This window comes from Podospora anserina, chromosome 4 (assembly GCF_000226545.1).
Source record: "Podospora anserina S mat+ genomic DNA chromosome 4, supercontig 4".
NCBI classification, from domain to species: Eukaryota; Fungi; Ascomycota; class Sordariomycetes; order Sordariales; family Podosporaceae; genus Podospora; species Podospora anserina.
The window spans coordinates 273,001-341,023 of record NW_001914850.1 but is presented as its reverse complement, the minus strand read 5'-3'; the positions used below and the strand labels follow the sequence as shown (position 1 = coordinate 341,023).

General features: G+C 51.6%; 16 protein-coding genes across 16 annotated transcripts in view, besides 3 other annotated features; 9 read left to right on the top strand and 7 right to left on the bottom strand.

Annotated features, from left to right (window-relative positions):
* Nucleotides 1-960, top strand: part of PODANS_4_3380 (uncharacterized protein) — a gene marked incomplete at both ends in the record, with an annotated part of 1,281 nt that extends 321 nt beyond the window's left edge. Inside the window, one exon of the mRNA XM_001905797.1 lies at nt 1-960. This exon is cut by the window's left edge and continues 321 nt beyond it. Coding sequence (XP_001905832.1) covers nt 1-960 — 960 coding nt within the window.
* Nucleotides 961-1,641: 681 nt separating this feature from the next.
* Nucleotides 1,642-1,723, top strand: a tRNA (tRNA-Ser).
* A 6,977-nt stretch (nt 1,724-8,700) lies between these two features.
* On the bottom strand, nt 8,701-10,349 carry PODANS_4_3390 (uncharacterized protein; the record flags this gene model as incomplete). Its single annotated transcript, XM_001905796.1, has 3 exons — nt 8,701-9,023; nt 9,119-9,830; nt 10,083-10,349. 3 exons carry the CDS (start codon nt 10,347-10,349, stop codon nt 8,701-8,703), a joined length of 1,302 nt encoding a protein of 433 aa, XP_001905831.1.
* Nucleotides 10,350-18,776: 8,427 nt separating this feature from the next.
* Nucleotides 18,777-19,451, bottom strand: PODANS_4_3400 (uncharacterized protein; the record flags this gene model as incomplete). Its single annotated transcript, XM_001905795.1, has 1 exon — nt 18,777-19,451. The coding sequence occupies one exon, from the start codon at nt 19,449-19,451 to the stop codon at nt 18,777-18,779; it is 675 nt and encodes a 224-aa protein (XP_001905830.1).
* Nucleotides 19,452-19,853: 402 nt separating this feature from the next.
* On the bottom strand, nt 19,854-20,811 carry PODANS_4_3405 (uncharacterized protein; the record flags this gene model as incomplete). Its single annotated transcript, XM_001905794.1, has 3 exons — nt 19,854-19,967; nt 20,021-20,089; nt 20,134-20,811. The coding sequence occupies 3 exons, from the start codon at nt 20,809-20,811 to the stop codon at nt 19,854-19,856; spliced, it is 861 nt and encodes a 286-aa protein (XP_001905829.1).
* An 809-nt stretch (nt 20,812-21,620) lies between these two features.
* PODANS_4_3410 (uncharacterized protein) lies at nt 21,621-22,733 on the top strand (the record flags this gene model as incomplete). The annotated part of the gene is made up of 1 exon (XM_001905793.1): nt 21,621-22,733. The coding sequence occupies one exon, from the start codon at nt 21,621-21,623 to the stop codon at nt 22,731-22,733; it is 1,113 nt and encodes a 370-aa protein (XP_001905828.1).
* Nucleotides 22,734-32,334: 9,601 nt separating this feature from the next.
* On the top strand, nt 32,335-34,540 carry PODANS_4_3420 (uncharacterized protein; the record flags this gene model as incomplete). The annotated part of the gene is made up of 4 exons (XM_001905792.1): nt 32,335-32,618; nt 32,784-32,844; nt 32,925-34,372; nt 34,432-34,540. The coding sequence occupies 4 exons, from the start codon at nt 32,335-32,337 to the stop codon at nt 34,538-34,540; spliced, it is 1,902 nt and encodes a 633-aa protein (XP_001905827.1).
* A 1,318-nt stretch (nt 34,541-35,858) lies between these two features.
* PODANS_4_3430 (uncharacterized protein) lies at nt 35,859-36,576 on the top strand (the record flags this gene model as incomplete). The annotated part of the gene is made up of 4 exons (XM_001905791.1): nt 35,859-35,985; nt 36,042-36,093; nt 36,171-36,354; nt 36,424-36,576. The coding sequence occupies 4 exons, from the start codon at nt 35,859-35,861 to the stop codon at nt 36,574-36,576; spliced, it is 516 nt and encodes a 171-aa protein (XP_001905826.1).
* A 1,250-nt stretch (nt 36,577-37,826) lies between these two features.
* Nucleotides 37,827-39,272, top strand: PODANS_4_3440 (uncharacterized protein; the record flags this gene model as incomplete). Its single annotated transcript, XM_001905790.1, has 2 exons — nt 37,827-37,892; nt 37,959-39,272. 2 exons carry the CDS (start codon nt 37,827-37,829, stop codon nt 39,270-39,272), a joined length of 1,380 nt encoding a protein of 459 aa, XP_001905825.1.
* Nucleotides 39,273-40,533: 1,261 nt separating this feature from the next.
* PODANS_4_3445 (uncharacterized protein) lies at nt 40,534-41,147 on the top strand (the record flags this gene model as incomplete). The annotated part of the gene is made up of 2 exons (XM_001905789.1): nt 40,534-40,639; nt 40,729-41,147. The coding sequence occupies 2 exons, from the start codon at nt 40,534-40,536 to the stop codon at nt 41,145-41,147; spliced, it is 525 nt and encodes a 174-aa protein (XP_001905824.1).
* A 2,404-nt stretch (nt 41,148-43,551) lies between these two features.
* Nucleotides 43,552-43,764: a sequence feature (pseudogene).
* Nucleotides 43,765-43,770: 6 nt separating this feature from the next.
* Nucleotides 43,771-44,042: a sequence feature (pseudogene).
* A 2,185-nt stretch (nt 44,043-46,227) lies between these two features.
* PODANS_4_3450 (uncharacterized protein) lies at nt 46,228-46,861 on the top strand (the record flags this gene model as incomplete). Its single annotated transcript, XM_001905788.1, has 2 exons — nt 46,228-46,308; nt 46,418-46,861. 2 exons carry the CDS (start codon nt 46,228-46,230, stop codon nt 46,859-46,861), a joined length of 525 nt encoding a protein of 174 aa, XP_001905823.1.
* A 1,355-nt stretch (nt 46,862-48,216) lies between these two features.
* Nucleotides 48,217-48,821, top strand: PODANS_4_3460 (uncharacterized protein; the record flags this gene model as incomplete). Its single annotated transcript, XM_001905787.1, has 2 exons — nt 48,217-48,393; nt 48,450-48,821. The coding sequence occupies 2 exons, from the start codon at nt 48,217-48,219 to the stop codon at nt 48,819-48,821; spliced, it is 549 nt and encodes a 182-aa protein (XP_001905822.1).
* Nucleotides 48,822-48,986: 165 nt separating this feature from the next.
* On the bottom strand, nt 48,987-50,123 carry PODANS_4_3470 (uncharacterized protein; the record flags this gene model as incomplete). Its single annotated transcript, XM_001905786.1, has 1 exon — nt 48,987-50,123. The coding sequence occupies one exon, from the start codon at nt 50,121-50,123 to the stop codon at nt 48,987-48,989; it is 1,137 nt and encodes a 378-aa protein (XP_001905821.1).
* Nucleotides 50,124-50,672: 549 nt separating this feature from the next.
* Nucleotides 50,673-51,041, bottom strand: PODANS_4_3480 (uncharacterized protein; the record flags this gene model as incomplete). The annotated part of the gene is made up of 1 exon (XM_001905785.1): nt 50,673-51,041. One exon carries the CDS (start codon nt 51,039-51,041, stop codon nt 50,673-50,675), a length of 369 nt encoding a protein of 122 aa, XP_001905820.1.
* Nucleotides 51,042-56,681: 5,640 nt separating this feature from the next.
* Nucleotides 56,682-57,853, bottom strand: PODANS_4_3485 (uncharacterized protein; the record flags this gene model as incomplete). Its single annotated transcript, XM_001905784.1, has 2 exons — nt 56,682-57,068; nt 57,131-57,853. The coding sequence occupies 2 exons, from the start codon at nt 57,851-57,853 to the stop codon at nt 56,682-56,684; spliced, it is 1,110 nt and encodes a 369-aa protein (XP_001905819.1).
* A 6,896-nt stretch (nt 57,854-64,749) lies between these two features.
* On the bottom strand, nt 64,750-65,172 carry PODANS_4_3488 (uncharacterized protein; the record flags this gene model as incomplete). The annotated part of the gene is made up of 1 exon (XM_001905783.1): nt 64,750-65,172. The coding sequence occupies one exon, from the start codon at nt 65,170-65,172 to the stop codon at nt 64,750-64,752; it is 423 nt and encodes a 140-aa protein (XP_001905818.1).
* A 1,811-nt stretch (nt 65,173-66,983) lies between these two features.
* On the top strand, nt 66,984-67,352 carry PODANS_4_3490 (uncharacterized protein; the record flags this gene model as incomplete). Its single annotated transcript, XM_001905782.1, has 1 exon — nt 66,984-67,352. A coding segment is annotated over one exon (369 nt), but the record flags the coding sequence as incomplete, so codon positions are not given.
* Nucleotides 67,353-68,023: the final 671 nt, after the last annotated feature.

Sequence of the window (68,023 nt, the reverse complement as noted above, 5' to 3'; positions counted from 1 at the left end):
AACCCAACAGAACCCACGGAACCACTCCCCACCGATTCTCCGGCTCTAAGTTCAGCCACCCCCTCTTCCCCGGCGCCAACCACTTTGGCATCTTTTACTGATGTCACCACCACCACCACCATCACAACCTTCCCGTCATCAGAAACCACCACCACTTCCGTGATGGAACCAACAGGAATGGAAACAATGTCCCTCTCCCCAACTCCCACAGCGGGCCCCAACACCCCCCTCACACCCCAACAACCAACCCTCACCCCCGCCCAAATAGCCGCTCTAGTCCTAGGCATCATCCTCGCCCTCTTGCTATTCATAGCCCTCGCGTTCATCCTCCGCCGTCTGGTCATCAAAAGAAGACAAGCCCAAGCAAAGATCCGGCAGCATCTCTCCCCATCCCCTCCGCCCCTCATGTCTGGCGGGGGGCCCTCAGCACCAGCACCCACAGTCCCAACCGGCCCCTCCTCCAACAGCTCCTACAGCGGGTTGACAGGCGAAGGGGAAGTCAGAATCGTCATCCGCCCCGCACCCAAAAGAAGAACGCAATCGAGTGGGATTGGGTATGGGCAGGGGATGGTGTGGCCTTTGCCGCCTGAAAGATTGTCCGCTCAGTCGGGGGAAGGGGGGGGGGAGTATTCTATTTTTGTGGATTCCCCTTCGGAAAGGGGAAGGGAGAAGGAGAGGGAGTGGAGTATTGCTTCTGAGAGGGGGAGTTTGGGGGATGATAATGGGCAGCAAAGGGGGGAGAGTATGTTGAGTGGGGCTGCTAGTTCGGGGTATGGGTATGGGTATGGGTATGGGGGGTATGGGAGTGTGAGGGGGGAGTCGTACCCTGGGTTGGGGACGCTGTTGACGCCGCCGCCGCCGCCGTTGAGGTTGGCGGAGAGGAGGGAGATGGAATTGGAGAGGGAGCGGGAGGTTAGGGGGTTTAGGACGGGTTTGTTGAGGGGGGCGGGATACGGATGAGAGCGCGGGGGAGGGGGGTAGTGGGAAGGGGAAGAGACCTGTGACGAGGGGGACGGAGGATAGTGGGTTTAGGGGGGATGAGAGTGGGAATGGGGGGAGTAGCAATGATAGTCCTGAGTCGAAGAAGAGTGGGCAGAGTGGAAATGGAGGAGGCCGAGGGGGCACGCTGGGGAAGAAGGGAAGCTTTGGGGTGGGAAAGGCTTGGTGACGGTTGTACGGCCCTGCTGGGGGGTAGTAGGGCCAGTGTTGGAAGAGAATTGGGCGGGTTTAGGGGGTCCAGCTGGCTGTTGACTGAACCTGCTGGTACGGGGGGGCTGATGGTTGTCATGGAGCTACATAAATACCCAGGAAAAGTGGCTTCTGGGGAAAGGAAGCAGGTACGAAATGGAAGCATTGTTGGATAATTCTGGGCTGGAGAAATAATGGAACATCAACTTGGAGAGAACAGCTCCAAGGTCAGGGGTCTGGAGTGTGTATAGAAAGTGGTGCAGCTGTGTGCTCAGGTGCGCAAATAGATACCCCTCATACCCTGGTGGAAGAGATGAAGAAGACGAGCGTTTAGATGCCGTTGGTTATGGAAAGCAGTGCAGATTTTCTGCTTCGAGCAAAAGAAGTGTATCATCCGGGTGCATAGTCCCAACATAACTCCCATCTCCGGCACCCATTTCAACCAAGTTCAAAGGCGTGGTGGCGGAGTGGTCTAACGCGCAAGACTAGAAATCTTGTTCCTTCGGGAGCGTCTGTTCGAATCAGGCCCACGTCGAGTGACATTCTATTTTTGTCTCGTTTGGTTGTGTGGTGGAGTGAGGTTTTTTTTTTTATCGCTCATGATAGTGTCAGAATAGTCAATGAGGCCCACTATTAAGGAATTAATATCTTTGCAGTAGGATCTGAGCTGCCTGGTCGGTTTTATAGAGGCACCTGGGCAACTCTCCCACGTATAATACCATAATTGACACTTCTGACGACCCCATTACCTGATTTGATAGATGGCAGGGGCTGAGATAACGGTGATAACACCATCGCTATCCGTACCTAGCTCGCTTCACTCATATCTTGAACAGCGGTTTTGTAACAGTAGAGTTTGTTGGTATTTCTGGATTCGACAGCGTATCTCTCATTGCACCGAAGCATCTAGCTCTTTGTCTGTTGTCAGGATGTAGTAATAGATAACTCCTCCTGTACCACTCAGGGGCGAGGACATGGAACGGACAAAAGCAAGGGTTAGGGTCCTGGGCTACTCCGGTTAGCTGCGGGGTTTGGCGATCTCCGTTGCATGCTGCACGTCTGCCCCTCCCCCGCGATCAAGACCCAACCCCGCCCTCCATGATCTTGAAGTTTTATTACTCGCCAAACGCGTCTATTCCTTGCCGAACTTGATCAGAATCAGGACTTTTTCGATCAGAAATTAAAGCGAAGGGTTCGTTTTATTTGACGTAATAAATCTCCTGACTGGGCAGCAAAATCAATCCAGGTGTAGGGAGATGGAGTGTTTGACAGGGTAACCTCACGACGTCATGCAGCAAGCGCCGGACGAACTGTTGCATGCCCAGAAGAGCCGTTAAGAGATGCCCAGTGTTTGCCATCAGCTGAGCAGTTATGGTGGCTTCGAAGTTGGGCTCTGAGCGAGGTGCTGGGCAGCAGTAGAAGAAGTACGATTTTGTGAGCTTGGGGTGAGGCGCCTGAACTTTCCTACCTACCTTGCTGCGGGACACTGCATGCAGTTCGTGGTTCATGAATCTAAATTTCTGGCAAGTTCCCGCTGAGCACGGCATATCACATCGGCCCTCGATCCGGTCAGTCTGCAATATCATCGGCCATCAGCTGCAACGTGAGAATGAGACAAGTGCTGCCGGCACCCGTTGAGAACTCTCTCGGTGCTCGGTCTGCTGGTGAATCCGGCAACAAAAGGAGTGAAGGCCGAGTAATTATTAGGAGGCAGGTCAGCATCGTAACCGAGACATCCGCCAGAAGCGGTAAAGAGGCAACATATTATCATCTTTCTGTGGAGGTCAACCCCAAAGAGGACAGCACCGTGTGTGAAAAACAGTACGCTGCCATACATTCACGATGGGGGAATACTTTCCTTTTCTCCAACCAGAGTACGGAGTTGGACGTCCGCGCACGCCTTCACCTTGGAGAGAGGAGGGGGAATGTTGGAAGGGGGGGTGTACATACTGACCCCTCCTTCAACGATCGCGCTTCCATTGCAACGCTGCTACTGCACTGCGCCTAGCCCAACAGCAGCACCCGGTAAGCCTGTGGTTGAGGAGACACCGTCATACTGACTAAACCCAGATCTTGTGTGTCTCCCACACCTAAAAATACATAAGCAGGCTAGTTTCTCTGCACAATTCCTGACATGCAGTCTTGAAGGCATGCTCGTGGATAGGTTGCCTAGAGTTGTGTGTGGCTGTTTTTCCCTTCTAGAAGGGTTATGTAAGTGCGAGCACGAGATGGCGGTGCTGGGACTGCGATGTTCCAAGTTTCGGGTTTCATCGTGTGGGTGTGAAGAGGGAAGGAAGCCTGGAGATGGGATGATTCAGCAAACTTGAACTTCACCTTTCCCCAGGCTACCTTGAAGATATTGTCAATCATCCGTGAGGTGAATAACACCGTAGACATGGCAAGGAAGTGCAGCATGACAACCCCCAAATCTGGATCTCACAAGAGTCACCATCACCAACACCCCTTCACCTTACTGGCAACATAGACGCGCACGCATCATCACCACCCCAATCTATCACCCACCCTAAAATACCCAAGAAGGGAAAGAGAAGTTTTTTGCGCAATAGCAAAAAAAGAATGGTGTGAACACCCATCACGGCGAATCACAGGCAGATCACAGTCACACGGCCTCGCTGATTGGCTCTGTTCCACGAGGGTGCAGCAAAGTTGGATATGCACGACATTTTTGGCGGCACTAATTTGGGGCGATGCTGAGGGTTTTGGTTCAACGTTAGCCGCCCGCTGAGCACACACTGTCAGCAAGCACTATATGTGTGGGTGTGGTGCGTGGGTAGTTCTTGCACCAAACATGGGCGGTTGAGGTGATGATCATAGGGATGGGATTATCACAAGGCTGGGATTGTGCGATAGTGCTTGTGGTGAACTTTGGGTATGTTCGGTGAGTCAACTTGGGCGCTTTACACTTTGGCGACGGATTCCAGAAGGCTGTGCGAGATGGTGCAAAGTTGGTATGAGAGGATGTCTTGGGGTCGAAGGGTGACGCCGTGAAGGAGGACACCAGAGCTTGAGTATGGTAAAATGTGTGCACATTGGATAGGATCGCGGTGCAGTATTGATTGTCAGATGCTTCTGATGAAGCTTGGAGTCCGTCCAGATAGGTAGGTCAGGCAAGGTAGGATGAAGAGGCTCTGCTGAGGCTACTTCTGCCCCATGAGCAAACCCGCACATCTCACGGACCAGGACTGCCGTCAATATTTACCTGCTTCCAGCAGATGAGGGGTCGTAGCTAGCCTTCAGCTCATCTTTTGTTTCTCTAGTCTAGGTACCTCGGTTCTCGAACCTTACTTGACCCGGAGTGCAGACAAGCACCTCAACGTTATACTTCAGCTGGACCCCAAGCAGCACCTTCCATGGGGAAGACAGAATCACATCTACAGCTCTACACTCAGGTATCTCAGCCACAATCTGATATCTGATCCTCACATCCATCAAGAAACATGAAACAATTCCCCAAAGACTCACCTAACGCCACCACCGATCCCATAAGGCTGAAGCTGAACCTTTCCCTTCTGCTCAGCCTCGATCCCCCAAACCTCCCCCAAGCGCCCCATATTCATCAGTGGAAGCCACCTGCGGGCCATCCCATGGATTCCCCAGGCCAGATAATGCACCTTCCCAATTGTTTCCTTTCCCCCTTCCACGGGACAGTCGGCAGCCACATCCTCAGACCAGGTGGTGTGTGCATGTAAGAGGCCACGGATGCAGGTCGACACACGGCTGAAGAGCGTAACCGGACAGAGAAAGGAAGGCTTCCAATGCAACCCCTTTCAACGTGCAATCCCACCCAGCCACGCCAGGCCACAGTGATGTAAGGGCTGCCAACTCGTCTTTACCCGAATAACCCCAACCGAAGCCGGAGCGAGCATCAATGGCACTCTACTCGGAAGGCTTGGGGTCCTCCCGTCTCTAGTTTCCAGCCAAAACTCCAGAAAATGGAGGACAGGAAAGGCATCATACCCAAACAGAAAATGAAAGCCAACCAAAATAACACTTACCACCCCCAACACCATCAAGAATACAAGGCTCTGGCCCAAACATACCTACCACGAGGGCAAACCTGCACCCCCAAAACCCACCGAGAATTGGGTGATCATGGTAGGTAGGGTAGTATGGCACCACCAATAAAACCACTGGCATATATAGTCCCCCCAGCGTTACCTTTTCTGAGCCGCTGTCCGCGTCCCCCTCAAGACCGAGCAAAGCATGAGGCGTGGGTGTGCGCCTAACTTTTCCATCTTCTCACGCGACACAACATGTTGTGCCTGTGGGCAACAACCACTGGCTGGTAGCACACTGTCGCAGTCTTGCTTTCATTCACCATTCATCCAATCCATCGTGCCAGAACCACTACAGCTCAACAGTCAAAACATCATCATCCAAGGCAGCTGCGTTAAACCCAAAATCCCTTGGTCCCAAGTCTGCGCCAGAAAGTATATAGTACCAAGCACCGTCATCTTCGGCCCTTTCCTCACCAGCGAGAGTGGTACAAACAACCACCCCCGCGCCCCAAAATAGGGGTCTGGGAAATCTGACCTGCTGTAGTAGCACACACAACTTCCGCCGCCGCTGGGAAAGAACGTGGTAAAGATGCTGTGCCGCAGGGGCAGAGAGCGTGAGTGGTGAGCAAGATTGAGGCGCAGTCTTGTCGTTCACACCCGGAAAAGAGAAAGAAAGAAAGAAAGCCACACCACGAGGATTTGCTGCAAGAGATGGATGCACGATTGGGATGGGACGGGACGGGGTTACCGACCACCGGCGTCATCCTTCTCGGGGTTGGAGCTGACGGGAGGGTTCGGTGATGTACAAGTCCCGGCACCGAGCAGAAAATCCGGTGGAAATGTTTGACGCCGTCAAGGTGTGATAGTGATCGTTTGTTCAGGAAAGGGCAGACAACTTTGCCCAACCCCCACTTCGCACTTTCACTCGGCCGGCGGCTGGAAGAGGCTGTGAAAGGTGCAGTTCGTTGGGTTGGTTGGGTTGGGCAGAGGGCAAACCCACTTGTAGGGCTGGATAAGTCCACCCACCACTCATTCATGCGGTGATGGAGTTGTGCAGTCTGAAGCCAGAGCCAAACCTTTTCTCGACGTCCAACGCCCGGATCACCATCTGCCCTCCTTTAACCTTACTTGCTGTGGCCCAAGCGCACACTGCTGCAGGGGGAGAGCCGGTCGGTCGCGATAGTTTCACCCCGGCAGATCTCTCATGAGATGTTTAAGTCCCATCACCGTCATCCATAGCCCGAAAGAAAAGAACAAACATACGCCCCCCCCAAACCGCGCCTCATCCCTAGGTAGGTAGCTACCATCTGCCGGTTTTTATTCTTCCCAGATGTTTCAACTCTGCACAGTGCACCTCGACGCATTGGGGGCTAGATCTTGACTTGTCCCTTTTACACGCCCAATACCTAGCTAGGTGTTCAGGTTAGAGGATCAGATAACAGGTTAATCCTTCTCCCATCCTTCACACGGGAAAGACTCATCGGCGTGGACAGAGAATCCCAAACCCACCGACCTCTTTTTTTTTTTTTTTTTTTTCCTTTCCCTCCAGCAAAATCGCAACCGCGTCCCGTCGCACGGGTTGGAATATTCCCCGAGAATCTGTCCGACTGCGCCTCCCGAAGAAGGTCAGATCAGGAGTCACCAATGAGAGACCAATGTCGTAAACTTCGTAAAAGAAACATGGGCAGGCAGGAAGGTGAGATGTTGTCGGCCGTGGTTTATACACGGATACCGGCTGTATAATGACACCCAACCTCCCGATGACCCGTCAATAACTGTGCGCTCGACTTTGTGCGACGAGTTGTGTCGTGTTGAGTTCGCAGCTTCTGTCGCTACCCGTGTCCAGGAACAGGAGGTGATCACATCATCGGGAGGTGACTTGCATATCGTGTTTGAGAGTTTTTCAGCTTGTGATAGATCGGCCTCTGGAGCTGATCAGAAGCAAAGATGTTTCTGCAGTGTGCAAAGGAGAAAAGAGTTTCATCGAAAAAAAAAAAAAAGGGAATCTCGGCTGGGAAAAAAGAACGGAAGGAGGCGAACCGGCAAGATGGAAAAAAGGGCGGCCGATGCGGTCCGAATTCTTCTGTTCATCCGACCGGATGGAGAGAACGGAGGGTCGTTCCTGCCATCGGATTGGTGATGCCCGCCTGGTGACATCCAAGAAGTTGTCGCACTGTGTTTTTGCCTTATGTCTCCAAGCATACCCCGTCACTGTCATTAAAGTTGGGAGTGGATTCCTTGTTATGTTGACAAGTTCAGACGAACCGTCCAGGAAATAAAAGTTGGAACTGCCATCCTGACAGTGGAGGTCCCAAATTCCGCAGTTGACATTTGACAGGTAGCCCTACTGATGGAGTCTTTTGTGAAGATTCTTGAAAAGCGGCATGTTCATCATGGATCCCTTGGATTAGCCCAGTTCCAATTCCAGCATCAAACTTTCATCTCATCTTCCAAAGCCAGGGGGAAAGGAAATTCATGTCATGAATCCAGATGATTGACATCCATCATCCCCTGCCACTTGGTAGTTACCAGGCAGACGTGTGTCCGACACAAGCCATCTCATTATTTTCCCTCAACCTCCCCTTTTCCCATGACATTTTGTGCAAGCGTGATGAACAAAAATCTGAGCGGCGCAAGTGAAATGTCAAAATATTGAGAGGCACAGACAAAGGAGATCCCGATGCCCTGGTGAGACTGGAACTTGCCGATAACACACTCGCATACGCGCACATACCACAAAGTGTTAGGGCTCGGATTTAGGGTTCCTTTTTATCCCCATTTTGTTGGCACAATGTTTTCCAGCTGTGAGACATTACAAAATATTTTGTGACTTTTACCATGTTTTACATTTATGGGCGAAAATGAGGAATGTGGTGAGATTCCCAAGTAAAAAAAATGTTGATGCACACAAATCACAAGAGGCATCAAAAATTATTGTTCAATAAGTGAGAGGGGAAAACAAAATAGTTGAGCTGTGAACTGAAATCCATATTATATCTCAAAACGTCGAACCCGAAACATTTCCTTCTAATAATTGCTAAACCGCTATTCTATTTGACCCTCGCTGCTGTCGCCCTGCCAGATATCTTGTCACAACAAAAACAAAAAAATACTAAATAGAAAATGGGTATATCCATCTCGTGGGAAAGAATAAAAAAGATAAAGAAATGAAAGGAAATAGGGCGCGCGTAAAAAATTCGAGGCGCCCTTGATGACAGTGTAAATGATCGAGGCTTCTTGGACGCCCAGCGATGCCGACCACCCCAAACCAAAGAGACAAAAAACAAGACAACCATTACATGGCGACATACCGCCCCGCCCCACGCCAACAGACTTGATAGTAAAAAAAAAACAAATATCCTCCGAGATCCAAAGACCTGCCCCGTGATCCATCCAAGTAGAAAAAAACCAAAAAACCACCGGTACTTTTGTTATCCGTGTCCCTCTCTCTCTTGTAAAAAAAACAAGTCGGCAGCTCTTCTGTTGCTGCCTTTCAATAGTAGTAATAATAATAAATAATCATGTCCGATCCTGCCTCGTCTGCACATTGGGTATTGGGTATCGCTGTGGAAAGACCGGAAAAAGACGACAACACGACGCTAGGGGGAGTGATCCCCGCCCGTGTTTTATAAAGACCCCGGATGACCAAAAGAGTTGGAAAGAGACCTAATCGTACAACCTGGCTCCTGTAAATCCTTTTCGGGTTTTGTTTGTTTTGGTGTTGTGTTGTTGTCATGGCGTGATGACCACGTGTGATGTGATGTGATGTGATGTGTGTGTGTGTGTGTGTGTGTGTGTGTGTGTGTGTGTGTGTGTGATAGATAGTGTGTATGATGTGGGAGGGGAGCTGACGCGGGAGGAAGATGAGAAACCATGATGGCAATAATTTTACACGGTCGGGCTCCGGAGGATCTCCTCACAGTTGGTGTCGAAGCGCAGGTTCCAGAGGCGGACGGAATGCATAAAGCGCTCAGTCTTCTCTAGCTCACGCTCACGGCCGAAGAGGGTCTCGACAAACTCTACACCGGCATTCTTTCCGAGCTGGGGATCCTTCTTCTGGGTGGTCTTGACGCGAAGCATGGGGGCCTCGCACGCCTTGAGGAGCTTGCGGAGCTTGTCGGTGAGGCGGTCGCCGGCCTCGATGAAGTCCTCAACCATCTGCTTGTTCTCCAGGGCACGGATCTTGGGAACGGACTCCTCGGCACGCTTGATCTTTCCGGCCAGCTGGATCAGAAGGAGCCAAAGCTCTCCGGCCATGTCCGAGATGGGGGTGGAGGGTCCGTGGTGGTAGACGGTCCAGTCATAGATCCACTTTCCAAGGGAGTTGGCATCGAAAACACTACCCAGCAGCATGATGGGCTCCTCAGTGGGATCCCAGTTCTTGAGAGAGTATCCGGGCGGGATCTTGTGCCGCTTGGCATCCGCCTCCGTGGCAGCACGGGCGGCAGGTGGTGGTGGTGGCTTCTTGTGGGGGTTGGCGGTGGGTCGGGCAGTCTGAGGTCTCTGGGGAACCGATGTTGAGCTGCGGCGAGCATGGCCGCTGATGGGAGCTGTACGGCGCTGTTCCTCAAAGCGCGGCGACGCGAACCCCGCCTCTCTCTCTCTGTCGAAAAAGGGACCGCCCTGCTTGTAGTAGTGGTAATCAGTTGCATGCCCTCTCCCAGCGTTGACAGTGAAGAAGTCCTTGCTGCGCTTCGACTTGGATGACCTCCCCGGCAGCAGGTAGGTGACACCATCGATCTCGATGAGCTCGTCCTCGTCCGACTCTCCATGCGCGTCCACGACCGGATAATAGGAAAAAGAGGTGCTGCGACGCTCCCTCCTGGGAGGCGATGCCGAGAAACTTGGCTTGCGTGAAGACCGCGATTGACTCACATTCACATTGGCAGTGGCGTACTGGCCTTCGCTATTGTACCGAGGCGAGAACGAGGGCGTCCGAGGACTGGGGAACTCGTGCCTGAATGAGGCGCCAGTGGTGCTCGGAGTGCGGAAGTGGGCGCGGGTGGCCGGTCTCTGGACCGGAGGAGGCCCATAGTAGCCGGGTCCCCGGGGTGATGGTGTTGGAGAAGGGCTGGGAAACTTGTTGTCGTCGTAGAAAAACTCCGCGGTGCGTGCGGACGCATAGGGTGAATAGCTAGCCATCGTCTCCGGCTCTTGTGATGTCCTTCGAGACATCAAATCCTATCAAAAAGAAAAACCTCTTTCTCTCTCTCTCTCAAATACCCCCTCGCCCGATGCCAAGGCTGTTGTTTTGAGTCGTTTCTGCTGGGTTTTGTCGTCGAATCCGTTTGCTGTGTTGGGCGCTGAAGGGGACCAATTCACCTTGGTCTGTGGTCGGTAGGAAGAAGGGGGATGCACTGTCTTCTGATTTCTGACATATCAAGGGATCTGGCGGATGGTTTTATGCGCTGTCCTGATGGGAGCCACGGTCACCAAAGTTGCGAAGAACTCTGGTGGTTGCGAGAAGGAACTGGACGCTTCGTGGAGGTCCAGTGTTTGGCTGCTTTGTAATCGAGTGTCGGATCTCGAAGACTGTGACTGGTGAATTATTTCATGAGAGGGTTTTTTGGCGAAGCCAAAGGTGCTAAAGCAGGACGACGAGTTTTCGGGTGTGGGTGGCCTTTATAAAAATGGTGGGCAGTTCCACTCGCGCACCAAAAAACAGGGGCAAGGTCTGGTCTCAGTGACCTTGCGAACTTTTTCGCTCGAGGGCTGGGGGCTGATGTGATGGTGGGGGCGTGTGCGTAACTGGGATGTGGCAGGGGAATTGTCTCAGGGGGCTGTCTATAACCACTCCTCCCCTGCCTGACCAGGATCGCAATGTATCCTGCCCAGTCCCAATTGAATTTTCCAAACACTGTGTCTTTCTCCAGCGCAAGCACGGCCCGTCTTGCGGCCAATGGATTTCCAGATAGAGAGAGAGGAATTTCTCTGCTTCTCTTGCGTAACGCTCTCTGCGATGTTGAGATGAATCACGGGTGAATCACTGAACAAGAGTCTTCCATTTCTCTGACAGGTCCCAGGTCCTGGATTTGTGAAATTTGCGAATGGATTGCAAAACGGGAAGGCGTGCGATGTTCCCCTTCTAAGCGAAATTGGTCCACACAATGACTGGGAATATTTCAAGGTCTCTGTCCAACGTCGCGTCGAGCCCAGGCTTCATTTCAAATTCCCAACGGCCCGTGAAAATTTTTAAGAGGCGTCGACGCGGCTGTTCTGCCTGAGTGGTGTAAACGAGGCCGGGGGCGCAGGGGACAGGAAGGCTGGGAATCCGGAACAGCGGCTTGGGCCACCCTGGCCTATCTGACCACGAGAAATGTCGTGGCCTTGTGGACGAGGCTGCAAACAGAGTCGCTTAGCGCTTCGTATCAATTGCGTTTCGGGGTATATGTTGCCGCCGGATAATACTCCGTGCCTGCTGAGCTGTGAGCAATCTTGGGAGAGATGATTGTGAACCGTCGTCAGCAGATAGGTGCCTTCAACCATGTGTGATGGTGATGATCAGCGGCGGCGTTGGGCTTCATCATCGAGGAGGTGCAAGATGGGATGGGCGCGTAGAGACAAGAGTCATAATTGACGGAGTGCTCGGAAGCAGGCGAGAGGCTTGATTATGAAGGCGCCAGTTCGGTGACGTTTGCTTGCCTTCTTTCGCCCCTCTAGTGTATGAATGATCCGCCAGATTGGGATGGTGAAATGCGGGGTTGCATGTGTGAAGCTGTGACATGTTGATAATGCACACAGCGGCACAAGCATCACCACCCAGATAACGTATGTAGGTCCAAGGTCCAGATGACCGTCATGTGGTTGCTGGCCACCACGTCCCTACCCCCAACCTGGATCCCGCAGATAGCCTGGCCGGAGATCATCGGAGCCCGCCAAGCGGGAACGGTTGTCAGCGTCGTCCGGCGCGGGGGACCGATTGTTCGGCGCAGGAGTGCGGGCGTTTGTAGTTCACGTGTCCCAGATGCACCGACCTGCAGCCCCGTTTTGAGGTGGGGGAGATCTGGCGGGACTTGCATGCGGCCGCCTCGAGGGCCAATCACGAATTTCCATGGAATATTCCACCCCTCCACTTGCCTTCTTTTTAAATCATGGAATTTCTAATCTTTCGACATCTCCTTCGATATCCCATCCACCCGTTTCTCTTTTCGGCCACCATCCACCGCTTCATATCGACCGTTGTGCGATGTTCAGCAAAATTCCAGCATCTTAAACAAAAAATTAACGTGCAACCTCGTGTACGAAGACGATCTGGAGCACGAGCTTTTCTGTCCTCACAAACAACACCAACCGCCAATCATTCTTGATTCTGCCGGTACCGAGACCATATCGCCTGAATAGAAACACTGTCACAAATCCAAGCAGTTCTGCCGTGTGTGCGTCGGAGGACGAGCGGACGGACGGCCTGGAAGATACCCATGGCATACGACCAGACCGCCCAAAAGGCTAGCAAACATTTACGATATCGCTGCCGCACCTTGCCTATCACGGTTTTTCTCAACAAGACAGCAGCTTACCCAAGCCTTCGGCACGGCATCCCTTTGATCCCACTTGATGACACATCTCCGCTCACCGTGTCCTTCGCCAAAAGCACCCCGGAGCATCCACGGTGAGGACACAGTATCACGGCACGGTCAAGAACAGCCGCGGGTCAATCCGTCAAATCAAGAAGCCCTGTCCATCATGCACGAAGCAACACACCATCACACGGCCTTGGTATCCTAGCGCCGTCAATGGAGCGCACACCCTTCACCTTCATTTTTCGTTGCGTCTTGGCAGGCTTGGCAGTCGTACTGCCCAGTGGTGAATCCGGGCACGCTTTGTTTTTTTTCTAGAAGAAGCACACCCCTACCTTGCTCGTATCTTAACCCCCGGTCGAGGTGCACGGCACCGACCCCCGTCAATCATTTTCTTTTCTGATTGATTTGCTCCCTTTTGGCTCACCGTAAAAAATTTTCCTCCCCGAACCAATGCGATTTTCATTTGACCCCTGGACCAGCGCCGTCGGCGAAAGGGGTGAAGCGACAAGTGTCGAGGGAGGACAGGGAGACGGCGAGAGACATGAGATGAGCGGCATCCAACAAAAAGCACACTTTTCCTCTCCCTTCGGTGGGTGCCATCTGCCCTATGGCAACTGGTGAGTCACGATATCTAGTATACGGGGGAGTGTGGGAGTGCATGTACGGTTTATGCTTCGCTGCCCTAATGGTTGCTGGGCCCATTGTCTGATGCGTTGATGTCCAATATCAGCAGGCTGTTTGGGTGCAGACCGCTGAATGGCCAATGGGCCTGCGTCGGCACCTTCAGGATGCAGATGCACCCGGCCCCCGATTGGATTCTCGGGATCCGCTGAGCACTGACTGGTCCATCCAAAAGCACACCCCATCACCAAACAGGTTGACTGGCGAAGAATGTATCGATCCTCGCAGCCGGCCTCTCGATCACCTCGTCAAGAATAGGCAACTTTGAAGCGGCTATGGGACATCACCAACCGATGTTGCAGAGTTTTGTCCCTCACCGACAATTCTCGACGATGGCGAGCATCCAGAAAGCGGCCGGGGTGGCATGGAAAGATTCCTCGCCGTACATATTTCATGCCGGGGGGGGGGTGTAGAATGTGGGAAAGCGTCTTACACGCCGAGGAGCCGGTGTGATCCTGGACGCCGGCCTTTGACGTAGCGTCATGCCCACAAAACTTTTGAGAATTTTGCAAAAAAAAAAAAAAAAAAAAAAAGGTCGATATCTCTGTCCAATGCCGCTCTCTGCCAACCGCGATTGCAGGAGGAAAAAGATAGGAACGAAGGGTCGAACACTCAAGAGCAGTCAAGCGGACGGAAGCAGGAACGTTGCAAAGCAGGGACTGCCGTCCCTTATCCGGTCCCTGTTGCGATCGCCGTGGGCTACCGAAGGCGGACTTTAGATAGGCGGAACACCAACAATGGCAACGGCCTTTAGGTGGATCAGGCATCACCAGCATCGACCGACCTCGACCGCAGCCCTCGCGTGCCCTCACACACAATGTACGAATCGTCTGGCACCACACCCCTTTTCTTTGACAGAAACCCTCCCAACAACCCAACATCCAGTGAGATGACCAAGGCGCTGTTGATGACCCGCCTCACTTCTCACTCGTCCGCAGAAGTTCGTGTCACCAAACCACAGTCTGTCTTGTCCCTATAATCGAATAGGGGCTACGGAACACTTATCAGGTGTCCCACCTCTTTGAATGCCACTCCTGCCAGTGATGTAAAACAACGACGTTGCGATGAATATCGGCAATCAGACGGCCGCGCATTTTCAATCAGCTGCCTTTGAACACAGCACTCCTTGGCCAGTCCCGCCGTGCTCGCTCTCCGAAGACACCGGCACCCCGGGTGGGAGGCCTTCCATGTTTGGAAGCCGGAGCCAATTACAAGCCGAGCGCAAACGGGCCTCGTCAGCGGTGAGCATCGAATGCTGTCTTGCTGGTCTTGCTTGCCCAGTTCGCCAATCCCAAAGCTTTGATAGCAACGGGACGTCACGCAGGCGCTGTGGTTTTGTTTTTACCCTTGATGAATGTCTTGCAGACAGAGAGAATGGCTCTTCTGCACCTTGCCTTTTTCCTTCACAGTGTTGCGACGCTTCAGGGGCAAGAGGAGGTTAGCGCAAACGCAGCAACTTTGACACTTTCTGTTTCGCATGGCATCGCAGCGCAGGCTGTTCCAGCAAATGCACAGGCCACAGGGCAATCACCGCCAAGAGCTGAGCTTGCCTGAGGTTGCTTTGAGGCAAACGACACACCAGGGAAGACAGGGTTAGAGCTGGTGGAGCACTCAGCTCTGAAGAGTTGTTTCTTTTTTTCCTCCATCTCGACTTTCACATGCATCACAGCAGCCAGGTACGGTTGGACAGAGTGTGACAAAGTGCAAAAACCCGAGTGTCTGGGACCAGCTTCTCTCGAGCCACATGGTGGCTTAGCTGGCTGAAAAGATCTTCGTGATCCTAGTCTGGTTCGTCTGATTGGCTGTTTTACCTCTTCGGAACATCCCCGGCTCCTCGTGCTGTGGCGAGTGCATCCTAGCATTAGCCATCCCGGGACTGTGGCACGCCCGGTGGAAACTGTGGATGGTGCCTGGGTGCTGACAAACGCACGGTCCAGCACTCTCTTCCGACTTCTTGTGCCGGCATCAGGCCGAGATGGAACTTCAAGACCCAATTCTTGCCCAACTTCCTTCCAACTTCTCTTCCTTTCTGTTAACGAATGCGACGATTTCGAGGCCTCGATTATTCCATTCCGCCTCAGAGGTAACCTGCCTACGTCAGAATTCCTTTTTCATTTGTCATCCGTCGGATATCGACACACCCCAGCCAGCACTCTTCATCTGTCGACCTCAGGCCTCAATATCCCACACTTTTCTCTGCTGCCCTGCCCTGTGGCTGAGGCAATTTACGTATCCCTATTGCACGGCAGTTGGAATAGCCGGCAAGGTTCAGCAGATGGCAAACTGAAGCGGTAGCTACAATGGAATTGAGTCACTGGTGAATCAGCTACAGGTCGAGTGTGCAGCTATCGCCGATGCTACGGTCACGGGGCCAACCACATGAGCCTTCGATATCCGCCCCCATATGTGAGGTATCGTCCACTTCAACGGCTATCCCACGCTCTAAACGCGCGGTCCCTCTCACGGCGATACACGACTGGGGCTCTTGCAACTGTTTTGTCACTTTTCATTCAACATCCCACGCTTTGGTTGTCCGTGGTTTACCCACTCCCGACTGCCTCGGGCCTCTCACATATCCTGCTCACTCACACGCCTCCCGTACCTCTTGGGTGAAGGGCCGATACTCCGCCCACACTTCCGACAGCCTCGGCGGTAAGCTGTATATCAGCTACGTTCACACTTGGAGCACGCCGGGCGAAGGCTATTCACTTAGCTCATCTGTTGTCAAGGTGAACGGGCATGGCAAGCTACGCAAGCGCGTACACGAAAACCTGCGATCTGCAATCTGGCACTTTTTATATCTTTTCTGTCGTGTTTCTGCGATCCGCGTTCGCCACTTTGGGCACTGTGTTGGACCGAAAGGGGCAGTGCCATATCGTTTTTGCGTTGTCTCTTCGCGATGCCACACCCACTGGCTACGTCAAACCTTTCTCCTCTTTTTTCCGGACAAGCGGAGACGGAAGACTGGCAGTGGTGAGATCGGTCTTATTATCTGGGTAATATTACACACATGCTATGGGTCGTGGACAGGCGTGGTCACAGATGATCAGCACGGGGCATCATATTGAGCGTTTTGTGGGAAGCACCGGGACCCCAGTGGGGAAGAAGGCTTTTGCAACCCAACGATGGGTGCCCGGATCTTGTTCCTGCAGCAGGGACGCCTTGGTTGAGAGCCTGTTTGTGGCTTTGCTCTTGTTTCTTATTCATGAATCTGGACTGCTCGATGAACGCGAGTGCATCCCATTACATTACATCGTCTCGATTGATGGTCCTCTCAGGTCGCAGTGGATCGGGTTCCGGCATATTTTTCTGGCAGACTGAGACCAGTTGATCATGGGTTGATTCCCTCTGGTGCTGCCACTTTGCCCGGCAGGCAATGCTGCTGAGCCTTGGGCATAGTGCTTAGTGTCGGGTCAGTTGGGTTGAGAGATCAGACCTGGGGTGAGTCCAGGTCCTAGGCGACACACCAACTCTTTGCTTTGTCGTCTTCACTGGCGTCACTTTTGATCTCGAAGAGTTTCGAGATCGACATCATGTGTCCCCAGAGTGTTTTGTGTAACAAGGTTGACTGTGTTCTGGAAGGGCCCGACGGAAAAGCAGGGTCGGTTCCCTCCTGATATGTTGGACACGAGTTGGGAATCAGAATGATCGTCAAGTGACGTTATTTCCCGGCAGCGGTTATCTGCTGTGTATCGTGCGTCGGCCATGTCAGTGGGCGTTTCTCGGTGGGAGGGGGGAGGGCGTGTGGGATATGGGCAGAGCCTCGTTGACTCGACTTTCTTGAGTCGAGTCGAGTCGAGTCACGGCTAGCCACACCCCTCTGCGTCCTTTCTCTCTTCCCCAAATGCAACGCTCTCGAGGTCGGGTTCGGAAAAGGCTTGATATGAGAGGCCAACTTGCGCAGACAGTGTTGTTCACTGTGGCATTTTTGGGTTGTGTACATTTGCTATCGTCACTGCATGTGTAACGGGTCTGATAGGTTTGCTTGATATGACAAGTCCAAGTTCTGAGGGGGGGGAAATATGGTGGTAGTCATAGGACCTATGCTTCCTTACTCTTCATTTGTCTCACGACGACGAAGGCAAAGGACGAGGCTTCCTGTCACACAGACGTCCGCGGCACGAAGGAGGTAAGCAAACGTTGAATTAAGCTTCTTCATAGGCTGATCTGATGCCTGTTTCTTCCTCACACATGCTGTAATTGTTGAGTCTTGTGGGCATGGGGTCGCCAAGCGCCGAGGGGTGTAGGTACCCCTGTTTCACGGCGTCAAGGACGGGCATAGTGTACAGAGCTTGCGTCATGTCTTTTTTTCGGAGGGGAAATTCTCGCTTGTTTTGAGGCTCATCCTTCTTGTTATCTTGTATTTTTCACTCATCTCGGACGCCTTTTTGGTGGAAGGGTGTTTGGGCCAATTATATGTGGCTTGGGGGAGATGTGAGTCACCGTACCACACCTTGGTTGATGGTTGGTGTTTATTGGATGATGAGGGGTGATAGGTCTGTGAGGCGGCCCTTGCTAGGCAGCAGGCGGTTGAGGGACATAAAAGTCAAAAGTTGATTCCTGTGGTTGTTGTTGGAGAAGAAGCTGGAGGTAGGTCTTGTAAGTGGCGGTTGGTAATCACGGTGCATTGCATAGAACTGCCGGCCAAGCACGCACGTCTTCCGGAGCCTCATGGGAGATCTTGGATGTAGAGGTGTTAACGTGTGAACAAGGTCAAGGGGTTGATGCAACCTCGGGATTTTTTCCTTGTGGATGTCTCGGACATGGGTAGGGAGTGATGAGGCTTATTTCTTGTGATACTATCGCAGTGCTATGTTTTTCGGTGTCTTTGGTTTAGGGTAGTTATTGCCTAGAAGCTAATTATGTGGTCGAGCAACTCGCCCGCGACCCTTCATCTTGCCGTGATGTTCTCGAGAAGGATTGGTGAGAGCTGACGAGGAAGGTGATAGGGGTTACACCAGGTAATCGGCCCATGTGTTGTTCATCGGGACGATGTTTAGGAGTGAGACAGGCGATAAGATGATGCACGTTGTTGTGGTTAAGAGGTAGCTTCTTCACCAGGATAAATTATATTTGAGACATCATGGAGTAGATGTACTAATCTTCTGTCTAAGGTAGACTGAGGATCGTTTGAGCATCTCATGCTTGCCCAATGGTCAAATCTGCGAGCGGACAGCGAGGGTAATTCCATATAACGGCATGGAAAAAAACAGTGAAGTCAATTTTGACAGGGTATCGTTGAAACCTGGAAAAAGCAGCCGAAAACAAAAGGAAAAATGAAAAGCCCCTCCAAAAGAAAAACCGTCCATCATGATGACAACCAACTTGTCCCGTCTCCTCACCTCCTTTCCCAGCAGCCATCTCCCCTTTACTTCCAAACACTCTCACTCCCCACACCCTCCGCCTTGCCCTTCTGGTACGTCTCACTGAGCGCGTCATATAACCCCTTTAGCCTCTTGACCTCCCCCCTGAAGTACTCCCTCTCCTTCCCATCCTCCACCTCCTCGATCAGCTCCCCTAGACTCTTGCTCTTGAAGAACTTGTTATTCTTGTTATACAACCCCCTCCTCTTAAACTCACCCTCCCCCTCATTTTCTCCCCTTACTTTGAACACCTCCTCCAGAATGTCAATGTCATACGGGATATTGAACGCGTCTCTTGAGTCCTCGTAGGTGAACAAATAGTAGAACTCGTTGAACCCAGCCCAGGTGATTCCAGACAGACAGAGGGAGCAGGGCTCGTGTGTGGCGAAAAAGATGCAGGAAGAAGGGGAGGGGCGGGAGGAGGGGGGGATGGTGGTGAAGAATTGCTGGATGCAGTTTATTTCGCCGTGGAGGAGGGGGGAGAGGGCTTCGTTGTTTGTGGCTGTTGTTATGGGGGACAGGGTGTCGCGGGAGAGGATGGAGGCGCCGAAGAGTTTTGAGCCGGAGGAGACGCCGGTGGTGGTGAGGGGGATTATGGTGGACTCGGTGAGGGTGAGGAGGGTGGTGAGGAGAGTTGAGGGGGGGTGCGGGTTCGGGGGGGTGTTGGTGTTGGTGGGCATGGTGGTGGTGATGATGTTGTTGTGTGGTTGGATGTTGTGGTGTTGGGTGATGATGTGATCTGTTGTTGAGCACCGGTGTCCTTTTATCGATCGCCGTGTTGGGCTCTCCGGGGCCGGTGACGGCGATGGCCGAGGGCGCGCCAAGGATTCTCGGCGGCTCCCGGAGGGGTCCGGGGCGGGGATCGGAGGTGCCTATCGGCGGTGGCAGAACTATTGATAATTTGCATGTTTGATGGAAATTGAGCTAATGCAGAATTATTTCGGTGGAGAAATGCTTTCAGCAAGGATGATGCTATTGAAACAAAATGTTGTGCAGTGGATGACCAGTTCGGGGACCCCTAACCCAGCGCCCTTCTGTTCAACCCCACATGCTCTGTCCCTCTCTTCTTACAGCCACAGACCTCAAATCTGGCAAGCTTCAACATCCCATGCGTAATTGTCCTCTTCAATCATGACTTTCCCGTCGTCACTACCGCGATAACCACTCCACTTCTTTTGGTCCTTTTCTCGCAATGGCTGACACGGTGTTAGCGCCTGGTTCACGTTCGGCGTTCGTCCATGGCACTCACCCACAGTCTACTGTACTTGATGTAGACGCCACCAAAGAACAACACTTTCTTCTCGCCTTCCTGGAAATACTTCGTCAATGAGCGGCTCTGGAGCTTCAATGAGGGTGACCTACCTCAACCTGTGGCTCATGCCACTCCGTAGCAGTCTCACCAACATAAAACTCAGTCGAAGCATCAATCTTCGCAACATTATCAATCTCAGCTGAGGCCCCAATGACAACCGATGTGCCCTTGGTGGTCCAAGTGGTGATCCGGATATCCCTCGCCGTTATGGTCGATGTGATAACATAAAAACCGCCGCTCTTCTTGATGTCAGGGAACCTCCTCAGGAGATCCTTGGCATTCTTGTTCGCCCATGTGCTGAAGGGGTCTTTGAGCCCAAACGATCTCTTCTCGACCGGATCATTGCACAGGAGGATCGCCCCAAACTCCCCCTTAAGCTCATATCTGTGGGCAGAGGAGAAGGTGGCAGGAATGTTGGCTTGAGTTGCGGCAGATGTTGAGATCGCAACCCTGCTGACGGTTTCCGTTATCCTGGGACCCCATTTGGAGCTTTCTCGCCGCTTTTCCCACGTTCGTCCTACGAAGGGGCTTAGGCCAAAGGCTTTGAGTTCTTGCGGTTTGGTCACGTCGACGATTCTCTGCCAGTCGCCCCTGTCGTCGATGAAGCCGCAGACACCGGGGTAGGCGTCGAGATCGGAGGCTGGGCTGAGCAAGGCATGGCCGAAGCCAGACTTTCGCATCCCATAGGCGTAGTCCTCGAACTGGAAGGATTCTGCTTTTATGGTCATGGTTGAGGTGATGTCCGCCGCTTGACTGTGGTGAGGTAAAGGTGCATGAGGTGAAAGTATCTGTCATTGAGCTGCATGGAGACCTTGGAAGTGATGTTGAGGATACTTGAGGGACTTTTGGAACCAATGGATAACAGGCGCAGATGTTTGAACCACACAGGGAACAGACCCCTCGATTGGGCTCCGTGCCCATCAACGGAGCAGCCCAACCTTGGAACACCATGTCGCCCAATTTGCGGCCGGCATTCTGCTTCTCTACACTCCACAACACAGTGTATGATGGGTCAACAACAGTATCAGAATGTCTTGGGACTGTTCCTTGCCTGGGAAGAAGATGGAGGAGAGCATGCATCTACGGGGGAGAACCCGTTTCACACGCAACTGGAGGAGTTTGTCCACACTCTTCAGCTGGGATACAACTATGACATTGAGCAGTGGCTCATTCCGTCAGAAAAATATCCTCGTGCCTTGGACAAGAAACTGAACGAGACTGTCGAGCGGATCAATGAATGCAGTAAGAAGGAGGAGGGCGCATTGGACCTGCTCATCATCTACTACGGTGGTCATGCGGTGGCCAACCCCCACGAACCCGATAATGACCTGTTATTAGTTCCGTAAGTCTCCCGAAATTCTTTCTCGACGAGCTAGCTGCCTTCGCTAACTTGACGATAAGATGCCCAAAAAGCAAGGACGTATCCGTTTCTTGGGCGACGGATGTTTTATCAAGAATACAATATGTAGAGGGTGCTGATATCCTGATTCTCTTGGACTGCTGCTACGCGCAGAGAGGCCAGCATGCGATAGATCACATGCATCGGCCACCGCCGAGACCAATGGTCACTCTCGCGGCTGTTGACATTGATGGCAAGGCTATCCAAGATGGGGACTATACGTTCACCCAAAACCTATGCGCACAACTTGAGGAGTTTGGAAACAATACGGAGACTTTCAGTATCAGCCAGTTGCATCGAGCCCTTCGACGAAGGACCGCTAGTTGGAGACGACGTCAACCCGACGGCAAGATTCCAGATCCTCTGATGTCCTCCAACACAACTCATGAGTTTGGGTTGCTGGGACCGCTTGAGCCGCAAGTAGACCCGGCTGAGACGTCGACCGTGGGAGGAGCTATATCCGCCAAACCAGCTGGGCATGCCAAAGAGGAACGGTGCCCCGTAACCGCAGAGAGGTCTTCATCTGCCCTTGCCGCCTCTCAGCTCAAACCTTCAAGTCCTCGAGCCATCAGCGCGGGAACCCATTCACCAGCTTCTCTCAAGAATGCATCATGGGAGGACAATGTCAGTTTCTGCATGGAATTCCATGACGTGGATGAGGCACGCCCTCCTAGTGCGCCCTCTTCAGTTCTCAGTTCCCGTTCCCTTTCGCCAGCCTATTCAACAACCTCTCAAAACGGGCGTCTACGAACCGGAAGTCCTGATACTCGCCCTTGGGTTCCTAGCATCGTCGATATGCCCGCCACCTCACCCCACGACAACCTCAACATCTACGTCAGTCCACCTGACGTGGAAGCAGTTATGCCCACCGCTCCGATGAGTTGTTCCCCTGCTGCTTCATCGAGCTCCTTACAAGAGTCAATTCTGCCGCCAAGAAACAAGAGAGATCACCAAAAGTGTTATGATGTGCGACTGTCACCTTCTGCTCCGTACGAGAGTCCCAGGATAAACCCACGGGGAAGCAAAGAAAGGACAGACAACATGCCATACCCGCGACATTCGCAGACAGTCATGCCAATGTTGCAAAATCGAAGGTCACAAACATTTGACAATGCTGATTTTGGCCGGGCAAGGGATGGCTATGGGGGTCCGCGTTGGCAGGCGCAGGCTGACTCTGACTCCGAGGATGAATTTTGGCCCCCGGAACACTCGGGACCTCGTCATCAGTTGTATGGTGGTTATCGGCGGTGAAAGGGGAGGTTGACGGTTCAGAGGTAGCGTGATTGTTGGTTTGTTATGACTCCGGAGGATCGGTGTTGCGGACAGTGACTGAGCACAACGGAGGAATGTTTCTGACAGATGTCTTGATGTATGTAAGCTAGACCAATATCTGGTTTCTTCATACTTTTAGATGAACAAGACAATATAGATACGCGTATTGAACACCATTCTTCCAAGCTACCTCCATCGACACACTCTCTATCTGTAAACCACCATCCAAAACCACCTTGATCCCCACAGCAACCCCCAGACTCTTCCCAGATCCCCACAAACACCCCTTCGTAACACCAATGACCTCAGAACTTGTATAACACTCGACCTATCGGGACCAATATCCCCAGGTCTTTCCTTCCCTGCCACCCACGAGAGGTGGGGGATGGGTGTGTGATTGTCATCACAGGTCTTGTTGCATGAAAAGAAAAAAGAATACTACACAAATTTATCCCCCAGAGTGAAAAGCCTCAGACCTCAGACTTTGATGCTTGGCCTGTGAGAAAAGAAACAACAGGTCACCCTCCCGTGAGAGAAAGAAAACAACGGGAGGGATGCGTGTAGGTGTCATCATTGGTCTGTGATAGTTTCGTGTTGACGGGGAAAATGACTGCAACTACAGGTGTCTGTCCAGCCACAAAACAAGAGAAGCGTGCCCCCAAGAGCCCTCAAAAAGCACAACTTGAGAAAGAAAAAACGATAAAGACCTCAGACTTGGAATACTCGATCTGTGGAAGAAAACAAGACAGGTCTCACTCCCGCGTGAGAAAAGAAAAACAATGCGGGGGTGATTATCATCATTGGTCTCTGATAGTTTCGGTGTTAAAAGGAGAAAAACTTTGTGAAAGCCTAAAGAAGGACAAGAGGGAAGGATAGTGTAGAAAAGAAAATGTGAAAAAGAAGGGTAAGGACAGCAGAAATGAAGGGAAAAAAAGACAAATAAAGGTAGAAGCAAAAGTGTGGTTGTTTGACGAAGCCCTCTCCAAACGTGAGAAACGACCAGGCGAAAATGATGACCTCAAACTGTGTGTGGCACTAGACCTTCGAGAAAACAAACAGGTCTCTCTCCCGCGAGAAACGAAACGACGGGAGGGATGTGTGTGCATATGTCATCATCGGTCTGTGAAACTCTTCGTGTTTGGGTGAAAATGCCTGCGCTAAGACGCATGAAAGAGGTGTGATGTTGTAAGATAAAACGGGGAACGGGAAAGAGAAAAGTAAAGACGGCAGAGAAAGGTAAAAAGAGCAGAGAAATGCGAACAGGGGAGGAAAAGGATAAAAGTAAAGGGAAAAGAGGTGAAGAACGATTGAAACAAGGCAACGAAGGGTAGGGAAGAAAAAGTAGAAAAGGAAACAAAAGCGGACATGAGAAAGAAAAATGGTCCTGATGTCCACCACCAACCCCACGTGTATTCTTCAAATCCGTACGCCCTGTATGTCGGGCAACTGCGCAAGACCTCAGACTAGCAAGCCAAGCCCTGTATAGGTCTGCCATTGTCATCGGTGCCATATCTCACAGTCGAACGTCACTGACAAAAGCCAGTCTGAGAAAAAGACGAAGAATTGGACTTGCCTAGAGAAAAAAACAAGCAGGCAGCCAAAGTGATCCCCCAGGTCCCACAGAGAAAAGTGAAAAACCTCAGAGTCTCGGCGAGACACTTTCATCATTGGTCTTGTTGAGCGTCGGTGTTGAGCTTCAGTAGTTCATGGAAAAATATAACGTAAGAAAAGTAGCCTGGAACAGGCATAAAAAAATCTAAGAGGGGAGAGTAGGTGAGAAAAGAAAGAGCCTCAAATGTCTAGCCGTTGCTGACAAACTCATCATGGGCTATATGATGATGAAAATGCAGGAACTGAAGAGAAAAATGAGGGAAAAACTGGAAAGAAAACAAGAAAAGAAAACAGAATAAAAGCGGGAATAAAAAGTGAAAGAAAAGGAGATAAAAATGAAGGGAGAAAAAGGTAAGAAAAGAGAGGGAAAAAAAAGGGCAAAACAGAAGGAAAAGCGAAAAGGAAAACAGAAAAAACAAAAGAAAAAAGAAACGGAGCCTCAGATGTCCCAGCCGTTTGGCCGACATATTCATCACGGGCAGCAGTGAAGGAAATGCAAAACCGCAGGGGCAGAAAAGGGAAATAGAAAAGAAAATAAGAAGCAAGATAGAAAAGCAAGGCAAAAGAGAAGCGGAAAAAACCAGAAAGAAAAGAAAGAAAGAAGGAAGTAAGCCTCAGAAGTCTGTCAGCCTCTTGACTAACATATATGTCACAGGCCAAATAAGGGGAAAGGCAAAAACCGGAGGTGTGTGAAAGGAAAAGACAAGACAAGAAAACGGTTGGAAAAGACAGGAAAAAAGGCTGAAAAGGAGAGGAAAGAAAACAAAAGAAGTAGAAAGAAAAGAGGGTCTCAGAAGTCTAGTCAGTGGCAGACATTCTCATCATCGACCAGAGAAAAGAAAAACTGAAAAACAGCAGGGGAAAAAAGGACCACCCCAGCAACATCCATCGCCAAATCCAGATGCAGAAGACTGAGAAAAAAGACTCCTCTGTTCCAGGAGAAGCCCTCAGGATAGACAGATTGTTGCGTTTGCAGAGCAGAATGTCGTGTCATCATTGGGCCAGAAGGCAGGTAAAGGAACACCCCCAACAACACCCCGACTGACAACACCAACTGAATAGGGGCAGATAGAGTGAAACCCCAACCGACAACACCAACTGCCAACAGGGGCCCGAATGAAAAGAAACACCCCAACAACAACCGACAAAAAAGAAAAAGAAACACCAAGCCCAACTGGCAACAACAACGGGGAAATAGAGAAAGAAAAGCAACACCGCAACAACTCTCGGGGAAGGGGGAATGGGAAGAGAAAGAAAAACACCCCAACAAACCTTGACAGGCGCGAGACAGATCTCGGAAAGCCAGCCGACATCGTCAAGCAAGCGATTTCGTCCTCAGTCTTAACCTCCGCGCTAGTGATAGGCCCGAGACGCAAAACACCATGCATGTGGCGATCTTGATGGTGTTGTCCACCCATTGACCACCAGCCAACAGACGAGAGTCCATCCGGGGTGAAGATCTTCCAACCCGTCTGATACACACTGTACTGCGCTCGCAAGGTCGAGGGAAAACCGAGTTTCGAAATGATCTCCGAGTTCAACGCTCCCTCAAGCGAACCAGAGAGTGCTCCGGCGAACGAACTTGATGATGCCCCCGAGCGCGTGCCTGATTGCCACCCAGTTAGGCTCCTTGATCGCGTCTCAGTATGAGAACACAACAAGCCTTTCCACGCACACAGTCGTTTCCTCGCGCCGGCAAAGCGCTACAGAACGATGGGTGAAAATCTGCCCTCAGCACGTGCAACAGTACTCCCCCGCGTCTGCAAAGGAGCTTGCCCACCTCATATCATGAGGGCAGAAAGAAATGGAAATGTGGGCTCCAGGGACCCAGGAGGATGACCTACGCGGGGCGAAGCGAGCCCGACAACGAACCCACGTCCTCAGCCACCCCCCCTCAAAGAAAACAACTCCGAAAACCTGGTACAGTAACCCGAGTTGCGGCCAGGAAGGGAAAGCCCATGCGTCGGGTGTACCGTCCTGGCTTCCCCTTGGCCCTCAGAAACAGGGCTGTCAATGCCGTGCCAAGAGCAAAGACAGGGGTCCTGTTGTGCCATCATTGGGCCGGTGGGTGGTGATGGCGATGGTTGGGAAGGGGATGGGGGAAGAGAGGCAATGCTGGCTACCGGTGGTGAGAAAAGGGGTGGGAACATGAAGGGGATGAAGAAAAGATAGGAAAAGTGTGATCGAGGAAGGATGGACGGGAAAGGAAGGGTCGGTGGCAGCGATGTCAAAGAGCCGGCTGTGTGGTTGGAAGCACAATGCTCAGGGGCTTGGCAGCAAAGACAGCTCGCTGAGCAAGAGCTGCGTCAACTGCCGAAAAGCCATGGCCGCACAAGCAGGTGGTTTTGAACCTTGGGGAAGATGAATGAAGGAGGATAAACGAAGCTGGGTAAGCGAATAAGGACGAACAGAGGAGGAGTGTCGAGAGGACAACGGGAGAGTGTTGCAAAGCTGAAGAGGAGATGTTGTGAAATTGTGACCCTGATAGTGCAAAACCAGACGAGTCAGCAAATGAAAAGCAACGTGGTGAAGTGAAAGAGATGACATACCAATTGCAAAAGAGTAGGCAGTCGATGACCTAGTCGTTTCTGCAGCTAACCGGAAACAATGTCAGTAATGTGGACAGAATACTCCAGAAGGAAAGGGTGATGTGGATGGTGAAGGCCAAATCAGATCTGTACTCTGTAGTCCCATTTTTAACAATATTTGAGTCGAATCAATTCGTTGTGTCATCATACCCATTGGGCTGGGGAAGAAGTGGAATAGAGGGAATGAACATACCAATAGCAGCCGAACGGGCTTGATTGAAAGAAGGTTGATGGCAAGTGAAGGAGCCAAGGGGCATGCCGTGGTGAGGTATCAAACCAGTGTCCAGGTTGCCGCGGCAGTTCGAAGATGAGGTGGGCTCTTGGCTGTGAATAGACTGACGACCTTGAAGAGAACAAATGGTTAGCACATTGTACCATAAAAATGCAGAGATGTGAAAGGCAAGGAATGAGGAAAGGCAAATTAGATTAATGCCAAGAGGTGGCTTTCATTGTCATTCAAGCACAGCATTGTCATCATGCGCCATTGGAGGGGGATGAGGTGTCAAATGAAGAGTGTACATACCGCTTGTGAACATGGCCAGTGGCCTAGAATCAGCAAAAAGAAGAAGTTGAACTGTGAAGCCCTGGAAACACCGTTGACGACAGGAGGTTGGGGCCGAGAACATGTCGGGTTGATCAAGCTGGCATATGCCTTGATGGACCTGATATGCACATGAAGTCAGCGACCGCAAGGAATCCCGGAAAATATAAGTGTCAATGGAAAAATACCTGTCAGATCGACGAGTCGAGTATCTTCTTTCTTTTTTTCATAAGTGGAATCAAAAATGGGAAGAAGGATCATCATGTGGGTTGTGTGCTTGGGAGATGTCAAGACGTACCAAGAAGAGGCTCCAGTCCGCTGGAAGGAAGATGGTACACCGGCTTGATCTAGTCATCGAATGTCAATAGTTAGCGATGTCCGCGAATCTGAAGTGGATCAAGAGAAACAAAAGAAGGATATGAGGGCAGTGTCAGAACAACAACACGTTGATTCTCATTGGAAATCAAGTAATCGAGCTTGGGTATAATCATGGAAGCCTGGAGGAGAATGGGGGGAAAATGACGAGGGGAATACGTACCAGCCAAATAGGTGACACAGAGCGCAACGGCTGATGTGGGCAAAATGCGCTGTCGGACTCGAGTAGATGTCTAGAGGTAGGTAATGGTGATTGGTGAAGAAGACGGAGAAGAAGACGAAGAAGAAGACGAAAAAGAAGACAAAGAAGAAGACGAAGAAGAAGAAGAAGAAGAAGAAGAAGAAGACGAAAAAGAGAAAGGGGAAAATGAAGAATAGGTAGATGAAAAAGAGGAACAAGAGGAAGAAGCCCGATCATAAGTAGATCGGCTTGGTGGAATAAGCTTGAGGAGGAAGATGGAAAAAGACGAAACTGGAAGAGATGAGAAGACGAAGGTAAAGAAGAATAGAGGCAGAAGAAGTAAAGAAGACGAGTGTTGTGAGGTTGAGGGAATCAAAAGGTAAAAGCAGGAAAAGATGAGAAGGCTGAGGGCAACGGTCAGAAAAGGTAGAAGAAGAGAATAGTGCGGGGTAATGTGTGAAATAATATTGACAGTGTGTGGTTTGTGCGCGACTCGAAGGGAAGAGTGGAAGGAACGATTCCATAGAACAGCATCGAAGTCAGTCGCCTGAGGCTTCAAAGTGCGTCATCAGGGTAAGAACGTGCCAGAACGCGTCAAACTGGTGCCTGAAGCACATCCGACTCGAAGGTTCGACCTGTGAGGAAAGTATTGGAGGGCGTGCGTCGACTGCTTGGTAACCCAAGATGAAGAAGAGGGTTGATTTGCGGCTACTGAGTCGACCTGAAGGACTTTGAAGTCGAGTAGATGTGAGGATTTGATAGAGAAGGGTATATTGGTGGTCGATAGAGTGACAGTAGTAGTAATAGATGATGGGAAAGATGAGAAGATAGGCAATGATGTGGAAAAAGAAAGGGCAGAGAGGAGAAGAAATGGCAGAGAGGGCAGAGAGAGAGGAGAAGTGCGAGGGCAGAGATGATATGGAAGTAGTGATTGTGGGAGAAAGACTGACAGGCTGGTCGGTGACGAGCACAGCACACCTTGATGGCTACTCTGGGCGGTGAAAATTGGCGAGATGCCACAGGACATCCTGAGAGACTTCTAGGTTGATGGGGAGATTGAGGGTTCCCTTCGAATGATAGGAGTCGAGTAAGCAGCTCATCGGCTCCCTGACGATGAGTGAAGCCTGGTAACGAAGCTGGAGCTGAAAAAAGTCGGAATATCAAGAGATAACGAGGATGATGATGAGAAGAAGTCAACGAGGGCAAGGTGGTGGAGGACATGAGAGTCGCTCTGAACAAGCAGTCGTTGATACAGTGCGGATAAACAAAAGGGGGCACTCGGGCCATGTCAACAATCATCACCTTTGAGCAAGGAAGGGGCAATTGATATTGATGGTGAAGTCTCTGCAACTGGCGTTGTTGAGGCCCTATGTCGTCATCAAGTTGAATATTGGTTATCCACACTCCAAGATATTCCTGCGGTGGTCTTGTCTGTTGCGTTATTATCAAGAGCCGGGGACCTACATATGGTAAATGCTTCAATGTGCAAGTTTTGATACTTACAGTGTGTCCGTCTGGTGAATATCAATACCCGGCATCTTAAAGCTGGCCGGGACTGAACTGCATGCTGAACTACAGACCACAGCACGTCGTAGACGGTAGACAACGCCACAGAACTACCATATTTACCGGAAACCACGTCACATATCATTAATTCAGAGATTACCCTGCAGGCATGCATTGACACTCTGGATTAGAAGCCTACACAGACAACCATTCAGTTGTAGGACAACGCCTGCGGATCACCACGGGGAGTAGCAGGTGCTTTGAAAGGAAAAGTTGATAAAGGAACCACTGCGTACCCCTTGCCCCTGAAGTCAGAGTTCCCGGCGACGGACAGCTCGGCGTTTGCCCTGAATCGGCCGGGGAACCAGCCGACCGAAAGTAAACAAAGACCGGAGCCTCTGAGCACTGACCGGACCGGAGACCAGACGTTGACATTGAACCCAGAAGTGATCCAACCCCGGCTCCATCAGAACATGGTGGATGCCGGTTATTTTACACAAAAATAACCGCATGCTACCTGTGATCCACCGGGGCAGCCCGCCAATGCCAAGACCTACAAGCGAAGAGGGGGCCGGGAATGGATTTCGTCACCCAAGAAATGCAGTCTCATTCACCTTCAATCCCGATATTGAAAGCTGCTCACGCGCATCTCAAAATCATCCATCTTGCAGGAGAAGTTCCTGCAGGTTCTCTTGCGCCATGATGCAGAATGCAGACATACTGGGGGCAGGCAGTGGGGGCCAAGGTGAGCAGCCACACTCCGACGGGGAGCCAGTCCTGCCCACCACCATCCCACCTGGGCTTGAACTCCTCAACTCAGCTGCCAAACAAATCCCAGTGCAGGGGTGTGATGAATATTTCATCTATTCCATCCTCGGGAGCCGCTTACCTTGCCTTCCTTTTTCTAGGGGTGTGGTGGTGTGGGCGCACAGCAGCCATCCCACAGCGACCAGGACCCTGGGCGGGTAAGCCAATATTTCAACGTGTCTTTTTCCCCCTTCACGATCTCTCCCATCTCATCAGGACAACACCTCTTGATTTTCCAGCAAAACAATAATAACAGAACAAACTTCACAAATCACAGGCCAAAAGCGGTGACAGGCGCAAAAGAAATCCCCACTCAGGCTTCACCGCATACCCACTTGGTAGGCCACAACTGGGACCAACTGGAACCACTACAGAGACCACACTTCAGCACTGCATCTGGCGCTTGTCCAGGATTAGCTGGCCTGGGTGGGTCAACCCCTCCAATTTTCTTGCCAGTCACCTCACTTTTGACCATCGTGAGCGCCACTTTCACGAGGGGTTTGTCTCTCTCATTATCATTTTCCTTTTGGGCTGGATGTGAGAAGACGCGAACCCGCTGGTCGGACAGTTGCACATTTTCTTTAGAGCGGGAGAAGGGCAGAAGGACACACACGACGGTATCAATCTGGTCCCATCTACGGCAGTTGAAAGGATTTTCAAAGGACGCCATCAACCACACCGCCCCGGACGCTGCTGCATACAATACATCATTCAAGACCACAGCCATACCATGCCCCCGCAACAAAGGTGACATTCAGGTATCTAAGCGCTAGGACAAGAGTAATTCCCCGAGAACCCAACTTCTTTTATATAGACAAAAACCAGGTATGTCTCACCCCTCTCCCCCTGTATTTACTTGACCATTTTCAAACAAATCTCTAACATCCTTTTAGAGACATCGTTTTTTCCTGAAAGCAAGGACAAAAGCAGACACGCGATGCCCAACCTCTCACCCCCAAACACCCTCCCCCTCGCTCAGCTCCTCACCACCTTCCTCTCCTCCCTCACCGACCTCTACCACACGCTCCTCGCCTCCCTCCAAAAGCGCTTCAATCCCCACGCCGCCCTCGCCGGAGATGAGGATCACCTCCTAAACGGCATCTGGTTCTTTCTTTTGTTATTGGAGGCCCTGATCGTGCTCGGGGTGCTGTTGCAGGCTGTCGTAAGAGGATTGAAGTGGAGGATCAAAAGGAGGAAGGCGATGGTGATGAGCCGGCCAGGGAGTTCATATCAGTGGGAGGGGCGGGGTGGTAGTGGGCAGGGGTGGATGGTGCCGTCTACGCCGTCGAGGGAGAAGGGTTTTGTGAGGAGGGATAGTAATGCTAGGTGGGAGCAGGATGGGTGGTGGCAAGAGGGGGAAGGGCACGGGCTTGAGAGGGATTATGGTGTTGGCGGGCACGACAAGGGGTATTGAGGGATGGGAAGTGGATGACGAAGTTATGAGTGATGGACATTTGATACCACTATGATGGAATGTGACTTTGGGGGGCAAGCATTGTGGCGTTTTGGGCGGGCGAAGATTTGATGCATTTTAGCGGCGCTTCTGGGATTGTTTTTAGAAAAAGCTTTGCATAGCTAGCACTTTGATTTTGGAATCAATATCGGTTCAAATTCAGGCATACATGTCCCACAGATTGGTGTTGCTTGACAGTGCGCAAGTCTGGGTCAAGGTTGGTCTGCTTGATACCCAAGGTGCGAGGTGGCGTTTATACAGGCCATTTTTGAGTTGTAACCTCTGCATGTGTGATCGCTAAGCCGCCTATCACATGCACCTGAGTGAAACCTACGACCGAAAGGGGTTTCAAAGGACGGGTCATGCACATGTAGTGCGACGACGGACCTCCGGGCAGCTTCGCGACTCAGGTACGTGCTATCCGGGCATCAAGCTTGCATGTGGCCTTTTCCCACGTCCACCAGGATGCTCTTCTCGCTTCCCGATTGTGAACACCATAAACACAGGTCTTGAGCATCATGACCCTTACCGCCCCCAAGCCAGACAACCACTCCGGCACCGAAGGCAAGTCCACTTCGGCCACCCAACACCGCGATTACAGCTCCCTCCCCGACGTCACAACCCACGACCGCACCTCCTTCCCCTACATCCTTTCCAAGAATGTATCCGTCCCCGTGTCCGGCCTGGCCACTGGCCCCGGCCTGATTCGGTGCAACATCTACCGCCCTCACAACTCCGACACGAACCCCGTCCCGGTGTTGGTAACCTACGGCCCATACGGGAAGGATATTTCCTATAGCGAGTGAGTTGCCCCGCACCAGCGATGGTCATATCGATTGTGATTCCCTATCGGGAAAAAACCACCTGGTATTGTTTCGCTTCGTCAGAGGTGGGATAAAACCCGGTCCGGGCCATGACCAAGTTCATCCAGGCATGATTCTCGGCTAACCACCCGTACTATCTACAGGTTCAACCCCAAATCCTTCTCCGAAGTCAACCCAGCCCACAAATCCGTTCACTCTTGCTGGGTAAGCCTTCTCCCATCCCCCCTCCCCCCTGCCGCCCTTCCTTGATCCCAGCCCCTGATTCACAAACCTCCTTTCCCCAGGAAACCCCCGACCCCTCATTCTGGACCGCCCACTCCTACGCCCTCCTCCGCGCGGACGAGCTCGGAACAGGGCAGTCCCCCGGCTTTCTGGATACAATGTCCCGCTCCACCTCGGAAGCCTTCGTCACCCTGATAACCTGGGCCTCGTCCCAGCCCTGGTCCACGGGAAAGGTAGGCTTGCTAGGCGTGTCTTACTACGCCGGCTCCCAATGGCGAGTAGCTGCCCGCCAACCGACAGGTTTAGCAGCCATTATCCCGTGGGAGGGAATGAGCGATTACTACCGTGACCGGTGCCGGCACGGGGGGATATACAGTGATGGGTTTGTCAGGTGGTGGTGGGAGAGGCAGGTTGTTGGTAACCAGTACGGACTCGCGAACAGAAGGGGGGGGAAGACGGCGGATGAAAATGGGGAGAAGGAAAAGGGGGAGTTGGAGAGGGAGAGGAGGGATCAGACGGTTGATAACCGAGAGAACAGGTACCGGGATGAGGGGTACTATCGGGAAAAGGAGTACGATATGGGGGATATTACCGTCCCGGTTTTGAGCGTTGGAAACTGGGGTGGGATTTTGCTGCATTTGAGGGGGAACATACAGGGGTATCTACATGCGGGGAGCGAAAAGAAGTTTTTGAGGATGATCACCGGGAGGCATGACCTGCCGTTTTATTATGATGAGGAGGTGGAGGTGCAGAGGAGCTTTTTGGATGCGTTTCTCAAGGGGGAGGATGGAGGGGGTTGGACTGATGGGAGGAGGGCGAGGGTTGATTTGGTGATACGGAAAGGGGATGCGGGCGTTAATGATGCCCAGCGGGAGAGGGACACGTTTGAGAGGAGAGAGGAGGAGGAGTGGCCGATTGAGAGGACGGAGTATGCGAGGTTTTATCTTTCAGGGGACATGGCCATGACCAGAATGGACAACTGGGTTCACGAAGGGGGGCAAAAAAAGCTGGGATATCGGGCCTTGGGGACGATTGATGAATTTCAGGGGCTGACGTTCAAGACTGTCCCTTCTGACATGGGTCCAGGGCAAGAGATGGAGATTACAGGGCACATTGTCGCCCATCTCAACGTTTCTGTCTCCCCTGATGTGGGCGGACCAACGCCGTCGGATATCGACTTGTTCCTGACGCTTCGCCATATTGGCAAGGATGGCAAGGAGATCTTTTACACGGGCACGGCGGGCGATCCTGTGCCTTTGACCAAGGGGTGGCTCAGGGTATCACTGAGAAAGGTCAACGAGAAACACCCAAAGCATCAGCCGTGGCTGCCGCATCGGGATTACACCAGCAGGGATGTACTCCCCGTGATTCAAGGCGAGGTCTACGCTGTTGACGTGGAGATGTGGCCGACTTGCGTTGTTCTTCAAGAAGGGGAGAGCTTGGCTTTGGAGGTGGCGTCGGGGGATACCCAGGGGTCTGGGATATTCTTACACAATGATGCTGTGGACAGGTATGGATGTTTGGTTTTCTTGCGGGGCTTGATGACAGCTGATTGCTAATAAGCGGCAGATCTCCGGATATCTTCCAAGGCACAAATTACGTCCATATTTCGAAGCAGTATGCGAACTATCTGCTGTTGCCGGTAATACCCAGAAAAGAGGATGTAGGGCATGTTTGAGTAGGTACCCAGGCTCGTAGATAGTCAGTGAATCGATAATTGTGAAGCAAAAGCGGACCACCTTGCACCCGGAGGTCAATCAATGGCCGGCGTTTGATCCGTTTTATGCACTAACAGGGGGCCATATGCACTTGGGAACTTTATCCCAGCTCACGACGTCAACAGTGGAGCCAGCTTGACTGCCCGACCTCCTGACACATCTAGACTGCAACGAACTGAAGCATATCGAAGAGGGGGAGAGAGCTTCCCCACTCTTCGACGGCATTCCTGTTACACAACCACCGGTGCTGTGCCTGAGTTGAGGGGTTGATGCATTGGCACAAGGGCTGATCAATCGGGTAAAACAGGACCTTTGATGTCTCCCCTCCCGAGCTTCAGCTTCCCCCTCTTCCCAGCTCTGAGCTTGATGCTGCTGATGAGGCGATGAGCGAGGCTTCCAGGTGGATGCTTCATCAATGCTGTGGCCCCTCGGAGGATCTGGATGTCTTTTTCGTGACATGCCCTGACAGCTGGGATGAACCATGACCAGAGGTGAAGGCCATCCCCGCGGAGGCCAGCCCCACATTGCTGCGCCCCACCTGAACCACGGCTGGCTTTGTGTCGGGTGGGACGGGACCGGGCAGCTTCGAAGAGCTTCTCATCAGACAAAGGCTCGAAGAGGGGGAGCTGTTAACGGCCATGTCACTCGAGCCCCACAGCCAATGTTTGGGAGGGGATATCATCACAACAGACACTTGCAAAAACCGTGCAACTTCTCCCAATGTCTTTCCAAGCGCCTTCTCAATGCCGGATTGTGTTTCTTGTGTTTTGATCTCCAAGTGTGAGGTTGAAACTGGGCATGTCAGCAGTGGGTCTCTGGCCCTGCTACCCCGGATTTTCCCCAGATTCCTTTGAACCCCCCCCCCCCTGCTGACGGCTGTTAGCGTGCTGCAAGACGCTTGGGCCAGGTACCTTTCCTTGTTCGGACAGCGCTGGGGTGAGCCTGCTGTGTCGTTCCATGATGATGTACTCGTCACGCGATGCTGTGATTTGGCCAACGTGATCACTCGACTGACAATTACCCCGCCCGGTCTGACGAAACAGTCGAGCCAGGCACCATACGAGCGGCAGCAGATCACAGGACAGCTATATACCCCTTGATTTCCCCGCCTGAGCCTGCTCCCGTTCCTCCTCCTCCTCCTCTCTCCCTCTTCTTTCTTTGTCCTCATCGACATCATCCTGCAAAACAACCATCATCAGCAACCTACAAGGACAACATCAATCTTGTCCCTACCATCTCCAACAAGCCAGCTAGCTTATCAGCAACACCAAAACCACCATGTCCGGCGAACCACTCACCAAGGTCGACTCTGCCGTCCAGGGCCTCGGCACCTCCCCACCCAAGGAGACCAAGCACAGGAGAGCATCCTCCAGCGCTGCTGGTGTGATGAACATCAATGACCTGGGTAGGTTTCCCAATTTTTTTTTGTTTCTGCAAGCCCCTAGCTGACACCAATGGCAGAGGCCCAGGGCATTGAGCTCCAAATTGCAAAGGAGACGCAAAAGACGGGGTGGTAAGTGTTGGATCCTTGATGATCTTTGTTGATCAACCCCTCCTTTCCCCGCTTCCTCGGAGCTAACAGCCTCGTAGGAAGATCAACACCTCGCCAAGCACAATAGAGGAGAAGGACATGCTCAAGAAGCTGCTCACCACCCCCCCAGTCAAGAAGATTGACCTGCACTTCCCATTGGGACTCGAAGTAACGGCGAGGAACCTCAAGGGTGTCACCATCAAGGATGCGCTGGACGCTATCCACAAGCAATTCAAGAAGAGGGTATGTTGTTGACCTTTGTCCATCAGTTAGCTGTTTATCCCCGTAACTAACACGTCTCCCCTGCACCAGGCTGACGACGAGCTCGATGAACCATACCTCAAGGGCTTCGAGTGGGACAAGGAGGAGTCATGGACCAAGCTCATTGTCCATCTGTCCAAGGATGCCGGTGTAGCGCCCGGCGGCGGCTCCAAGAAGAAGAAGAAGCAGGCTGCTGACGAGTAATGAAGAGACACGCCCCCATAGCGCAGTTACTCTCCAACGACGCCGAGAGCATCCTGAAGGTTGCATCTCGAGACTGGGCTATTGCCGCAGACTGCACGCCGCGCACCCTGGGAAAGGGTGGCAGGCGACGGGCGATCTGAAACATTTGCCTTCTTGGTGTAGTTGGTGGCTATTAGCAGGCCATTGCTATTGTTTTGACTTGATGGTGGCCTTTTGCGGAAGGTGTACCCTTTTTTTTTGACAGGATGGCGAGGGAGGATCACCATGGGACCAGTCCATAGCCTGCTCGTCAATGAAACATGTCACCCAGTTGTTTTGTTCCTATTTGTAGTTGATATCTGTGTCTGATGCCTGTGGTAGTGATATCTGTGACTAGAATACTGTGATCTCGATTCAAGTCCGAGTCCTTCGACTGTGATGTCCTGCAACCTTAGCACTGGTGAGTGGTGGCTTTCCAAGACTCACCAAGCCAATGCCATGACTCCAATTGAGCGGTACCTGGATTATCCCCGATCAATGTCATCATATGGGCCGGAGATCTCGGGGTTTGGTGACGTGTGGTGGTGCGGTGGTGCGGTGGTGCGGGACATGTGCGGGGCTGGAGCTCTGGAAGCTGTCGAGAGTGGCCTGACCTGGCCTGAGCTGCTGAAGGTTTGGTGGTGTGGTGTCGGTGTTCATGCCACCAAAAATAGCAAAACCCCTGCCAAGAGATGAACCGTTTGCATATAGCTCCGGGATGTCGCAACCTTTTCTTCTCTTCATCACTATCACCCCCACACCTGTCTCGATGATGTCTTCTTGGAAGCACAATTGATGGTCGTCAATAGTGGGGACTTTGCTCACGCCGTTGGCAGCGGGTCCGATCCACTCCGCTGAGCAGGGGAGCACGGTCCACTTGTCACACAGAAGCCGAAAGGTCCACTGCGAACGGGTGGTTCGCTGTGCCGGTGACGGTTCGAGCGCATATTCTCGGCTAGGGACGGCTCCGAAACGGCTCTGACGACCGCGGAATTGAACTTGAAGCGTTCGTACCTGCCTTTTTGCTGTGTTCCGATCTGATCTACAGGCCGAACTTTGACGGGAGATGACGCGGTGGGTTTTGCGGCGGGGGAGGTATTAATGGGTGTGGTTCGCCCGGCTTTTTTTTTGGGGGGGGGGAAGGGTGAGGTTGTTTGGTTGTGTTTACTTGACCTAGAGTAAGGAATACCGTTTGTTGCTTGTTACGCGATTGATCAAGAGATATCGACACAATGCCAGTCACAAACTTCTCCATCCCGGAGAAGTACGAGTACCTGGTTGGGTTTGACTCTTATCACCAGTTTGTCTCTCCTTTGCTTCCCCTCATCTTTTGAGATTGGCTGACTGACTTGTGCGTCAACAGAAGCGAAGCCCACCCCTGCGCCCTCCCCCTCGCCCAAAACTCCCCCCAGAAACCACCTCTCGGCTTGTACGCCGAAAAGCTCTCGGGCACAGCCTTCACCGCGCCCCGGCATGAAAACAAGCAGACGTGGCTGTACCGCATCCTGCCTTCGTGCGCTCACCCGCCGTTCGAGCCGGTGACTGCCCACAACGAAGCGGTGGAGACGCAGCATGAGAAGAAGCATTACATCCCTAACCAACTCCGTTGGGACCCTTTTGACCATGACGAGCACGCCGAGCATGATTTTGTCGATGGGTTGAAACTGGTTGCCGGGGCGGGGGATCCAACGCTCAAGCAAGGGATTGGCATTTATGTCTATGCTTGCGGACGGGATATGAAGGAGAAGGAGGCGTATTATTCTGCTGATGGGGACTTGTTGTTGGTTCCGCAGGAGGGGGGGTTAGATGTTAGGACTGAGTTTGGGAGGATGCTGGTTAGGCCGATGGAGATTGCGGTTTTGCCTAGGGGGGTGAAGTACAGGGTCGAGATTGTGGGGGATGGCAAAAAGGCGAGGGGGTACGCGTTGGAGCTGTATCAGGGACATTTCCAACTTCCTGAGCTGGGACCGATTGGATCAAACGGTCTTGCGAATGCGAGGGACTTTCAGGCGCCCAAGGCGGACTTTGAGGAGGATTATGGTGCTACGGCGCAAGAGGGAAAGAATGAGTGGAGGATCAAGGTCAAGTTTAATAATGGGCTCTATGAGACGGTGCAGAGGCATAGTCCGTTTGATGTGGTGGCTTGGCATGGGAACTACTACCCTTTCAAGTATGACCTTGGGAGGTTTAATACCATTGGGACGATTAGCTATGATCATCCCGATCCGAGTATTTTCACCGTGTTGACGGCGCCGAGTGAGAAGGTGGGGACGGCGGTGGCGGACTTTGTGATTTTCCCGCCGAGGTGGTTGGTGGGGGAGGATACGTTTAGGCCGCCGTGGTATCATAGGAATACGATGAGCGAGTTTATGGGGTTGATTCAGGGGGGTTATGATGCGAAGAAGGGCGGGAAAGGGGGGTTTGTACCCGGGGGAGCGAGTTTGCATAATATTATGAGTGGGCATGGGCCGGATAGGGATAGTTATGAGGGGGCTAGGGAGGCTGAGCTGAAGCCGCAGAAGGTTGGGGAGGGGAGCTGCGCGTTTATGTTTGAGAGCTGTTTGATGGTGGGCGTGACGGAGTGGGGGTTGAGGAGGTGTAGGAAGGTGCAGGGGGGGTATAATAAGCATAGCTGGGAGGGGGTGGAGGTTCATTGGAAGGGGAGGAATAGCCAGTGAGTTGGGGAAGAGTAGAAGAGTGTAGAAGAGTGAAAAGCAGAAAGTGCTTCTTGATGTGTTTCATCCGTCTTTGAATCCTCTGCTAACCATGGTCCATGGTCAGACTGCCTGGCTTCGCTCCCGTCTTGCCCCTGTGCCAGCTGACTTGTCAGCTCTGGCCGCCTGGCTACTCAAGTCTGGTCCGCTGACTCCTCAATTCCGCTTCTTCCAGCAATTCCACACTGGGCATTTAACATTCATGAATCCTTGAGCGTACCAGATATTTGGCTCGGCTTTCCTGGTATTTCACTGATGAACAATTTGTCTCTTGCAGGAAAACCGTTGACGCCGTCACACTCCAGAATTGCACGAGGATCATGGTTTGAAGAAATAGAGGCGGGATCTTGGTTCCTGCTGATAATGTCGCTCATAAGCAGACTGATAACACAATACCCACGCGATCTGCCTTGGCTTCTGGATCTGACGATCGACGAGGCTGTCGAGGGCCTCCGGTCACGGCCTATTCACGACTCTGGGCCTCACCAGAGCGTGCCTGGCGAGAGTCGACGAAGCTGCCAAGTTCAAGGCTGTGTTGCAGATCAATCCGGATGCTCTATCGGTGGCCCAGGAACTAGACAATGAGCGGAGGCAATCGAGAAGCAGGGGCTAAGCTGAATCAGCAAATCGCCGGTTAGATTCCTCATCACTGACAATGTCTATCAGGTCCTCTCCACGGTATTCCGATTCTCGTCAAGGATAACATAGTTACGAGCGACAGATTGAACGTATCTGCTGGTTCGTTCGCTCTTTTGGGGGCGAAGCCCTCGGCCGAGTCCTCAGTCATCGGAAAACTGCGAGAGGCCGGAGTTTTGGATCCTAGGCAAGACGAACATGTCTGAGTGGGCCAACTTGAGAGGGTTAAATATCAGTTCTGGATGGAGCCCCCGGGGTGGCCAAACGTCGGCTGCATATTATTCCAATTCTACACCTGAGGGTAGCAGTTCTGGCTCAGCAGTTGCAGCTGCCCTAGGATTGTCGATGGCTGCCATTGGTACGGAGGTCAGTGACTCCTGTCCGTGCTAGTTATTGCATCAGAACCACTGACATTACCTACAGACGTTTGGCAGCATTCTGGAACCGGCCGAGCTCAACAACGTCATCGGACTGAAACCCAGCCGCGGCCTGATTGCGAAACGATGGAACTCTACCTACATCGGCGCGTCAGGACGTCATTGGAACGCTCACTAGAACAGTGAGCAACGCGGCGCACCTGCTTACAACGATGGCAGGTCGAAGCGAGAACGATGAGCGTACCTGGAATATCCCTTTTGCAGTCCCCGACTTCACCACCTATTGCAAAGACACGGATCTGAGTGGGATCACCATAGGTGTCCCGCGCAGCACCTTCACTGCCGACTCTACATCACCCATAACGATATCTTCGAGTCCGCGCTCGAGACCCTACACCGGGCTGGAGCAAAGGTGGTTGACAATGCCGACTTCCCGGATGTCGAGGAGTTCATGAAGCTCAACCAGCAGGTTCGTGGCATTGTACGGGCTTCAAAGTTCAAGAGAGATATAGTTCGATATCTTCAGACCCTCGAGGCCAACCCAAATCACATCCACTCTGCTGAGGACATCATCGGGTTCACAAAGTCTTTTGCGGGCGAGGAGCATCCAGACCGCGATATTGGAAAGTTTTTGTGGACCCAAGCTGAGGGAATCGACGTCAACACCGACAAGTACAGAGAGATGGTTAGCCAAGGGCAGTTCTACGGGGGCGAAGTGGGGATCCTCGGCGCGATGGAGAAACACGGTCTTGATCTCCTCACTGTCCCTCTTCAATGGGCATCGAAAACGACTTGGCTGCGAAGAGATGGGGTTCCCCGTACTTGAAGTGCCGTTGGGGTTGTATTCTGAGGGCACGCCGGTTGAACTGGACGAGAATTGGCCGAACCTGGTCAGGGTTGCGCCTGGGATTCCGTATGGCATCTACGCTGTCGCTGTTTGAAGTCATCAAGAGGTTGCTGACTTGTGTCTCTGCAGTTACTCATCGGCTCCGATCTCCAAGGCTTTCTCGGATAAGATCCTGATTCGAGTAGCCTATGCATTTAAGCAACCCAGTGGGGTGCGTCGGAACGGGCCATTGCCGTGGAAGGTGCCATCTACCGAGCCTGGGGATGTTTGAGTGATCAAGGGTCAAATGTTTGTTACCTAAGGTATTTTATCTTCAAAAGTCACGGTATTCTCTGGATGGATTGATACGGTAGTACTCTTCTCGTGAACCGCTCAAACCAAAGCAACGCTTTCAGCAGTCCCGGCGCCAGGCCGCCTCTGGTAGCTGCTTCCAAAACAGAAACGAACCCTCCTATGCTTTGCCAAACAGCCAGCTGTTCCGTTCAACCCCCTCCAAAACTGACACCCGGGAAATTTGACGTTTGTCTTCTTTTCTCCATCTATACCGACCATAAACACTACCGCCTGACTGACATGCCGTCTTCCTACCCAATAGCCATACTTCTTTCTCGAATGGCTCTCTGAATAGCCACAACCACGGCTTCCATTCTCACGGCTGCGACTCTCATCCCCCGAGTCTCCTACTACTCTCGGCTCCCACTCGCACTCTCCGTGCTCCCGTCACTTTTAGGCCAATCAGTGCGAGTCCCAAACTTACATTGAAGGATGAGGAGGGCATCTTCCCCATTTTCTTGATTCAGCCCCTGAAACTCCCATGGTCTTTGCACAAGTTTTTCCCAAAAGAAACCTGATATTCGAAAGCCAACTGTCGACAGGGGTCTTCCATGTTGAAGTGCACTTTGATCACCGTGATTGAGCAACACCTCAAAGGTACTGCGTGTGCCACCGATAGTCTGGACGACATCAAACATGGGAAAATAGGTCATACCATCTATCTATTATCATGAGCTGAACTGGTTGTCGATACCGCCCCGTCTCTGGTTAGTAAACAGACCCTTGAGAATACACCCCCTTTATATGCCGATCCATCACCACCACGGTCACATCACTAGTTACAACGACAGCCAGACCAAGCGGCTAAGGTAAGGTATTCAGGTCGCATATATTGTATTAAGGATCTCGCATTGGTCACCCGTCAATCGAAGCGATTTTCATGACGACTGCCACGTACCTAGGTGGATGTTGACGGTGATGTCACCAGGGGGTGTCCCACCGGGTACGTACTCAAATTACTGGGTGCTCAGCCAACTTGGTGAGTGGGAGCATCATCCATTGCCTCTTGCGCGTCTCCAGGCACTGGGAGACAATGTACAATATCGGCCTTATGCTCCAGTACCATATTGCCCTGCTGTGGTAGGTATAGGTGGGTATGTAGCAGGTTTGGTACGAGGGAAACCTTGATCTAGGAGCTCGAAAATGATACCATGTGGAACCTATCTTTCTTTGCTGGACCCCTACACCTGCCTTCGTTAGATATGAAACTCGAGCATTAAATCCATCCCTGACTCATACAATGGGCTCAATTAGCGCCTTTGGATGCCTCTCCTTCCCTCACAACACCGAACCTTGGAAGGGACAAAACTGACTTCTATCATCAAACCGGCAGTTGGCGCATGCGCTCTGAATTTGAACGAAACCGCGTGTCCATGACGATACGTTCTGTGAAAGGCCCGAAGCCTCCGCTGCAACGCGTGCATGGTGTCGGGGGCAACTTGCCCGCGGGTTTGCAACACCAGGGCCGTAACGTTGCTTGGTCTCTCCCAGTTGTAAACGACTTACCCATGAGAGTCTCTGACAACCATGGGCAATAAAAGCTGAGATAAATGGCATACAAGGGATCGATAGTGCACATCCAGACTATCATTTTGAGGGAAATCCAATGCTGATTCTGGAAGACATACTGCCAAAATCTGACAAAGGTTTCTTTCCTCGTTTCTACATTCACTCCCCTCCATCTTCCAATGACCTTAGGGGCATAAAGCGCCAACAGAAAATAAAACTTGAAAATAAAACGGGCAGCAAAAATGAATGTCGGGATTTTAGTACCAATCTGAATTGTATACTGCGGAATTATCTATTGCTAGCTAGTTCCTCCGTATGTTACGGAGAGGTAGGTATTCTGAGGCAAGGCTACAGTAGGTCTGACCAAATTGATTGAATTGTAAGCTAAAGAAGAAAAGAAGAATGTAAATAAAGGTCTGGCTACGAGTGGGCCTTTTGTAGTGGCTGCTAGCCATGACCTGTAAATGCTTTCCTAATCGGGCCTAGTGCCTTTCCTTATCTTATCTCTCCATAACGCTGAGCCCCACATGGCGAAGATCCACACTTCCTCTTCCGGTGCAAGACATGGACGGCGTACCGAGCAGAGATGCTCCAGTGCACAACCACCCACAGAGGCAATATTTCCTTCTATCTAGGAGGGAAATCGCCGTCGGATAAAGAAGACTGGACTCCGAACGTCGAGGCCGTTCGGGCAACGATTCGGTTCGCAATGACCACGGGCCGACTCGACGCGAACCAACCGCAGCAGGCCAACTAAAATACCTAACCGGCCAACCACCACTTTCCACCGACCCTACACCTATCACCTCGTGCCACGGACAGATGGCACCGCTTCAGCCGCCGAAGATAGGACGTTGAACACTTGAGGAACCGACTTCAAGCCAGCCTACTAACAATCGTACTCACCCACGAGAATCCGTAGAGAAGTGGTAAAACAGAGGGCATAAGCTGAATGGACTTTGCCTGAGCTTTAGGGAGATCAGGGCATATTTTGTGGAATGTATGCTTCAATCAGTAGTAGTTGCCCTTTCGGTTTAGCCGCCGGGCGTTAATATATTGATTGATTGATTGATTGATTGATTCATAAGTCAGGTGCCAGCTGTCACAGTGCCGACCAAGGACTACGTAAGGTTTCTTGTTATTGAACGAAGGAGAGAGAAAGACGAGCGGAGTGTAACGAACCCCTGATCAGAACCTCTGAAAGGGATACACAATTGAAGGCGACTTCTGAGTAATGGTTCGGTGCAGCTAAACAGTGCACAACAAGATTGTCTGAATGTAAACACAAGCTTCCGTGAATACAAATTGTCATTGCATACTGCGGAACTATCTACAAACTATCTAGTTCCTCCGTATATATAGACCTCCTGCTAAGACTCCCATCATCCTGGATCGAGACCCATACTCCTGGATCCAGTATCCTTTCCCCTGGATCGATGCCATCCTTCATCGATCCATATCTGATTGGATAATCCCTATTGGCTCTCCGCTCCCTAGGACCCATATTTATTTCCTGGGTCGTGACATGTTGTTATATAGTTTACTATTAAAAACGGCGTTCTGGTTAAAACGACCTTTAACGAAGGAACAGTAAAATAGCTGTCGATAGGAAGTACCACTCTTTCAACCATCGCAAGCCCCTCTATAGATGGCCCAGTACGACCCTTCTAGGCCGGCAGATACTGGACGGGAACCGAGTAGCCTTTAGTACGTTAATCTAAGTTTAATGGTCGAAATGAAGCCTGTTATCCGCTGGAGAAATGCGGAATAAGGTTCGGGCCTCTCAAAGGCGCAGGGACGCCATGCTTGGGATGCGGATCAGCCAGACTTGCAGGCCCCGCCCCTAAATGAAACCCTCGTAAAGGATAAAGTGGAAGGAATGAGGGCATTCCTACATGGAAGAATCACACCTACGGTAAGAACCCGAGGCCTACGGCCCGGGGCACTTAAGCCTCTCATTTATGACAGCCGTTAAGGATCAACAACCGGTATTTGCCCTTTGTACGAGATGTTGTGTGGAAATCGAAGTGCCGAATCCAATCCATGCCTTTCTCATTGGTAGTCCATCTATTTTCGGTTGTTGCAATACGCCAGGTGGCTGGTAAGTTGCACTTTTGATACCAGTTGGCAAGGCGATATTTGTGAGGGCAGCGTATCACACAAGGCAAGGTGTCACAACCCAAGTGATAATTGTGGGTCCTGGGAGGTTGAGAGCCAATAGGGCTCGAAGACGCCCCCGTCCTGTCGTGTGAAACAGGCCAATCAGGATGAAGAAAGGATCGTTGGCAGAGAATAGCGATCCAGCACAGGATCGTGGAATCTTGGCTACGAGCCGAGGAGGGCCATAATCTATATATACGGAGGAACTGGCCAGTGTAGATAGTTCCGCAGTAAGCAATACAAGCTCAAGTTATTAAAACCGAGACAATTGTTCCATCTTGTTGTGTACCTCTTGCCTACACCGAACCGTTATTCAGAAGCAGCCTTCAACCCAGTAAACCTCTCAGAGGTTGTGATCAAAGGCTCGTCACACTTAAGGCTTAACGTCTCGTTTAATTGTATAGAAAGTGAAAAAGCAGCCTACCCTGCTGGACGGGGGGCTGTGACGAACCCCTACTCAGAACCTCTGAATGGGATTCATAGTTGAATGCAACTTCTGAATGATGGTTTGGTGCTGCTAAGAAGGGCCCAACAAGTAGTCTCAATGTAAACACAAGATGCCGTGAATATGTTGCCATTGAGTACTGCGAAACTATCTACAAGCCGTCTAGTTTCTCCGTATATATAAACCATGGGTCTTTCTGAATCGTTGCCAAGCCGTAATGAACCAGTACCAGGATCGATGGATCATTGTGATGATCCCACGATCCTATTAATGTCATTTACGTAATTTCTCAGTACTCGCCTTTTATAGTTTGTTAGTAAACTCCCATAATTGACATTAATAACAGCAAAGAGGGTGGGGTGCCACTTGTTATTGCGACATCCCATAAGCGAGTCCGAAAACGGCAAAACATTTTCCTCGACTGGAAAGAACAAAACCTTCACCGATGAAATCTCTTGATCCTGTACGTATTAAGTAAGTTACAACAACGGCAGTAACTTTCTCTTCTCATTCAGAAATCTCTTTCCCTTATCATCACAGTCAGATCTTGACTCGATTGCACCCGCCACCAACACCAACACATCATTCCTCGCCCCCCGGCCCTCAACCAAAATGGACACCCGGGTCAAGACCAAGTTCCTCATCCTCTCTGACACCGACTGCTGCAAACCCACAAAGCACACCATCCCAGACGTACCCATTGACATCGCCATCCACTGCGGCGACCTCACCGAGAATTCTCGACTCGCCGAACTCACCCACGCCCTCTCCCTCCTCCGCACCACCAACGCCCCCCCTCAAGCTTTTTATCGCCGGCAACCACGACTTCACCCTCGACCCCCTAGCCTTCCTCCCCAAGACCACCTCCAGCCAAGGCGTTTTCCAAGCCCCCGCCGGAGCAGCCACCTCCCTCCTTGAATCCGCCTCCTCAGAAAACATTATTTTTCTTGACGAAGGCACTCGTACTCTTGCCCTCGCAAACGGCGCCCTGCTGACGGTGTATGCAAGCCCTTACTCCCCCTCAAGGGACAACTCCATGGCGCTCACTCACAACCGGAAGAAAGGTCATACATTCAAGATCCCGAAGGAGGTGGATGTGGTGATCACCCACTCCCCACCGCGTGGCATCCTCGGTAAAGACTCCAACAGCAAGCAAGCCGGATGCGACTGCATCTACGATGCCATCGCGACAGCTAGACCAAAGCTGCATTGTTTTGGGCATATACATGAGGGTTGGGGGGGCTGAGGTCATTTCCTGGACTGGGGACAAGTCACCGGTCAAGATTGAAAGTTTATCTACTTTACTTCCAACCAACAACGACCTGCTAGCCGTTACCAAAGAATAGAAATAAAGAAAAAGGAGGGACGGCTGAGAGAGTTGAGGGATAAGGGGTCGAGACGAGGTACTGTCGTGGTGATGAGCATGAGATTGTGCGGGGGAGGAACACCCTTTTTGTGAACGCGACGGTCATGCCTTATGGGGAAGGGAGGGAGAGGCAGTTGCCTTGGGTGGTGGAGATGGAGTTGCCTGCTGCTGCGGAGGGGGGCGAAGGAGGTGAGGAGATCTAGGAGAGCAGTGAGGAACATGCGGAGGACGAGATAGGGTTTGTTGAGGTGGGCTTGGAAGGGCTGGAGGCGAACACCTCTCAGACGATGGCCGGTTTAAGCGACATGACGGCTCAGCTGTCCATCATATCGGCAGCTTGATTCTCAGTTTTCTGGTTATTTCAAGAGCGGTATATCGATAGGTTTCCCTTGTGGTTTATTGGGTGGGTAGACGGTGTCCTATTCCAGATATATCAAATAATCCCATTGGTTCTCCCAGGCACACATGCATCGGCCGCCGCTCGTGCGTCGGGACCGAGATGCACAAGTGAAACACTGGTCCGCGTAAGCTTCCTTCCCAAACTTTCATCATCCCTACCACACCTAACCCATCTGTTAGTTAAACTTCGGGACCGTCCCCCCCACCAACGGCCGTTCTCAACCGTCCACCCGTTCCTGTCCGTAGTTCCTGAACTGAGACCCACCCAAACGCCAGCGGACCATTCAAGAATGGATTGATCAGCTTGAAAAAATGCCGGCATCGGTCACTTCTCCCAACCGCCGCCCGAACCCGTTGCCCCAGTAGCTATTGCATCTCACAACATGATACCATGCCGAGTTATTCGTCAGCACCACTCCGCGTAATACATGCTTGTCTCGGCGATTGATATAACACAACCTTGCATATCTTGATCTTGTTATTTCTTGAGACCTCTACCTTGCCCCCTTCCAGCCCCTTAAACCCCTCGTGAACTTTTGTGGACTACTTCTTTTTCTGTCCCACCCCTCCATCCATCCTCCACAATGTCAAGGATACCAGCCGTGAATGCAAAACCAAACCCCCTCGTCCTCAGCAGTCTCCTGCTAGGGATAGCCTCCACCGCCTCCGCCCAAAATTACTATGGCTCTTCCGGCAACCCTTATAGCAGCGGCGGCAGCTCCAACGGTGATGGCTCATCTTCCTCCGGGTTCAACAACTTCAACGCCGGGGCTGGCTTCGACATAAACGCTGCCATGCGCACCCGCGCTATTCACGGTATTCTCGCTGCTTTGGCCATGGCGATCTTGTTTCCTTCCGGCTCGATCCTTATGCGTGTTATACCAGGCCGGTTCGCAATCTGGGCGCACGGAATCTCGCAGGCTGTTGCGCTGGTGGTGTATATCGCTGCTGTCGGACTGGGTCTTCATCTTGTGAGGGAGGTCAGTAGGGCGAGGGGGAACAATGGTGACATGGTTTGTCCTCCCGTCACTTTGGTCTGACTGTTTGAACGCGGCTAACAAAAGAACAGTTCTCCGATCCGAACAGAAGCTACCACCCCATCATTGGCATCGTCGTGTTGGTCTGCCTGCTCTTGCAGCCAATCTTCGGGTTCATCCACCACGCCAAGTTCAAGAGACTCCAAACGAGGCAGATGTGGTCGTACCTCCACTTGTTCAACGGTCGTGTCTTCATCACGCTCGGTATGGCGAACGGTGGGCTCGGGCTGTGGATGGCGGGCGCGAGCAAGGAGCTCAAGACGGCGTATGTCGCTGTGGCGGCCGTGATGTGGGTTCTCTGGATGTTGGCGGCTGCGTATGGAGAGTGGAAGAGGTGGAAGGCGAACCGTCTGGGATATCCGCCGAGGAATAAGAAATTCCATGACGGCGAAGTTCCGTTCTAAGATTGCGCTTGGTAGGAACATGTCTGTTGGATTGGAGGTATGCTGAGACGGATGTAAACGGCGCATGTAGAGGTTTTGGATCTGTTGAGAATTGAGATACCATGCTTTTTTTGTCGATTGAGATAAAGTCTGGAGGTAACAATGAATAATTCAAAAGGCGTTGATTCAATTGGGCACTTGTACGTTGACGTCCAAGCCGTTCAACCGCATGTACTCCAGCTTGGCCGCTAGTTCGGCCTCGACACCCCGCCATGTCCTCCCTTTGAGGTGCCGGAGACACAGATGCTTCCCTTCGTCCGGGTAATACAGCCAACAAGCCCACTTGTTCCATTTTCCTTGCTTCATCTCGTCCCTTGCCAGATGACCGACGGTGTCCTCGATGAAGGCGCCCCTCTGGATGGCGATTCGGCTGTAAAAAACTTGGTTGAGGTAGTGGCTGGTGGAGGCTAGGTGTGGCTTGTCGTGCCAGAGAAACAGAGGCGTGAGAGGAACCCTCGAGGTGACGGCTGTCCCGTCCTCCAACTCCGACTGAACGGTAAAGTTTTGTTTGTGAAGCTGGGTCAACGCGCGAAGAGCAGGGTAGAGCATGACGTGGTCTGAGGTGGCGTACTCCATCATCCGTATCGACGGGAAGCAGACATATTCAACCGGAGGTCGAACAGCTTCCGGCAATATTTCGTTATTCTCTTTGTCCTGCTCTGCTGAAGGCGGGGCCTTGTGCTGCTGCATGATCTGCAACAGCGGCCCAAGAGGAATGTCCGTCACCAGCGCCCAGTCATGCTGCTGAATCCAGACATACGGCGTAACCGTCATCCTCAACGCCGACCGAACCGCCAGCCCAAATCCCAACCGCTGCACCGGCTCAACAAACGTGACACGCCCGTCTTTGGTCGTCGTGATGTTCATCACCACCGCATTGTCCTGCGACGCATAAGCTGCCGCCCCGGACCCAAACTCGGCCTTCTCCTGCGCCTTGAACAAATCGCCAGTGCCGTAAGGCCGTTCGGTAGAGGAGTACTCCTTGAGAATGAGCCTCTTGGCGTTGGCCTTATAGTCGGCATACTTTGCCGCGCTGTCGGGTGTGACATGGCCCTTTTTCAGTCGCGGCTTCTTACTGACGTGATCGTAGGTGTCGAGGACGACAATGACACGGCAGTGAATGAGAGAGGCGCAGTGCTTTCTGAAAGAGGCGGCAATCTGCTCCAAGAGCTCGGTGGATGGCGCAGAAGGCGTGGGAGAGGTTGTGATGATGACTGTGACCAGCTCTTCCGGGGCTGGTCTTGCGGGAGATGCCATCGTCATCGAGTGACGAGAATGGCAGGTGTTACCTCAGGGAGAAGGCCATGGGTCATCAATGACAGCGCTGCTGTGATTTGGTGCCGTGGAGTTGATTTCTTTGAAAATTGAAACCGAGCATGAGTGGCCAGGCGTCGTTGGACCGGACCCACACAGTGCGTTGCTGGCTCCAACTGTTGCCTGTCACTGTGCCACTGTTGTCAGTCACGGTTATTAGCCCTTGATTCTTGATTACCGCTGGTTGTCTCATGCATACTGGATAACCTGATGCTACCGCTCATCATCCAATATCAATGTCCCCCACACAAGCCAAGTTCTCCATATCCCAGTTTCCCGGTCCATTCACTCCATATCTGTCTGCCTGCGCCCCGGTCATTCCCACTAGCCTGTCCTGTTTCTGAAGCACTGCGTCAATATCATTCAGCAGTTCAAGACGGGCGGAAATCTTACCAACCCAGTCACAGTCTCTCAAAAACTGGATATGTCGCATCTGATCTCAGGCCGTGTCTCGAAAGTATGTGGTATATCCACGCCGGCTCGTTGGGGAACCATTGTTCAACCTGGCGTGCCTGGGTACAGGCAAGGGAACTGGTGTACATTGGCCAGACAGTGAGTCTCGCTTTTCAGAGGGAGACTGCAAACATGGCGGAAACACCAGAGGCCAACTCTACGCATGATTACCCTCCAGTTGTTTGCTTGATTAATTGGTCGTATGTTGTGGGCCTGTTGCAAGTGCCTGATGAGAGTCCCGAACATACGTGCCTTTGCATTGCAGGCGGGGAAAAGGCATCTGCCACGACGGCTGGGTCGAAGATTGAGAAAAGGGAACGCCCTTTCCATTACTGTAGGCCGGGGATCAGTTGCATATTTTCTTGTTGTGATTTCTTCTTCTCGGAGCACGGGACCGGGATGGGGGTTGGCCATGTTGATTGAATGATGGCTGGGCTGCTGTGTTGGTGTGTAATTCTGCTGGTGCTGTGGTACATACCTCTGTCGATAATGTGGTCACATTGTAGTGCTGTTGGGGGTTTGATCAGTGTAAAATGTTGGAGGGAGAGGACAAAAAAATTGGAAAAGTACCGACACAGCACGGCGCCGCGTACTTGCCTGGGAAGCTGACCATCATTCTTTTAGCTTTCGGTAAAGGGGCAGATTCAGGCGTGAATTGTAGCAGCAGACCTGTGCACCATACCTGCCACCAGCCATAAAATATGATATTTACAGGCAGTAGAATGAAAGGCCAAACATCCCGATCCCTTAAAAGAACATGTCCCCTTTGACCATTCTCAACACCGCAGTAAAAGACGCAACGTACAAGCAAACAAAGTAAAATACATTAATATACAATATCCCCATAATCAATCACTACTCCCACAAGAACTGATAGATTTACAGAAGTTCATTACAATAGTACAGTACACACTCTCCCTCTACCACTGAATACTCCCACACTTAAAATATCCCATTTACCCCCAACCAAAGGCAATAAAATCTCCCCGGTAACATCTGCATAGACAAACGTCAATAAGCACCAAAACTCTAACTCATCGCGCAATTAACCAAGATTATTCCCAAAGATTTGTCCTCAAAATTTTCCCTCAAGTCACCCATGTCGGTCGAGTATCTTTTTCCAAAGAAAAGACCTTGGAGGGGCTCAACCACGCTTTTCATGCATCTTGCGACGCTCGATGTCGACGACCAACTCTGCCATGCTGTGATAGGTTGGCAGGTTCGGATCAATCAACGAGGGTTCCATATCTGGGCCTCTGATGATTGTAGGTGTCTTTGCCGGGATATTATGCGGGCTGGCCGGGACGGTATCGACATCTGTTGTCTCGGCATTGTCATTGGCCACACGATTTTCGACCAGATCCAGCAGGTGAGCTGGATAGGGGTCGAAGGACAGACTGGGCTATCTGGATGTGCTGGGCAGAGGGAGGAGGCGGGATGTGATGATGGTGGTGGCTATGCACCGAAAGAGGCCATGGAGCTGGGGAAATCTAATGAACCCAGTCAGTTTGAGTCCGAGCTGATGTGGGTAGGGAGAATGCTGACAGTCTGGTGTGTGGCAGATTGGTGGTTTGAATATTGATGTGTGTTAGGCCCCTTTTTCAATTTCTTGTCATGCCAAGCCTGATGAACAGATCCCGGGGGACGTTCATGTGTGCCAATTTGGTGTTGTGGTCCGTTGGCATGGGTTCCATCACCAGGCAATATATCATCAAAATTGAGGAGGAAAAAGCGTTGTATTTTTTGTTAAGAAAAGGAATCACCCTCCAAAGCTCAGCAAAGCCTATAAAAATACCGTCCTCCACCATCCCCACTTATCGCCCCACAGTGTCTTTGTTTCGCCCATCTTGTCGCGAAGTCTCGGAGACAAAATGTTCCATCTGGATATGGAAATCGGCAAAAATATCGAGCCCGGGGTTCATCTGAGCTTGACGACCATTTAGGGCCGCCAGCCGGGCCTGGTCCGCCTCCGGGCGGACCGCCGAAGCCGGGCATAGCGCTGTGAGCAGTGGCTGCCATGGTGCTCGTAGTCTGTGAAATTGATGTTAGTGACAAAAAGTCGAAAATGATTGAATGTCAAGTACCTCAAGTTGTCGACTGAACTTGGCGAGAGATTCCTACTCTTCTTGTTGACTCGGATGATAATGGTGAGGCTTGTCAGTTAAAGTGACGGTGAAAAAGGACAGGCATAATAGAGGAGAGCAAAATAAAACAAAAGGACTTCCACGGTAGGTCACTGCGGTCAGGCTAAACTGCCGTTGAGCACAGGGCAGTACTCTGGGTGGTGAGCAAGGCGTTGCAGTGTAAGATAATGGTACTAAGTTGCGTGCCTGGGCTGTTTGGATCCTAACCTACTGGGTGCTTGGACATGTAGAAACCGCACTCCATGTTGTCATTGCACACCGAGGCAAATGTGTGTAAGTTAACAGGTTACGCCAACAATGATATTATATACGAAGCAAAAGTGTAACGAGAAACCCTCCAGGCAACAGCCAGCCAGCACTGATTCGTTAAGACAAACCAGTAAAGGGCAAAAATGTCAGGTTGAAAAAGCGAAATCCAAAGAAGAGCTTTGTTATAGCGCAAATACCTATGTTTATAAACATAACATCAAAGGTGAAGTTGCTTCAAAATCCATCTATGAAGTCTCAAGACACAAAGACAGCATTATCCGAGAATCGAAGATCTAAATACTAAAAGAACACTCGAAATGACTCCCAAAGTAGGTAGAGCCCCTAGGACCCCCAGCTGTCATTGGAACGAGGCCAGTCATCCAGGAGGCCTTGCTGCTAAATTATCTGGCAAAAGCTGAGTTCAGTAAAATCCTTGAGGTTGGGGATACCTTACCATGTTCTTCTACAGCCTAGGAGTTGCTTTCTTGCGGCCAGTGACATTCTGCCACTGATGATGAATAAAGACCGCGATCTTTTTGAAAAGTCATTGAATCGATTCGGATGGATTTTCCTGATGACCTCACATTCTCCTTAGACTTATTTTCACAAGGCTGTTCTCTCTTAGTCATCTGTCTATGGTGCATCACCTTTAACCCAAAGGCCTCGGAAAGATACCTGATATAGTTGCCTTACACCCAGTGTTCTAAATATGAACAATGACACAAGGAACAGCTGTCTCTTGAGTTTCTTGCGGGATCAGAAGTCAAATAACGCTTTTCCCAGTTCTATCCATAGGCCATGTTAGCATAAACCAATTTTGAGCGGCAAACAACTTCGGCATACTTTGGTGGTCTGTCCTGGGCTTTTTTTCACGAGCAATAGTTTTGTAACCCCTCGCGCACTACATTATGGCAAGCTGGACAGAGAAATGGCCTTTAATATAGGGATTTTCCATAATACTGTCTATTCTGACATACCTACCAGCATATCCCTGCCCTTTTAAAGGCTTAAGGTGTCGGCTTTGGTGACTATTACCATCGTAGGTATCTCAGCTGTTACGAACATCACTAATTCCACTATGATCCACAGTTAAAGAAACTTAAAAGTAAGGTTATTCACAGATATTTAGCGTAAAAATCTCATACCTTTTTCTTTTTGAAAAAAGAAAGGCGTAGTGTAGGCAAAAGACATATTATCAGGGTTAGGGATATATGTGGCTAAGGGGGTCCCAAAATCGATTTGGAGGGTCCCAAAACTATTGCTCTTCTTCACCACCTTCGACCCTCGGGTGGGCTTGTTGGCCCAGGGGAGGCTGTTCGTCCCCAGATTTGTGTTCCATTGTTTGACATCTAGTCAACCCGCTTGCCCAACGGGCCAACGCTAACCGAGGTCGACAATTGTCAAATCAACGCCTCCTAACACAAAGCTACATCGAACTTTTTGCGAAAGACAGTCGTCATCTCTGCTCAAAGCCTCAAGCTAACATTCCGGGGCAGAGTCTGATCATCTCATCCCCGGCAGCGACGGCGATGGTGATAACTTTAGCACCAAGCCATCCTCAGAGCCGTCTCAAAGAATGCTGAAGCCCCCCATCGTCACACTACCGCTGTGGAACAAGCGCCGTAGAAAACACGAGGAGGATAAGTATGCCCATTCTATCTCTCTCTTGTTGTTTTCGAAGCTGTGGCTGACTGTTTCTGCAAAACCAACAAGATCGGAGCGGCACATATATAAGCCTTCGGGTGACGGTGGGATGGCATCAGATTCCAGATGGCCATCGACCTCAGCACCAGCCCTGAAGTACTCCCACAGGGTCCTCGGTTCCCCAAGGAACCGCCTTCATCACGGCAGTGGCGAAGGGGTGGGCAGGATCCTCCGGCAAGAGACGCATGGCGGCAGCCTCGCGCCACTCCACCATGTACTCTTCCGAATTGGAACGTTCATCGGGTAAGTCCCAGGGAGCGGGAGGGTTCCGGCCGTCTTAGTGGCAACCCAAGTTGGCGGCGGGTGGGGGGGAACTGGGCGCAGGCAATACAGGCGATCTGGTGGGGGTCAGCTATATTTCCCTAGTCTCCATTCCTCCTTGATACAACTTACTTGTTACTTGTACAATTTTCTCACACCAGTTCTTGAACCCCGGTTTCATCTCAGAGGCGGAGCATTCAACAACTAAGCCCAGGCTTTCATGGGGCAATCTCATGCTGAGGCAAATCCGGATCGATATGACTGTCCGGGATTCTCCCCATAACAATGTCGCCATTCTCAGAGCCGTCCCCGCCCAGGATTACCTGAGGATCGGATGGGTCTTCAACTGGCGACACCGCGCCTGGAACCGCTGCTTGAGCCGGGCCCTGCGTTTGTGTGAGGGGCCACAAGGGGTATGGCTCGAAGTAGTCGCTGTTAGTAGGCCACCAGCTCCGACGGCATGCCCTGCGGCCGGGTTGGCTCCATGCATGTGAGGTGGATTCGGGGCATGGTGAACATGAGGGATACCCCCTTCCATTGGGAAAGCCGGGGGAGGGTGGTGTATGACAACACTGTCCAATCGCCGTACAGCTGGGACGGACGAATTTGTATGGTCCCTGTGAGCTTCAAATTGTCCGGGGCCGGAAGAGAAGGCGGAAGAGAGTCGGCGGCCCTAACAACTCTTGGTGGCTCCAGGAGCTGCTCTGGTAGAGAACGCTGTGTTTGGTTAGATGAGTGTGCTGGAAGGTAAAATACGATGGTGTTAGAAAGAAACTAACCTGGGGGACTCTCTTCCGTATTCTTCCTCCGCGGGAAGGATCTTTGGCACCCTTTGACTCTTCAAGTCGGTTCTCCACTGTCCCAGTTTTCTTGGTTCTCGGCCGTGACAGCTGACATGGTTTCGTCGAACATTGGTTCGCCGTTTCTAGATTCTTTGGCGATAGAATTGACAGCGGTACACCTTCTTCCCATCCTCCTCCATCTCGGATTCCCCCTGGTCGTCGGGATTTTCCCAGTTGTAATTTTTGCCGGGTTGGTAGTGCGAACCATCCCGGCCTGGGGATGGTGGCCCACCACCCCCAGGCCCCCGGCTCCAGATGTCATGATCGCCGTGGATTCCATCGTTTTGGTATCGGAGTATGCCGAATGGTGATGGTTACAGTTATGGTTGTGGTTGGCTGGAAGTGTGGCAGGGCTTTGACTGCGATGAGAGAAAAGAAAAAACTTCCAAGACGGTCGAAAATGGATAGTGGGGGATGTAAACAAACAACGGAGGGGGACAGGGCAGAAATACGCGCTTGACCACGCTCACATTGAGCTCAGGGTCGTCAACGAACTTGGCCACTTGCAATTGTTCAATTGGCACCCCCTATCGTAATGTGGTGCTGTCCACCATTCTTACGAGTTTGTTCAGAGCTTTGGCATAGGGACTGGGAGTCGATAAAATGAAAACCAGCATGGGACCCGGCATGCTCGAAAAGCAAAATGTCCAGAAGAAGGGACCGTTAATCCTCCTTTACAGTCCACCACATGTGATATACCACATTAATCCTACAACTATTCTCCCTTATAACTGAGTGACTGGCCGACCCCTTTCATTCCCTTCACCTTAAACCCAAATATCTTGATACACCTCATTCAATGTCGTACAGTGATAAAACATCGTTCTGGCGTCTTCATAACACACCAGGCAAACTTAACAACTGGGCCCTGTACGTGGGGGCGCACTCTCGTGCACTGGAAGGGTCGGGTCGACCAAGTGATTCGGGATCGAGCCCCGGCTCATGTCGTTGTTGTGATCGGTTGACGGGGGACCCTCTTCCAAGGAAGCCTCATTCAGGCGTTCCTCCTCTTCATATCCTTGTCCATATCCATGGGCTTGTGACACCCGATCTGGTACCTCAACAACTGCGCCATGCCTCTCGAGAGGCCACAAGGGGTACTGGCTCTCAAAATGGACGGTGGCATACATCACATGCTGTTGCTGAGCTGGGATGAACGGCGGCGCGGCTGGAAGCGCTGTCTCGGCGGCTTGCGAACGGTTGGGCGGCTCAGCGGTCGGTTGCTGCTCGGCTAGTGAACGCTGTTGATACCAGTTAGTTTAGATGACTTTGCAAAGTTGAATGAAAAAAGATCGAAGCTTACACTTGTGGCATCCCGAGGAGCTCTGGCCTTGCGAGGCTTCCGGACCTTCCTGGGACGACCTTGGCCATTTCCAACGTCGATGGCCCATTGATGGCGGTTCCGGTGGTCACGGCCATGACAGGTGATGTGATGTCTTTTTGTGTTTGTCCGGCGACCTTTGATGGGCTGTTGGCAAAAACGGCAGCGGTAGTAGATGTCCCCATTTTCGTATTCGGTCTCCTCCTCTTCTTCAGGGTCGTCCCAGTTGTAGTATGGCCCAGGATCGTAGCGATTCCCGCGGCGGCCGCCTCCAGAGGGAAGGGCATCACCGCCTGGGGCACCAGCTTGCATAAACATGGTCGCCATTTTGTTGGGCTTGGCGGGGCTGGCTGGTGTTTTTCCTTGAAAAAATGGGACGTTGTGGAAAGGGTGAGAAAAAAGAAGAGTCGCAAAGAGAAGGGAGCAAAGTTGAATGGAGGAGAGAAGAGAGGCACAAGGAGAAGAGAAAAAGGTTGTAAGGTGCTCGGAAAGAAAAAGGCCAAGTTGAAGGTAAACAAGCAGTGGAGGGGCAGCGCAAAATATTTGCGCGCTGCTTGACCTTTCCGTGGCAGCCCACACAGTCGACGGGCACTGGACCCGCTTGTTATTGTTGATTTCACCCCTGGTGTCGCATACCATTGTGTTATTCACTTGACCAAGCTTTGCTTCTTCCCCCACTACTAGCGGGTCCAGTTGGGTTACCATTTTGAAGAAGATGATGAAGGGCGGTGGTCACTTTGGGAACGAGGTACAATGCGTAAAAGCGGCAAGGAGTTGTGGGCTTCAAGAGGAGGCTTGTGTAGGTAAAAGTAAACAATCAATGGAAGAAGTGATGAGGATATCTGTATGTCGGTCGACCGTATTTCTATTGCTCAGACCTTGGGCTTTCTTGTTGTTATGATTCTTTCCCCCTATCACCAACTGCTTTATTTACGGAAAGACCACAGGTAACATAAACGGTCGGTCCTCTCGACGATTTTGGCAACCAGGGGCCAGACATTTTGACCATAGCTGGAGGAGTGAAACGGTAGGACGCAAAGCCGATTTGAGATGGACTGACATGGGCAGGCGAGAAGCTACATCGTGACCGGTTCACGGTGGCGGAAGAACTACCCACAAAGTGAAAGTTCATGGGTCCAGGATTTGCTGTGAGATTTAAGGTCGAATGTCTCCTGGGCCGTTGTCATAATTGTAGTCACCTCTGCAGTCATCAAGAAATAAGCCTCAAGCATTGTGCTCCTCTGATCACTTTGACTCAGAGATCTGTAACTATTCCCAGAATACACTTAGAGTATTCGCTGTCACCGCCTGTCACTATCCGTCATCGCCTGGCTGAAGTGGGGGACACCAAGACCTCAGTGACTCCAGTCAGAATAAGCACCATCTGGGAAATGCAAAGATCACCTCTGTTACCGGGGTGGGATGATGGATCTTCGAAATCACTCATGTCTTGCGACAATCAACTTGACGCAATTGACAACCTCATATAGCCGTGATGAAGATATAACAACGCAATCCTATTATACATACTCTACAAGACAAATCCTTTTTTCTTTTGTCCGGTATCCTTCCTCCTTCCCAACCCCAAACTCAGAAGGTGCTCCTCCAATCCGGCGCTTCTTCTCTCCAATATCCCAAAGCCACATATTTCCTCCTGTCAAGCTCAGGCGACGTTGTTGAAAGGTCGGATCGTACCTTCCCGGATGATATCGATGCGAAAGAGTCCCTACTCGTACTTGGCCGTCGGCCGTTCCTCAGCGGATCACATCCCCGCACCCATCTAGTAATTCAGAGCGATCGGTTTCGCAAAAGCCCACCGTCACAACCCTGGCACCCTCTAATTTAAAATGCAGCTATAACCCCAGCTCCTAGGGACCCGGCCGATGATGTTGTCGAGCTATGAGATGTTTATGTCCCAAGTGTACCTATCGGCATCGACATAGAAGAGTTGTTTCGTACTCTGCAAATTGCCATTCCAAAGCCGACCACATTCCCGCATTCATCTGGTCTCAAGCAGTTGGTCACCCAAAAAACCGAACGCCAAAACTCCCCGATTCTCTCCAAATTCCATCTGCTAGCCATCTGAGCCTTCAACCTTCCCCGTTGAATTTCCTTCGGTCTTGAAGTTGCCGGCCCTGGGTAATGACCAAAGATCTTTGTTCGATATCCCACAAGTCTTTTGTGAAGACGTGTCCTTGTGAATATGTATTGCTGTTGATAGACCCTTCAATGTTCCCTGCCTGCTTAGCGATGGAATGGCTGAACTCTTGATGCTCGGTATGATATCCACAGTGCGAGCAAAGCTCATTCGTGTTGATAACTCTGCTCAGTGCTGGCTGGGGCGATTAATCTTGATGTTGTATGCTGACATAACGAGCCTGTGAGGTGCCCGATTTGATGTTGGTACAATGTTGATAAATGTGACGCAGATAATGTCAGTCGTAATTGATGAAGGGGTTCGAAAGATCCTCTTCATCGCGCTCCCTCGCTCTTGCGCGGACCCTGGTTAGCTCCCACGGAGGGGTGCGCTTGCCGCGTTGATAACCTCCATACACCTTCTTCTGACCGTACAATACACCCCCCTCATCAAAATTCCTCCAAAAAGAATACTCTGAAAAGAAGCTCTGTGAGAATTCCTTGGACCTGAGTCAAAGCCAGGGAGCAACTGGACTGCAGCTTGGATGTAGCTCACTCCTTTTTCTCGGAGTCTTCGCCACCATCATCCTCGTCATCCCCATTATTGCTCTCGTCTTTCTCAACGGCAGCACCATCCCCCCTCATTGCTCTCAGAATTCTAAACAGCGGCACCATCCACATCGTGGCTCTCTCGGTAATCAACCGTCCCCATCGCTGTTCTCAGCATTCTGAATGGCAGCACCACACCCACTGTTGACCAGAGACTCACTGGCCTCGTTTCGCGTTGGAGAAGGACTGGTGACTCTGGGCAGGGTCAACAGTCGGGGATCGACAAGTTCGTCGCTTGCTCGACGCTTCCGGAATCGCATCTGGGGACCGCTCGAGTTGGAGAGAGGTTCAGGGTTCCTGAGCTGAGGCGTCCAGCAGGAAGTTCGTTGGTCCCAGCGGCATTGTCGTTGATGAGGTGACCGTAGGCATTGGCGTGTTCGGCATTTCTCACCGTGCGCCCAGCCTGTTGGGGTCATCGAGGAAACACCATTGTTGATGTACACGCTATGCGGCAGGTTGTCCGTCCTTTGGTTGCTGAGAGTCACCTGGTCGGAGGCTTGATGGCTCTTGTAGCTGGAACAAGGGGAGGTTTGATGGTGGCTCATCGGGCCAGCATTCCAAGTTCCTGCCGGTGTACCCGCTATTCGAGATGTTGGCCAGGACTCGGTTGTTGCGGTTGATTCCGTATGGAGCTTGGTGGTTAAGCGGATCAGCAGGGTACCGAGAAGGCGCGGAAGCTGGACGTTGACTAACCAGAACATTGTCTTGGGTATACCTGCTAGTGAGCAGGTCCCCCGACCCCTGACTGTTGACATTCAAGTCATAGCGGGTTTGATGGTTCGCCGCATAGACGGGGTAGGCAGAATGAGGGGACGTGGGGCGTGGGCTCATCACGCCAGTGCTGTTGCTGATGTACCCAGTACTCGGGAGATTTTCCCCGTGGCTGTTGACATTCATGCCGTATGGGCTTGATCGTGGGCCGGATTATATATGGGGTATTCAGAGGGGGCGGCAGACGAATGGGCCAGAGCAGGAGTAACACCGGGAAGTCCAGCAGTGTTCACTGCGGCCGGCTTGTGCCAGGACCTGAGGCACAATTCCGGAAGACCCAACAGTGTTCACCGTGGCCTGTGTTGCGGACTGATGCGGGACGGGGTTTGCAGCAGCAGATTGGCTTTGCTCGGCTTCTAAGGCCTCCTGCTGTGCTCGGCACGGCGCGCAAAGAACCAACTGTTTTGGGGCTCGTCAGGCCCGGGCCGGCCATGGAACTTCCTCTGATGTCGACGACGATTTCGTGTCTCGGGTGTAAGGGTGGGGCTTGTCGCAAAACTCGCACAAAAATGGCGGTCCATCTTCATCAGATTGGTAGTTTAACCAATCGAAGTCTTCCATAGCTGTTGGTGGGATTCTAAGTGACCGATCTATTAACCGAAGTTAGAATAGTTCAGAATAAAAGTCAAAATTGTAGCAAAAGTATGATAAGACCGGATCGAAGCCGCTAGAAATCATGGAAGCATCTCTCGGGGTGGTGAGCGAAGGAAGGAGTCCTTACTTAACGACTTCTTGCTGCAGAAAAGCCCAATTGAGCGACTTGCGTGATGATAGCAACACCGGAGGTCAAGTAGGAGGTAGATGTCGAGCAATAAACTAAGATGTCCAAGTAGGAAGTGAGTGCCTTGTAGGTAAAAATCGCGATCAAAACCGAAAGGCTATGTATGTGGGATGAGAAGGCTTCCGTAGGATCAGACGACAAAGGTTGCGACGGATGAAGAAAGCTGTGTGAGCTACGACGGTGGTGAAGAGCAAAATAACTGGGCCAAACAGGCAAGAAACATTTTATATGGGCCTCACACAGGTGTATACTGTTGCCGCCGAGCTGAGTATTGTCATCGACAAGATGGATACTGTCGTCGACAAAAGTGGGACCAGTTAGCACAGGGCTAAGGCTTATTAGCAAGACAGGGGGGAGCGCAGGGGACAGAGACTTGCTCCGATGATGACCGGCACGGAGGCTGATGGTGTCTGTGCTCCATGAAGAGCGAAGTAATTCGAACAAGATATGGGCCTGAAGTCTGATTAACAAGAAGGCGCATATAAAGCATGCCTAATCTCCCCATCAGCCACTGCCACTGGTAGAAAGTTCCCAAGTCGCTGATGCTTTGGATGGTACTAAACCTTTCACCGGGCTGGACACTGCTATTTCTCCTTTGTGGGCTGATATTTGACAAGAAGTGGAACAATTTCGACAAGGACATAATGTCAGGGAAACATTGAAGATCCTGTGCGCTGCCATGACAGTCCACACATATAGCAAACCATCTTATGACAACTTACTTGTGTTTATTTTCCTCACCGAAAACCTTCTGTGAGCAATAATAATATGGACCAGTAACTGATCTGTCACGGCCATCAATGGAGCATGACAGGCTCTGTAGTATGCCAAAGACCAAGTACCAAGGGGATGCTCATCACAGCCGGAACTGTAAGCCTTGAACAAGCAAACATTATGTATTCATAGTATCACCCGGACAACCCACGAGGGCAAGGAGTTCACAGCCCTGAATCATTCACAAGTTGCTATTCATACTTCCATTGCCGTACTCAACCGAGTCCCGTTACTGAGACCCCGTCTTTTCAGACCTATGTAACACCGTAATTCCCATCGTCCTTCAGGAAAAGGGTTGAACCACCCCAAGAGGGCGAGAAATACTCATCTAGACTTGACGACCCCTCAGCTCTATCATCTCTTCTCCTTCACATACACATCCACCTCAGTCCCAGTCCTCCTCTTCGTCATCGCTACATACCCGACGTCGCGGCCGATGCCCTCCCCAAGCCGGCCCTTCAGTTTCAAGCTGCCGCGCCAGGTTGTCAATAATAAAGGCCTCCCTCTTCTCCCTACGCACGTTCAAGATGTGACGCCACCACCCCCCCACCCCCAGGGGGGAAAGCAAGCTCGATCTTGTCCGGGTGGTAGTACCCCCCATCCACGAACCACTGCCGAAGCCTATCCGCCCTCCAATTTCTCTGGTTGTTAATCGACGTCAACATTCTCTTCGCCCTTGACTCGCTGCAGTCGTTGCAATGTCGCGGGATGGGGACCACCAGCTCCTCCTCGGTCCTCCTAAGCCAATCCGGAAGCGGCGTGGCCCTATGGTGAGACAGAGTTTTGGGGATGTTGTAGTACGGAATCTCACGACCGATGCCATAGACTGTGAGGGGGTGTCTGCAGTATTTGTCATCGAGAAAGGACGGCTTGTGGCGGCAGATTGGGCAGAGCACGACGATGGGGGGGTAAGGGTCGTCGATGTCTGGAAATGTGCTGTACCCTTCGACAGCATTCCAAGTTGAGACCTTTTCCCTTGTGAAGGGCGTACGGGGGGGCATGGTGGTGACTTTGGCTGGAAACCGCGGAGCGTTTTAGTCAAGGTAGGTATACCAAGGTCGAGTATACACCTCGAGTATGAGCCAGCAAGAAGTCGGAATCATGGCCGTATGCAGATACTGAGTATATACGTAGACTGAGTATATACGTAGACTGCCCTTTTTTCATGTAAGTTGGATCCTTTCGTTCTGTTTTTCTCTTCATGCTATCATCTTATTCTCATCTGGCATATATGTCCGCTTCTGCCGAGGGTGGACTTGCATAAGAGGAGACAATGGCATTGTCGGAAACCGAGATTGACACCAATATGCCCTATGAGCCTTTGTTGTAGCATCCGAAAGCCAAGATTTCTCGCGCTCGAACCGTAGGCTTTGACCCGAAGACAAAGAACCACTTTCCTCAGTGCCGGGCTGGAGGAAGAGCTGTAAATCAAATGAGAATCAGTGATAAGCTGTATCTACCGATGAATTGAGGGTAGGTAGGTAAGCTTCCAAACTCATTTCCAAAAACTGCCCAGCACAGCTCTCATACATCAGGTGCCTCGTCGAGGCTGTGTAACACCCCCAAGCTCGAGACGTTGTAATGAGCAGTTGAATAGTCCAGGGCGTTATCTTAAAAGAGGAGAGTCGTAGATGCTTACGGTTGGCGGATCTGTGGATCGGAACCTTGTACAGCATGTCCGCCAGTTTTTCGATGATGTCATCGCAAACAAAAGTATAACATCTTTCTCAGTGCGACATCAGAGTCAAGTGCAGCATCAGAAGATTTCAGACCACATCCAGGAACCAGGCGACTCCACCGTCACATACAAGCAATCACCTTCCTACCTTAGCTAGAAGATGGCAGTTACCCGGTCGCTCCTGCCTCCTTGATGAGGTTCTTTATCTGTTGAGCTTGCTTAACCATGGAGAGGATCTACCAGCGTCTCGATAGACCCAGAATCGGAAGGAGGTGACTGAAATACTCTCCCAGCCCCAGCAGCCATACATGGAGGTTTCAAGCAGGGTGCGGAAATTCAAGCGGTCAGTCAGCTTGGGCAGAGAAAGATGGGTGTCTTGAGCGAAGGGGAGGGGTAGTGGTGGTGAGAACATGAAGAGTTTGAGATCCAATCCACAAGTACCTAGTGGCTTCCCTTTGGATGTGGTGTTGTTCGAGGGCATATCGATGGAGATGAACTGGAGTTGGTGGTGGTGATGCTGGTTCGGCAAAGTCTAGTTTGGAATACAGGGCTAGTCTGTGTTTTGATGCGTTAGACCTTGGTTCAGTAGGTTCATGAGGATCACAGAGTTTGACATGCTCTCGGAGACTTAACGAATTACTTGGATACTCTTCTGAAGTAAAGGCCACAAAATGCTTCTGCCAGGCATTTAAGGATGGCTTCTCCGCCCACAGCCTGTTCCTCAACACCCAAAAGTCGATTCCCCTGCTTTTATCAGCTTGTTTCCATGACAGTCCCGCCAATATTTACACCTCCTCCTAAACACAAGACCATCCTTCTCCAATCAATCTCGCTCCACCGCTTCTTCGCCTCTCAAACCCACCCCTCAAACCCCCTCACCCCTTGCTTAACTGTCTCAATCCCCACCATGACATTCCCCTCCACCGCAAAGAAAACCCCCATCTTGACTCTCTCAACCCCCCTAAGCAGCAGGTCAAACTCCCCCCTCGACTCCACAGCAGGTCGTGCCAGTGCCGACGCACCCCAGCCTCCCCAGCCATACTCTTCAGCCCATTGCCGCTCCTGCTCTTGTTGCGTCCTGACATCGTGCTCCAGCTTCATGATCCATGCTTCGGCGATGTTCAACATCTTGTTCACCCTTGAAACGATGAAATCGTAGGTCTTGGGGTCGTCCTCAAAGTTGGAGTATTCGGGTCGGAGCACGAGGTCGTGGAGGGAGGCGACTTGGGTGGTGAGGTCGAGGAGCATTTCTTCGAGTTCGTCGGAAGGGGACATGTTTTCGGTTTTGGGTTCGTGATGGGATGTGGTATTCTGGTGGTTGATTTTGGAGAAAAAACGAAAAGTTAAGCCGCGGAGAAAAAGATTGGCCGGATGACTGTTTGGGATTGAGTCTTGCACTTAAGGTTGACTTGTGGGAGTTTGACTGCCAAACTGCCAGAAGCCTGCCCTCACTCCAAAAATGAAGCCCCAAAATCAGATGAATGAGAATGGTAGGCCTGGGTGAAGCTACGGGGTTACCCGCCCCGGCTGCCCACTCCAACCCCTACACAGGACGTCGATTCTAGTAGTCCCGTCAATGATGCTAAACTGTGTCCTTTACGCCTAGGGTCGTCATTTTAAACTCACCACCCAGATAATGCATGTACCGCCCAAGGTACCTTAAATTTCAATTAAAGCTTAAAGACATGCTGCCTGAAAACCGAGGTTTGAGGACGACTTCTCTCGACTGACAGCGTCATACTAGGTAGGCTGATATTGTGTGTAGGTAGGTAACTAATGGGAGATAGATTCTCGAGGTATTACCGCTGGGTGGTTCAGGTCAATGTAGTCGGCTCCAGTCTGTTATCGTGAGTGACAGCTCTGTCGTATCATTCTGATGTTTGTTTTGCACCACGTTACAACCCTCGTTCCTACCTGGGATAACACAGCAGGTGGTATGTTTAGGACACCCAGTGATCCAGGCCGATCACAGCTCGTGCCTGGGAGTACACCTTCATCAATCCGAGCCGATCTCAGGCCTTGCAGCTGCTCAAGGTAGCAGAGGTCAGTTGATCCAGCACTTCACTCGAAATCCGGACTGGATCCATCCCCGCTTCCCAGCTCTATCCGCGAGCCTGCTGGCGACATTGCCCATCCCACCGACGATACCCAACACTTGAATTTGAATCCCACCAGCTATGGCGCCTACTACGTGTATCTGCCCCGCATGTCTTAACCTAGACTTTGCCAGTTTTGATGCAAGCCCGGACGGCAGTATTGACGAAAGGCTCTTGGTTCTTGCCGCTGCCGCGCTACCGGGTGATTTCTTTGGAAATGGTCACGGATGCTGCCGAGAACGGATGCGGTATCTGTTGGGTTTTGGAGCAGGGTATATCCCATTTTTGGAGCGATATGTATGGGGATGAGCATGAGGATGAGCATGAAGATGAGGATGAGGGTGAGGGTAAGGATCCATATCATGACAACACCGTGGCCGGTGGGGAGCTGACTCGCAATCATTCTGGGGGCTCAACCGATGGTCCTGCTTCACAAGACGGAGAACACCAAGCACAACCGCTAGAAAAGAGCGCTGGCAGAGACGGAAAGCGTCGCCTCCATGTCTGGCGCGAATTACGACCCAGGAGAAACCTTCAAGTGACGCGGGTAGGTCCTCGACCCCACCATAACATGCAAAGAGTGGTCAGGCCTCGGCTGGACCTTTTTGATGAGCCCAGCACCTTTCCAGCCCGGGCAACGGGATGTCAAGGAGTATGTCTGCGGCCTGGTTTTTTGGATTCCTTTGGGAGGGCATCCATCTTGCCGGGAGTGACTGATCTCGAAGACAGCAGCAGAGTGAGACAGCGGTGGTTAGACGGGTGTAAAGATTACCCTGTCTGCTCCGAAAGGTCGGGGTATCTGCCGACGCGCCTTTTTGATGTCTCGAATTCGACACCAAGGTTTGATGGAGACTGCCAACCTGGCTGGCTCGGCGGCTCTGCGTTACATCACATTGAGCCGCTGTTGGGGCAAACCAGGCTTGGACGCACCTCCGCTGCGCGCGACGAAAGAGACGTACAAATCAAGAACAGAGGGCATCGAGTGATCCGACATCCCTGTTTTGTTCCCGGGATAGCATCTCTCTGGCCCGCGTGCTCGGTTGTTACTCTCTCTGGATTGATTCACTTTGTATTATCCAGGACGACATGGACGACTGGCTCACACAATCTGCCGAGATGGCCGATATCTACGCCAATGGCTATTTCAACATTGCAGCTGCAGCTGCTACAAATTCTTCGGAAAGCCTATTTAGTGAGCGGCACCAGTTTGTATGGCAACAAACGGAATGTGAATGTGCTGGGCCTATTGATCGGAACCGGGGACCCCCTCTTGGCAAGGCGCGTCAGTTAAGGGCTTTTGAGTGCTGCGGGCTATCGAAGGGGAAGATTCGGTCTATCGCCGCGTGGGGGTGGGCTTAAATGATGACGAAACGCTCTTTGAGGACAGCGATGCACCTGTTGCTAGGGTTACGATTATTTAGCAGATCTTTCCACTCAGTTTTATGTCAGAAGTAGTTAACTACCTATTCTTGTACAGACGCGGGATCTTAGTTCTACATAGTACGGCAATTCCTCAGTCGGGCACATTAAGGTACTTTACCAAGATCATTTCATTCACCTCGTTGATTGGGCGTAGACCGCTCAATAAAAGCTTGCCCCTATCTTCTTCCTCATTGTCAATAGCCAGTGCCTCTGAGTGTAACTGCCGAGAGCGAAGAGAACAGACATTGACGCGACTGCGGATCAATCAGAACCATTTCTTCCAAGTACAGGAAGAATATTCATGCAGCACTATGAGCCAGCGGTGCAAATGGCGGATACGCGAAGCAAAAAAACGAATGATTGGTGATTTATGAAACCCTCTTACATTCCAAAGTCACCGGACCTCCTCACCAAAGCCCACATGAGCTGTGTACCTGATATTCTTTCAAGTCTTCAAGTCTTCAAACCTTGAAGCAGTAAACCCCAAGGTCTTCAAACTTTCAAACCTTCAGCTTCCAAAACCTTCAAACCCCTTCTCAATGGTGCCATTGACAAGGGACAATGATAGGTGGCTCATGAACCCTGGCCTAAGGTAGCAATCAAGTCCA